The 72089-nt window shown below is 42.6% G+C and overlaps 2 protein-coding genes across 3 annotated transcripts; one reads left to right on the forward strand and one right to left on the reverse strand.

Moving 5' to 3' along the window:
* Positions 1-13457: 13457 nt before the first annotated feature.
* Positions 13458-17847, forward strand: SMIM32 (small integral membrane protein 32). Its single transcript, XM_058034746.1, has 2 exons — positions 13458-13566; positions 14896-17847. Exon 2 carries the CDS (start codon positions 15780-15782, stop codon positions 16098-16100), a length of 321 nt encoding a protein of 106 aa, XP_057890729.1. The 5' UTR covers positions 13458-13566; positions 14896-15779; the 3' UTR covers positions 16101-17847.
* Positions 17848-22859: 5012 nt separating this feature from the next.
* SMAD5 (SMAD family member 5) lies at positions 22860-45328 on the reverse strand. 2 transcript variants are annotated; one of them, XM_058034852.1, is made up of 7 exons: positions 45261-45328; positions 35255-35869; positions 33779-34030; positions 32500-32619; positions 31651-31872; positions 28588-28844; positions 22860-27676 (listed from the first exon to the last, which is right to left on the reverse strand). In XM_058034852.1, the coding sequence occupies exons 2-7, from the start codon at positions 35655-35657 to the stop codon at positions 27533-27535; spliced, it is 1398 nt and encodes a 465-aa protein (XP_057890835.1). In that variant the 5' UTR covers positions 35658-35869; positions 45261-45328; the 3' UTR covers positions 22860-27532. The 2 variants fall into 2 exon arrangements, with proteins under 2 accessions (XP_057890835.1, XP_057890836.1); XM_058034853.1 differs by having other exon boundaries at positions 35255-35787; positions 45261-45299.
* Between the last annotated feature and the right edge of the window lie 26761 nt (positions 45329-72089).

The raw sequence follows: 72089 nt of genomic DNA on the forward strand, positions 1-72089 counted from the left end.
TACACAGGTATTGTGTGTACCACCGAGATGTTGGAAGGAAAAACTGCTGAGATTTCCACCTCTTCAAGAGAGAGAGGTTTGAACCAGTTCCCAGATGTCACATGACAGTTAAAATAGAATTATACTCATGTTTTTATTCAAATAACTACTCTAAAATTACAAAAGATAAGTACTACCTTTCAGCATGAATAAACTTGAATACATGCTAAAAATAATCCCACATTAACTCCTGAAGTCTCTGCCTTCTGGAGGGTGTAAATGGATGGAGTTTGCTTTAGATGTTTTACATAACCATATGTCAAAAAATTCAATAGAACAAAAATTGCATATCTGAAAAGTGAATCTGCAGCTATTTGAGAGGTGGTGTCACTTATTTTTTTAAACAGCAACTCAAATCTTTTATCTAAGATGAAGACTTTTGATGCAAATAAATTTTTTTACTCTGGTGGCATAAAAATTTTAGGGGATGGACAAAAAGGTCTGAAACAGTCTAGGGATTAAGGTACAATTCTCTCACCCTCACTTAGAAGTGTTTGTACTTAAGGATGTGAGTAGGCCTGATGAAATCAATGCACTCCACTGCAGAGAAAGGGACAACTCAAAATGAGGAGGGCAAGCAGTGTCTGAGCCCCTTCTAATAAATATCCTCCAGTGGCAGGCTGTGGTTTCAGCTATAAACCAGAATCTTCTCCTTTTTATAGATCTGCATATCACAGCAGATTCTTACCTCAGCCAGCTGGTAGGAACAGCACAGGACATCATCATCTTTTGGCTCTGGAGGATCCTGAGGCTCCTGCAAGCTCAGAGAGGAGATATTTACTATATGTCACTTATTTTTTATAAAGTTCTCTCAACACAGTGTGTGGCACTGAGGGACAGCACAGCAGGGCTTCAGCAGCTGTCAGGGAGTTTCTTGAGAAGGGCAGGGCTGGGCTGTGTGTGTTTCTCATAACTTAGAGGACAATTTCCATCCTTGATTCAGGCATTGCTCTCACCAGTACATTTCGCCAGCAGAATGTCTGGAACTGTGAATAATAAAAGATGTATTCACTCAAGTACACAGATAACACAGATTACAAGATACAGCACAAACAGCTTCCTGCTATATGCAAGGGTGAGTTCTGTAAATCCAAGTGAAGCAATGCCATAAGGAAGCAAAATACAACACAAAATGAATTTGTAAGTGCTAAGCAAAGAGTTTGAGAACTACTGCAAATGGCAACTTCTGACCATTTAAAATGTGGAAGATTATGCCTTAATGAAACAGAATTCTTCAGGACTCATCATTTGGACTGTAGTGTCAAACACAGGATCTCTAAACACCTTGGCCCTCACTCTGCCACTTCTGTACACATCTTAATTACAAAGACACATGTTTTCAAAAATTATGGTATATATTATAATAGAACAGTTCTACTTCCCAAGAGCAGTGGTATCCAAATTCCAAGCTGATAAATGTGCAGTGAGACTCCTTAATGTTACTCAAAGTTCCAGTGTCAGGGAGGAAATTACATACTGGAGCAGTTCCCAGAGAGAGTTTGTAAATTCATTTGGGGTCCCTAAACACTGTTCATTGTGAGCTGGTTTTCCAATATGTTACTAGGCTCAACAACATTGAATAATTTTGGGGAAAGAAACTCCCAGTAGAAATCCCAGGAGTGGATAGCCTTTCCAACACAGAATCTTAGCCTTTAGTGTCCAACTCAACATCCATATCTGGTACAACAGACTGACTTAATTTTTCATTACTGAGATTTATTCAGCACATAACTGCACAGTTCTCCCTGCTCTGAGCTGGTTCTGCTCTGATGACTTCACCCCTGGAAGCAGAAATTCCTGCTGCCTCATTTGGCCATCAAACACCACGCTCTGGGGCTGGGGGGCTTTGGGAAGGTCCAGGCTCACCCCTCTGTCTCCTGACATGCATCAGAAACCTTCCCTGCTCACTCTGCAGCCCAGAAACCAGCACAGGCTTCCTTCACAGCCTGTCCCTGCAGTCATGCATTTGTAAATCGTTCTCAGCTGTGGATATTTATGATTCAGACATTTCTTCTTCTATCAATAAACATCCTTCAAAGCCGAGCCTTTGCTCTGTAACCAACTTGAATTCAACACGCAAATTTTAGGCTTTTTTTAAAGATCCAAACAATGTGAATATGCAGTTGAGAATCTTTATCTTTGCAATCAGTCATTTGCCATCATTTTCCTTCTCTCTACTTTCAAGTTTTAGCAGAACTGTGTGATATTGTCTTCCATAATGCAGACTGGATAATTACCAAATGTCCCATATGTTGTAGGTCATTCCCACAGCTGTTAATGCTTAAAATCTTGCCTCCTGTTTCTCCATGAGCAGGCATCCTACCAAGTTTTGATGTACACAATAGATTGGGAAAATCTATTTACCCAATATTTGGAATATTTACAAATTTGTATTTACAATGTAAAAGAAAAAGGATTCCTATCCATTAATGGAAAAGGAAAAGGAAAAGGAAAAGGAAAAGGAAAAGGAAAAGGAAAAGGAAAAGGAAAAGGAAAAGGAAAAGGAGAGAAGAAGAGAAGAGAAGAGAAGAGAAGAGAAGAGAAGAGAAGAGAAGAGAAGAGAAGAGAAGAGAAGAGAAGAGAAGAGAAGAGAAGAGAAGAGAAGAGAAGAGAGAAAAGAAAAGAAAAGAAAAGAAAAGAAAAGAAAAGAAAAGAAAAGAAAAGAAAAGAAAAGAAAAGAAAAGAAAAGAAAAGAAAAGAAAAGAAAAGAAAAGAAAAGAATAAAAGAAAGAAGAAAAGATGTTTTGAACTACCAGAGCAAAACATTTTAATTAGGCTGATGAATAAATCAGTCTAAAGAAGTATCAGAATCTTTCATGAGATGGCAAAATTTATTCAGCTGTGAATTTGAGGAGTGGATGCTGAGGGCAGCCTGGAATCTGGGCCAGAGACAGGAAATTATACCAACAGCAGCAGGAGAAGAGGGGTTATTTTATTTACATGAGATACGATAAGCAGCACGGCCCCTGGCACAGGATTCACAAGAAATCCACATTGCAGGACTGTCAGTGCCTGACACTTCAGATCCTGAGGTACAGAATTCCTGGGGCTCCCACAGCCTCATGTTTGGGGGCAGGTAATGAGAGCATTTTGTGAGCAAAGCCAGTCGTGGCTCAGCAGGAGAGGCACGCTGTCATGTCAAACTATGGAGATGCAGAACATCCAGGAAGGTTTATTTTTCTTTTTTCCTGCAGTTGTTTTGTTTAGCCAAGTATAATCTGTATTTTAAGGCAAACAAGATGGTGGTAACAAATGGGTTGCCTCGTTCTCTCACAGGGCTTTGTGAAAGGGGAAGGTGATTGTGCTGCCTCACCAGAAAAGATGGTGATTTCAGAAAGCAAGCTCAATTGTCTGAACAATATTCTGCAAATGAGTGAAAAAAATTTGTATCAGAGAACAAAGGATGAGTCACACAGAATTACTCAGTAAGAAACAGCAAGTCAACTTTCAGAGGATTTGGGTGATGTGGATATCTCCTGAAATTATGCTTCACTGCAGCATCCGTCATGAGGGAAACAAGACACACAGCAGTGAAAATACCCTGTCATTCCATAAGTGGAAAATTTCAGGTGACAAAAACCAAAGCAAAACTCAGTCACACTGTATTTCAGATAGCTCATGCAGACTCTGCATGGTGAGCCCAGAAATCTCCCAGAGAAGTCTGAGGGGCAGTGATATTTTACCCACTACCCCAGCAGGAACAAGAGACTGATGACAGCAATGATTGAGGCTGGATTTTGACACTTGAGCATACATAGAGTAGGTGTAGAGAAGATTGCAGTTATGCACACAGATGGAAGAAGGAGATCACTGGAGAACAGAAGTGTGACAGCATTAAGACAGATAAAGTAATTTATTTCATAGAAAACGATTACACAGTTGAGAATCGTGGGGTGCTTTCTTTTCCATCAGAGTGAAAAGGAAAGAATATCTGATTTTATTCCACATGATCCACAAGATGTGTCATGTGCTTCTGATGGAGTCAGAGACATTAAATGGTTTAGAGAGTGGGTGAACATTTGGATTTCTACCTGATTGACAATGTGCAAGTCAGGGAATTGGCCCAGCATCAATGAGTATCTCATTAATTTTGGCATTAAATACTGTCAACACTGAGGGAAGAAAGTCATGTAACAGGTTCAGAATCAAGACATTGCCCTATATTTGAAGAATCAGCATTGAAATTAATATAATTTTACTAATTCCCTGTCCCAGCCTTTGCCCTGTGGAAGCTGGAACAGTTCTTATATTGAGGATTGGGGTTTTTTAGACCAGTGTTTCTCAGTGTCCACTTAATATAGTGATCAAACTAAAACAACCCCAAAACTCTGCTGGCAGTCACCCACTGGGAATTATCTTGATGTCAGCAAGAGCTTCCACCCAAATCTGGTACAGTATGGTCCTCTGCTCAGAATTACAGGATTTTGTGTTGCTTTCCAGCAGTGACACCATGCACAGACCAGAAAATATTCTGCATTCAGGTGCTGATGCTTCTGTCTTCTGTCCCATGCAAAGTGTGCAGCAGAAAGGTTTGCACTAGCTTGCTGTATACTGGCATGCTGAGGCCAAATTCTCTCTTATAGACTACCCAGGAGTTCTACAGAAATTAAAACATGAAATCTGGAATTCTGCTTGAACAGGATGGAAGAAAATGAGTCTTTAAGGAGGAGAAGCAATTTGAGGTAGCTGAAAATAATTCCAGAAATTAATTGCCTTTGAAATAACTGGCAATGCTATCTAGGCACCAGGTAGGCAATTATTTATTTTATAAAAGTAAGAGTTCTAAGGGATGTTGAAATTGGAGAGCAGAATACTTGGATGAAATATGTGGGGTTTCCTGCTAGTTTTCCATAATGTTATCTGTAAAACACATACAGGCAGTGCAAAGGCATCAGAGCCTTTCAAAGCCTTTTGTGTATTCTTCCTCTGCACATTAGAGAGGGAGATATTAAGAGCTGAGCAAATCATCAAAGGAAATGTATGTGCCTAAATTCACTTTGTTTGAGTAGACTACATATTTTCTGCGGATCTGAGTCCAGAGACACCAGATGGTTGTTTTTCTCAGATATTTAGGCACCTACACATGCAAATAGGTGCCCAGCAGTATTTTCAAGCATGTCCAAACGCCTCGTTCTCTAAATAACCATTGAAAATATTGATGCAACATTTTCATCCTACGTTTGGTTTTTTTTTCTCTAAAATATCAAAGGAAAAAAATGTTTCTGTGGAAATTTTTAACTGAAGAGATGAGCACCCCCAGGCTACAGAGTGAGGACTACTCAGATCTGGGATATTTCTGCCAAATGCAACATTAGACAGTGGAAAGTGATGGTGGCAGCTCTAGGAACAGCCTGGCACTGGAGGAGTTAAAAGCTGCAGTTAAAGAGAGATTAAAAGCTGCAGCCAAATTTAGTTGTGTTGGAACCATGCAGTTAAACATCTCCGGCCCTCCCTACCTTCCAGGATTCCCCAAAACTGAATGGGCACACAAAAATACACTTGGGAGGGGTGATTTGAAGAAGTTCAGATGACATTTACCCTACAAAAATTCAGCAAAAATTCCTGAACCCCAAAAAGAGAGGTAGGAAGCAGCTCAGATAGGAAGGAGAAGATGAGAAGCTTAAACGCTAAACAAAAATATCAAATTTACTCCCCCTTTTCTAGGAACATGGACCTTGTATCTTGTATCACTCCCTGATAACCGAAGAGCCTGTGCTGGGTTCTGCTGAAGAGGAATTGGGTGTTACTTCTGTTCTCAAGAAGAATAATTAATGTTTTGTCCTAGAAATATCTTTTTTAGATTCCTGACACTGCAGTAAATTAGTCTATAGCAGAATACAAAGGAAGATGGGCTTGGGGAACAATTAGAGAGTTTTAAAATCCAACAAAAAGTTACAAGGAAAAAAAATCTCTTTGCTATAATTGATAGTTTTGTCTCAAAGGGAATTAACAGAATTTTATGACTTTGATCTTCTAAAGAATGAGGTTCTTCACTTCATTAGTCATTTTGCTTCAGTTTCAGCATGGATGCCACAAGAGAGAAACCCCCAGCCTTTTAAAAGGGGGAAATCCTCCTACATTTGTCACAGCTGCCCTATGAAGTTCAGTTCAAGAGAGCAGTTAGAGATTTTGTGGCAGAAAATCCATTATAATTAATGAGCATTCATAATTAATGGCTGGCCTGATGTAGCCTTTGAGAAGGATCACAGCTTTTCTCCTTATGATCTTAATGCAACAATTTCACTTTATGATCACAACCTTTCTATCTACTTAAAAACTTAGCAATGGGTTAAATGATAGCAGGAGTTAGATAATTCCACTGTTAACCAAAGTTAAAAGCTCTTTGGTTTGCTGTTCTCAGAGACTGCACTAACTGTTCTGATTATGAAGCATGAATTTTAATAACAATACTGTTCTGTACTCCTCACCTGCATAGGTTTAGAACTAATTAAAATACATCAGGAATGTATCTGCTTCTATCTAGGCAAGGAACACGACTGAGCAACAAGATCTTCCATCACCTCAAAAGAACCATCTCTTGCTAACACTGATTTTAAAAACCAGATCAAGTTTTTACTTTACTAATGGGGGAAATTAGTTGCAAGTATTTCTGTTTGCTTTATATTTCATGCAGTTTTATGAGCACTGTTACAGGTGGAGAAAAAGAAAATGCCGTTTTTCTAACTGATAGCGGAGTTTGAGTTTCTCAAATTTATTTCCGTGAAACTGTGGCAATGAAATTAAAACCAATTTTCTTGCTCCATGAAGGAGCAGCTATTCCGGAAGCAATAAGATTTTAGATTATTGAAATAACCCTTGTCACACATTGATAGATTTCATTTCCAGGTACATTCAGTAACCCAAGTTGCGGAGCAGATTTGCCGAGGGCATTTTCCAGCTTTGCTGGGGTGGCCACGGGGACCAGGGCAGCCCCTGCTCATGGCCCTGCCAGGAGGTTTCTCCAAGGCTCCCCAAAGCTCAGCTGCTCCAGCACTCCATCCCTGTGGCAGCGTGGGCAGCACCTTGCCTTGATTAGTGCTAATTGCAGCCCGAGGCAGGGAGAGCCAGGCACGGAGCTGTCACAGCTGGGAAGGGACACGGGGGACACAGAGCGCTCGCAAGGGCGAGCTGCGCCACCCTGGGAGGGTTCCCTGCTGCAGGCAGTGACAGCTGGGCTTCCCACTCACACACATCTCCTTTTCCAGCCCTCCCTGGCAGCTGGGCTCTCTTCTCTTCTGCCTCTCCACAAAGGTCTCACCAGCATCCCCTCACAGGAGCAAGGATGCAGGGTTTGTGCATCACCAGGAAAATTTCATCTGATTCGAGGCTGGTCTGCTTATGCAGGGACACTGCATTGTCACTTCCGTAATATACCTGAAATAGAAGGTGCTGACAATATGGAAATAAGTAAAACTTTGTAATGTCAAATCCTTCTCTGGGATTCAGACTCCAACCCAGAACAAGGAATAAACAGACATAGAAACCTGATGTACAGGTCTAAGAGCGTTTTGTCTCCCTTTTTGGGTGAGCATCTTCAGTGAACAGCACAAATCTTTGAGATCAGCTCTTCTGTAGGAATGGAAATGATGAATTTACCCTTCCCTTGTACATCTGCAGGTGTTTTTAGAGAGCAGAAAAATAGGGAAGAGGTTGCTTTTCTCAATTAAGAATTTCATAAAAAGAAATTGAAACAAAGTTTTTGTTCTGCCATCCTACAGATGATTTACTTCAGCTTAGGACACAAACAAGATTTCAGCTGGAGGAAACCTGGTCTCTGCTGAGGACAGACCATCCCCTGTTTTCAGAGGGGTTCTGTGTGTTTTAGAGGAGGTTTCTATCATAGCATCAAAAAGACCCTGGAGTTAAAAGCAAGCAATGTGATTTCTTGAGTCAGAGTGTTCTGAATGACAAATTAGAAACCACAAAACTGTTTTTCTTTATCAGGAAGCACACAAGCAATTAAACTCCCCAATCCCTGGCCTGCTGAGGAACACTGTGTTCAATTTTCCTTTAATTTTTTCACAGTCGTAGATGGAAATACATCTTAAAGCAGTAGCCAGCCACACTGAGGGACTGCTACTCCAGTGGGATGATGGTGTAACTTTCCAGAGAGTGTCAATAGCTTATTAAGATTTCAGCTTCATCACCCCCAGGGTTCAGCTCCATCTTCCACCCTGTTTTAGATGGTTCTTTAGTTTGTTGGGTTTTTTTAAATTTTTCCACATCAGAGCACCTTGCCACCTTTACTGATTAATCCTCTGGATCCCTGCAGGGTAAGGAAGTATTACCAAGTCTGTTTTTCAAACTAAGGAGGAGTTTGCAAACTAAGATATTGCAAAATAGAAATTTTGTTGCACAGCACATGACCAGGGACACCCAGGCTTGGCATGCATGCAGGAGGCAGGAACACCCATGGGCTGTAAAATAACTTCCCTCTGTGTGTCTAGGGGAATCACCAGGTTTAATATCTCACCTTATTACTTGCTGTTGACTCGTCTCAGAGCTGACAATGTCAACCTTACAAAAAGCAGAGCAAAAATCAATACCCAGAGAAGAAAGGGGAGCCCCATGTCCCCAGGCTGTCACTGCTGCCTGACAGCCACAGCCAGAGCTGCCAGCTCTGACAGAGCCTGCCCAGGGCTCAGGAACAGAGCAGGAAACACTTCTGACACCAGGCAGGTGAGCTGGACCAGCAAGAAGCCATAAATAAAGCAGATTCTGTTAATAGAAGGACCCTGTGATGATCTGTGAAGCTTCACAAATAATTCTTGGCTCATCCCAAACACCTGACATCCCAAATGCTGGCAAAATTAATGTAGGGAGAAGGAGGGAGATGCCAGAGGATTTCTTCCTGAAGGTCAAGACTTTTCCAAGAGATGATGGGGACCCCCAGCCCCTCCTGGTCTGAATTCCCCACAATGAAGTCAACACTACAGTTAAATGGGAAGTTTTGCAGCATCCCAGTGGAATGGGCAGGAGGAGGGTTGTACACACAGGTGGGATTTCTTTTGTGCAGCAGCCTGGAGAGAGACTCCCTTTAATCCTTTTGAGAAGAGACATAAATAGGAGACAGAGAAGCACAATTTTCCACAGCCTCCCCACATCTCCTTTTGATCCCCAAAGGATCCATTCAGAATGGGACTGATCCTGCCTTTTATTCATCTTGCAAGCTGGTGAGGGACTGCTGACACCAGAAGCAAACCATATTCAGAACTGAAACCCTGTTGAAGTTGTATCCCTTCATCCTTTCTTTTCTTACTAAAATTCACCCCCCAATAACTGGGGTTAGACGCTGGCCACACAGACCCAGTGAACAGCACACAGCCCTGTTCCTGCACACTCCTGTCCTTGGATTTGCCTCCCTGCCCAGAGAGCCCCAGGCTGGGCCAGGAACAGCCCCAGGGAGCATCCTGGTGCTGCAGGGCCAGCACTGCCATGGTCCTGAGCCAGCACAAGCAGCAGCACCACTGTGCCTACCTGAGCCCTGAGCTGGGGGAAGCTTTGCTGCTGCTGCTGCAGAGCCCAGCCCAACCCCACGGCCCCTTTGTTCCCAGTTCAGGTGAAAAACCACCACTGTTTGACTCAGGATCTGTTTGAGTGTAAAGGAGGCACCAAAGACAACCTTTCTCTGCAGTTAAACCTTTTGCTTTTTCTTCCAGAGCGCCTCCTGCTCGTGTTGTGCCTGTGTAGATGTATGGGAGCTGCATCCCCAGGAGTGTCACTGGATGCCCACTCACATCTCCTGGCTGGGTGAAACTCTGGCCAGTTGTCACACCAAGAAGGTGACTGCACAGAGAAATGACCTTTTTTGTCAGGACCCAGGGAATCCATGCATGATCACACACCACCTTTCACCAAGGGTGAAGCTCTTCCCACTGCAGAACCCTCCAGAGGCTGTGGGGAGCTGCCCACCATGCTGGGTAGGGAGGCTGGGATGCTCCCACCGTTCATGAACAGCCAGAGTCATCCCCTACAGCCACTGGAGCAGAGGCAAAGCTCACTGGGATGGCAGGAGGTGTGTGGTGCCCATTGCCCATCCCATGGCTGGGTGAATCACAGCACTCCTCCCAGCCTGGAGAAGTGCAAAGGATCTGGGTGCAGCACTGACCAAAGAGACTCAAACTCCCTTTTATAATGGTTTGGGATGGAAGGACCATTAAGATCACCCAGTTCCACCCCACTGCCTCAGACTTCTCTGGAAACTTCCTAAATGCTCCTGCTTTAGCTGGTGCAAACATGTCATGAGGAACCTAATGGTAGAAGTTAGTTTGAAATAACACACACAAGCCCTTCTGAAACAAAACATTTTCATGGCTTCTCTGCACTTGAGCCAATTTCTTCAGGCATCCTGCCCCATATTTAAGAGCCAAAGGCAAGATTCCCACATTAGGTGTCTAGTGCTAAATTTTATGGCCCTGCATTTGAAAATACGTTCCTAAATATCTGAAAGTCAGGCACCTGGAAATAAGTATTTGCCTTTGGAGCGAACAGAAAAGAAAATAATCCCTGTATGTTATTTTTATTTTCTTTCCTTTATATGGTTTTAAGCTGCTTTTATGCGGCACTGGAAAGTTCCAGCCCGTGATTTGTGGCATTCTGGTCTGCTAATAGAAACATCCCCCTGCCTGCTGCTCACTGTGCAGAGCAGAAGGATCGTAATGCAGATTGTAAATGGTTGCATTAGGGAGAAAGATAATGTTTCTTTCCACTTTCATTTCCCTGGGTTGGTGTTTATCGTGGTAGGGGTTGCGTAAGCACATGACAGAGATCATGCATTATTTACCAGGCTGGGGCTGGGGAAAGGCTGCAGCCCTTCAGAGCGTGGATCCACGCCCAGCAATTCCCACCCCGCCAGGGTTTGGGCTGTGAGTGGTGGGAGCTGAAGGATTGTTAAAGCAAACAGGATTGTCCTGCCAGCCTGGAGAGCAGCAGCGATGGGGCTGAGGGGCGCAGGCTCTGCTCTCCCTCTTCTCACCCCTGGGCATTCATGTCATTATTTATTTCACAAGACTGGACCAGAACTGCCACGGAGTCGCCACAACCATCAACCAACTCCTGAACAAAACACCTGAACAAAACACCTGAACAAAATTTCTTCCTCGTGAATGTATCTGAGGGCAGACAAACCCAGACATGGTAGGAAGGAGAAGCCTTTCCAGCCCCACATTGTCCCCATGATTCCACCAGGGCCAGAGATGCTGACCCAGTTTCCAAGCAGGACAGGAAGTTGCAACACTCTACAGTTTATTATCATTAAATTCTAGCCAAAGTCAGAGGCCCTGTGTTTGTCCTTGCAGTGCTACTGCCAGTGCACATAAAAACTCACAAAATCAGCCACTAAATGCTGGCAGCCTTGGGAAAGAATTAAAAAAAATCCCCAAAACCAAGAAACAAACCCAGTGAAACTACTAAATAAGGAATAAGTTAATGAGGAAAAATTAAAAGGAACTGAAGATTTTAAAAACTCTTCCAAATTAAGGAGAACAAAGAGAAAGGATCAGCTCTTATTTTTGCAATTAAGGTGTTATTTATGGCAATTTAGCTGTTTTAAGATTAAGCCTGGATACAGTGCCACAGAAAATACATCTGATTTACTCCCAAGGCTTCTCATCAGTTTGTGTATGAGCTCCAGCCAGGCAGCCAAAAAGCAAGAGGAGCTCAGACCTCCCTGTGTGCACACAAAGCTCCTGTAAAACACCCCGAGGATTGATCCCCACGCTGGGCAGCTGCACTGTGACCACTGGAAACAATCACAGCTCTGGCACCAGAGCTGAGACATGGCACCCTCGGGGCAGGGATCTTCCAGGAATGAGAGAGAACACTGTGCAGGAGCAAAAGGGAAAATATAGAGACTCTGGTTCTGTGTCTGAGTGCAACCTGCAGTGAAGAAGGGTGGAAAGAGGATGCTCAGGGGGGCACCCTGTGTGTGCAGGGCAGGGATGCAGCCCCATGAAGTGTTTGGGGGCATTTACCAGGGAGGGCAAACAGCACCTTTGTCCTGTCCCAGCAGTGAGGGAACCATCCCAGGGCTGTGCCATCCTCCCCCAGGGACATAGCCAGGGAGTGCAGGGAACCATCCCATCCCATCCCATCCCATCCCATCCCATCCCATCCCATCCCGTCCCGTCCCGTCCCAGGTCTGTGCCATCCTCCCCAGGGACACACCCAGGGGAGTGCAGGGAACCATCCCGTCCCATCCCATCCCATCCCGTCCCATCCCATCCCATCCCATCCCATCCCATCCCATCCCGTCCCATCCCATCCCATCCCATCCCATCCCATCCCATCCCATCCCGTCCCATCCCGTCCCGTCCCGTCCCATCCCATCCCGTCCCATCCCATCCCATCCCATCCTGTCCCAGGACTGTGCCATCCTCCCCAGGAACACACCCAGGGGAATGCTCCCCATGGGCTCAAGGGATGGAGGGATGTCACAGACATCTTTAATGAAAAATCCTTCCCTTAGGATTTTTCCTCCTGACAATCCAAGAGGCCTCAGGAACAAAATGTAAACAATGGTCATCTGCTGCTGTGGAATGCAACAGGTGCATCTGTGATTGGTCTCATGTGGTTGTTTCTAATTAATGGCCAATCACAGTTAGTTGGCTTGGACAGAGAGTCCGAGCCACAAACCTTTGTTATTATTCGTTTTTTTTCTATACTTAGCTAGCCTTCTGATGAAATCCTTTCTTGTATTCTTTTAGTATAATTTTAATATAAAATATATCATAAAATAATAAATCAAGCTTTCTGAAACATGGAGTCAGATCCTCATCTCTTCCCTCAGCCTGAGACCCCTGTGAACACTGTCACAGAGGGATGGAGGTGAAAGATGCCCAGGAGCTCCTGGCAGAGCCTTTTCTCCTGCACCACACCTCTGTGCAGGGAGGAAACACACCAATGACCATGACATCCCTATGCAGCTTTTGTTGCATTTTCCTCCTGTTACAGAGTTGGAAACATCTGCAGAGAGCCTGTATGTTAAACATTGAGACTGTGCACACTATTTGTAGGATTCAGCCCCAGATGCCTTCTTGATTTTCTTACATATTAATGAAAACAATAAAGGAAATAAATAAAAAAGGACATAAAGCTTTGTTAAACTCAAAAGCAGTTCAGAGAGGAGAGAGCTGAAGATGGGATGGTGCTGGGAAGGCATTCAGCCTTGCCGTGCTGCTGCTCACAGAGTTCCCTCTTTGAAGGAGGCATGAAAGGAGACATTTCAGCATGAGAGTTCAAACTCTGTGCCTCTGTTGATTTTTCCAGCCCCCACGGCTGCCTGCCTGGGCATCCTGTTCTTTGAACCTGCAGAGTAAATAGGTGTAATTCCTGTGGCTCTGTGGGCAGGAGCTGTGCTCCCAGGAGGAGCTCTGGGGGCAGGCAGGAAAAGGCCCTGCTGCCATCCTGAGAGCACTCAGAGCACTGGCGCTGAAAAACGGGAGGAAGGGAAAGAGAGAGAGGAACAAAAGTCGGGAAAACCTGCCATAGAGAAAGAACTCCTTGTGGATAGCAGGGTCCCCAGGACTCGTGAGTAAACACACAGGGAATGGCTCTTCTGAGGATGGGCGCAGGAGGATGTGAACAGCAATGTGACAGGGATGTGCCAGCTTTCTGCCACCCAGCAGAGCTGCTGGTGGCACAAGGGGTTTAACTGGAGCACCTGGAGCCTGGCAGGACATGAGGACCACACTGACCAGGGCCTCAGAGGGTGTTGATTTTATTTTACTTTATTCAAATCTAACTGACCAGAAGATTTCTCTTCTCTTCATTCGCCCTCTCCCAGCAGAAACATTTATTATGCTAAGTGAAATGTTTAACCACCGGCACTGTTGGCCACAATAGCTCATCATAAGCAGCTTTAGCATTTGCTGGGATCAGCACCCTGGGGCTGGAGGTGGTGTTTTCCTCTGCCCAGTTACTCTTCCTCTCCCCTGCCCATTTTTCAAGTTCCAATGCGTTAAAATAAAAGTATTAACGGCGCTTATCTGATGTATGGGAGATTGTGAGAGCAAGCTGGCGAGCAGCCAGGAGCTAATAGCAGCATAAAGCAATTTGCTGGAAAAAAAGAATTAACATGCTAATTGTCAGGCTGGAGAGGGTGCTGGGGATCACAGAGGAGTAAAAAAAAAATAAAAAAAAAAATTAAAAAAAAAAAAAAGGAAGGGACATTGATTACTCCAGATTTAAACAATAAAGGGATGAAGAAGAAAGAAAGGTTTTGAGGCAATTTTCTTCTTTTTTGTCCCGTTCTCTGCTACCCTCCCCCAGCTCAAAACCTCCAGCCAGAGCCTCAGGCACTCACGGGAATTTATCCGAAGATCTCTTCCTTTTTAGCATCGTGTCAGTGCCAGCTGCACCGCGGGCTGCGGAGCGGTCGGCAGCACCACCCAGCCCTGCCCTGTGCCCTGCGCCCTGTGCCCTGCCCACGGAGCGAAGGGCAAAGCCGGGTCCGACAGAGCCGGGTCCGACAGAGCCGGGTCCGACAGAGCCAGGTCTAACAGAGCCGAGTCCGACAGAGCCGAGTCCGACAGAGCCGAGTCCAGCAGAGCCGGGTCCGACAGAGCCGAGTCCAGCAGAGCCGGGTCCGACAGAGCCGAGTCCGACAGAGCCGGGTCCGACAGAGTCGGGTCCGACAGAGCCGAGTCCAGCAGAGCCGGGTCCGACAGAGCCCAGTCCAGCAGAGCCGGGTCCGACAGAGCCGCACTGCCCCAGCCCGAGCCTCGGCTGAGCCCAGCGCCGGGGGAGGCTGCCAAGGAACTGACCCATCCCCAGGGAAGCTTTTTGGGGTTTCTTTCTCGACCAACGGGACATCGCTCTTTTAAATGTTTATTTTTTTTAATTTATTTATCTTCATAGCAATGAAAGGAGTGCCTGGAAAGCTCAAGCAGAAAGCTCAGCCTCTTCACGCTGGCTCCAGAGAGCGCCAGCGTTAACCGGGATTAAGAAACTCAACTAATGCTTCCCAGCGCCGGGATTGCAGCAGCGCGGAGCCTCCCGAGGCAGAGAACCGCGACGGCAAATCCGGCCGCATCTCCGGGCAGGCAGATGCCGCTTAACCCCGGATTTATGTGCATCCCACCTCTGCAGAGCCGCTGGAAAACCACCGTGCCTCCCCTGGGCGGACAGTGAGCGCTGCCAGCCCAGCCGGGGCTGCTCCGTGCCCGCCGCCAGCCGGGCGAAGAGGCTCCCTGGCTCTCTGTCCCCCAGTCCATGCCGGAGCGGGGGCACCGGGCTCTCAGCACGCTCAGCACATCCCTGCTCCGTGCCCGGGGTTGAAGAGGCTCTGTGTGCCCCAGCCCATGCTGCAGGAGCGGTGGCACCGGGCTCTCAGCATGCTCAGCTCATCCCTGCTCCGTGCCCGCTGCTGAAGAGGCTCTGTGTCCCCTAATCCATGCCGGAGCGGTGGCACCGGGCTCGCAGCGCCTTCCCCGCACATCCCGGCTGACCGGCAGATGAGCCAGCGCATTTCCCCAAACGAGGAGTGCTGGGGGAACCAGGGCCAGGACACGAGGTACCTGTATCATTTTTGATTAATACTTGTGGGTAAATGCTGTAAATATGAGGCAAGAAGATTTAAAAGAAAGTCGCTGAGCCGTGCAAGTGAATTAATTTGTTTCAGACAACATGCGGCTGGGTTGCATCCTTTTACAAGCAGGAACATTGTTTCTTTCCTATGCCAAAGACTGACTGCGTTTGCCCTCCTGTTTTACTTCTGCTGTGGAAGAAATTTAAGCAAGAACATGTATAGTGAATTGCTCAATTCCACCAGTGCCACTGAAGCTCACCTAATGATTCAGACCAACACGCCCTACCTGAGCAGCACCCCGAGACCCGTGAGCTCCTCTGCTCTTTACATGTCGACAGCCAGGGTGTTAAAAGAAGGGGAAATAAATAAGCCAGACCTGGTGACTTACATCATTCTATTTTTCTTTCTGTTCTTGACTGTGACATTCATTGTGTTCTTCATAAACTGCCAGCTGAAAAATTCTTTTTTTGCTACTCTTCCTTACGACAGATCGCTCAGGGAGGCGAGGAACCCGTGGAGGACACAAGCTGTCTGACACCTCTCGTGCCAGCAGGAGCAGGCACCACAAACCCTGTGCAGCGAGGAGTTGGTGCCATGTGCCAGTGCAAGGATGGGAGCCCCTTTAGAGTAGTGGGCAGGAGGAGATTGCTCAAAATTCTGCTGTATGCCAAACTGAGTAGCTGTAAATAAAAAGCTCCGTTATGAACTGAAGAGAATGCTTTAGCAAATTGATACAGTTTTTGCAAAATATCGCCCCGTGATTCCAGATTAAGCTCTGTGTGTATGCAAATGTCATCATCCACCCATTCAGTGTCCATACAAGGATAATTGTATTAACAACAATCTCTGATTTGGGCATCTGGTGGAGCTTGTGCCCCCATGTTTAGGAAACCAAGCATCAAATGTAAAAAACCAGTGTATTTACCTAACAGCTCCACAGAGATGAGTTTACTTTCCAGATCCATTTCTCCCAACTGCATGGTGATGCTGTGGGAGGCCTGCCAGGCAGGAGGAGAAAATGAAAAATGTTTATTTAGATTTTTGATTGTCATTCTGTTAAGGGTGTTTTTTGATGTTTGAATGCATCATCGATCAAGTCTTAAGTTACTACTTATGTGAAACACTTACTACCTAATGAATTTATTTTCATCTTTCATAAACTGCAAAGGAAATTATTTGCCACAGCATGAAACCAAAATAATCAGGCTGGGGAGAAGTAGGGAAAGAAAATTAATATATTTAATATTATGCAAACTAATGAGAAGTCTGAGCAGAGTGCTCCAAGTTTGATACACAAAGTGGGTAAGTTCTGAAAGCCATAAAACACAGCTTTATAGGAATAGTAGCTTTACTTTACCACTCCTTGCTCTTCCTCTAAACCTAACCCAATTAGAACTATAAATGATCAATATGACAACAGCTTGATTCAACACTGGTCACTGGCAGGCCCTACCATTTCAAATTACCATCTGATTTTGTTCTAAAATCAGAACAAAAAAAGCTCCTGCTTAACCCTGGTAGGTGACAAGCTATTTTGTAGATGCTGATTTCTTGTAAACTTAATTACAGCACAATTCCAGATGAAGCTGCATGAATGTGGGAAGAGTGTCCATAACTCCCACAAACAGCAGCCAAAGGGCTTGGGTTTGGGGGTTTTTTGGTTTTTTGTTTTTTTTTTTTTAATCAAATGGCTCAACATACAGGAGAATTGCAGCTATCCAGAAGCACCTGGATACAGTGTGTTTCTGGATAGCTAAATCCTAAATCCTATTTAACTACAAAATAGTCCTAAATCCTGTTTTAGCTGCAGTTTTGGGTATTGGATCATCTGAAATGGGTTCAAAGTGGTGTCAGATGCTGCTCCTAACCCTGTTCTTGACCCGCAGAGTACTGCAGAGGAGCTGTGTGTATATATGTGTAGGTAACTTATTTCATCCAAAGGAGGTAATTTTACAATGCAATTACACACACATACAGGCTTGCACTCAAGAACACAGACAAAAAGTGTATATATGGAAGTCTGTTTGCAAGCTTCTTCTTTTATAACCCCAAAATTGCACAGCTGATAACACTTCCATGTCATTGTCTTTGTTACCATGTTTTATTTTGCTCCAATAAGCTAAACTACTACATAACAGATTTCAATATTTTATTCCTTGATATGTGGCCAATAGTTCCTATGAACCAAATTTAACTGCTGTAATTCCAATTAATGCAGAAAGCAACAATAAATGCAAGTGTATTTCTCTCAGCCCTTTTTGAATAAATCAAGTTTTATCAAATCAGGCATTTCTTATTTATTTTTAAGTAATGACAGCTTGTTTTCAGCTACCAGCCATAATGAGTTTGGTCTAAGAATTTCTGCTGGCAAAAGCCTCAGAACCTGACAGAGCACATGTTGCTTTGCACTCTTTATTTAAACATTCAAGAATAGCTCCAGAATAATCCTGTTTTTCTCCACAGCCTGGTTAGAGTAATACTACAGAAGAACCTGTCATGCTGAGAGCGTTAACTGATTCTCTGGGAATGCTTTTATCCATGCCCTGTGTTGCTCTCATCAATATCCAGGATCATTTCTATTGCAGAAGAAAGCTTCATTAATGATATTCAGAGTCATAGAATCCCAGAACAGCTTGGGTTGGAAAGGACCTTAAAGATCATCCAGTACCACCCCCTCTGCATGAGCAGGGTCATTTTCCAATGCCAGCTTGCTCCAAGCCCCTTCCAGTCTGGCTTTGAGCATTTCCAGGGATGGGGCACCACCATAATTTTAGCCAATGTATGAAACATATGTGTAGAAAACTTTGTGTGTTTTACCAGCCTCAGAATTCAAGCTGGCCAAAAAATCCACTTTCCAACCACAAGCACACCAGGGAGGGACTGACAGGCATTGTTCACTTGCTGGAACTGTTTTATTGGATGTATGACATATGTGGGATCCTACATGGATCCTCCATCCCTTTCCCTCACTCTGCCAGTCACTGCCCTGCCCCTGACACAAACACACTGTTCCCTGTGTCTTTGACCAAATCTCATTTTCTCAATGTGCCTTTTTGGAGCCTCTAACACACCCTTCAGCAGCCTCCCCCTCCTGATGGCTTTTCCTCAAGGCAGATTGGAGGTCAATACACTGAAACACCAGGAATCTGGGCCACGAGGCTGTGAGAAGCAGAGTGGTCCCCATTCAGAGAAACTCTTACTATTATAGGCTTTGCTTTCAAAAGATGAGCAGCCTCTGTAACACTTCGAGGAGCGTTCATACACTTCACATGCACAGCTAAGTGCTCTGCTGAATCAGGACCTGAGAGTTAGAGGGTTCTAACCCTCCCTCTGGGCCAGGGAAACAACTCATCACTTTGAAGATGCCTTGAAGCTGATTCCACCCTTTCAATGGATCATTATTATTGTGATATTTCATTCTGTTGTGATATTTCATTCTGTTTGAATGCACAGGCAGTGCCATGGGGAGTTTGCCACAGCCCTGTACTGAGTAACCAGGGAGGAACCAGCAGCTCTGAGCTCCTCTGGGGGAGCATTCCAAACTGGGAGCTCACCCATCCCATTGCTCTACCTGAACACTGGGCTTGGTGACATTTGGGGCTCCAGCAGGACCCATCTTTCTTCTCACATTTCGTGCTGCAGGTGGGCTTCCCCATGAGCATTGGTCCTCCTGCACTTCCCTCTCCCCTTAAAAAATCAGGAGCTGAGGGTTTTCTGTACCCCATGCCACATGGCCATGACAGTTTCTGCTGGAAAGAGCTCACCTGTAGGACTCACATGTCAGGGAAACTGCACAGCAAGACAAAAGGCAAAGAATAAAACCTAAGAGCTAAATATTCCATGTTGTCTGGTGTGTCAGCCTGGTAACCAAGCCAGTGCTGCCCAGCAAGGCTGTGTGGCATGATCACACTCTCCAAACTGTATTAAACCACTGGAGCCACTGCAATTTGTAACTCACTTGCTGTAAGATTTTTTCTAGCAGGTTCAAGCCTTGATTTCCTGGCGACAAGCAGCTGCCCCACTCGCACAGAGCAGAGTGTGGCCAGAGCTGACCCCAACAGATCAAAAGGTTCAGTTCAGCTCTGCCAAGGCACTTTCCCCACTGAACACTGCTCTGCCCATGCTCCTTGCTCTCCTACACATTTTGAGAGCCAGGAGCTTTACTTACCTGATATTTGAAACATTTAAAACAACGGAAGATACATCAGACTGAGATGGTGGGAGGAAAACCTGGATTATGCTCACAGCATATTTGTGTTTAGGAGGTTCTCTCTTCCAGAAACTGCATGTATAAGTAGAGAAGTTTGCTCTAAATCCATTAATCCATACAGAAAGTCTCCAGGGCAACAAGGTACACAGTCACATCTTTTCAAGGTTTTTTTTTTCCTCTTCTTGCCCTCCTGGTATCATCAAAATCTTCCCTGCAGGGCTGAGCATCTGCATAGAGCACCACTGTTGAATTCTATTAATGGACACAGCCTGGTCACTCCTAAATTTGCACTTTTAAGTTCAATATACTGCATTTACCTCAATTTCTTAGAGGAAACTTAAGAGTTGCTTCTATTAATTTTTTTTAGTGACACTGCTCGCCAGAGATCTGAAATCTCAGAAAAAATAGTCTCCATTTGGTTCTTACAGAACAGAGCCCATTCTGTTTTGTGTCTGAAGTCAGTCACACACACAGCTTTGAGCTGTCTCCAGCGGCTCCTGAGTTTGCCATCAGCAGTTTCTCTAAGAGACTTCAGAAAATCAGGATTTGCAGGAGTGACTGGGTTACACAGCACTTATAATTTAAGTCCTGGAAATAAATTCTGTTATTGCAAACCACAAAGTTATTTCTCAAAAAGGGAATGGGATAAAATATAAACAACAAAATAAAACTGACCTTAGAACAGAAAAGCCGCTAATTTAAAAGGTGTGGGGTTTTTCTTCCAACACCTTAGGGAAAAAAGGAGCCCTGCAAGAAGCTGGAACATAGAACGGCTGGAGATGACCCAACAGCTTCTATCCCCCAGAAAGTCACCCTTCAACCCCCTCACCTCACACCTCAATGAAAAAAATTCAGTTTTACAGAATTTGTCTTTGGGAGGGGAAATGTTATTTAAGTACTCTTAATTCTGAACACAAGTTGGAAGCTTAATTTCAAGACCTAAATCTGAAAAAAGAATTGATTTCACATTAATCTCCTGGTGTGTATAAATCCCACTTGTCTTTATGAGACTTTTACCTTGCCCCTGCTGTCCCACATCACCTGTAGCAGGAACATTTCCGTGCCATGGTCCCTCTGTATGCAATCCCCACTTGAAGTGCAGCAGCTCAGTCTCTGCTAACTCAGAGCATCCCTTTGGATGTCTGAGGCAGGGGCATGCAGGAGGGGACAGTGACAGAGCTGCCCGTGGCACCTGGGATGTGCTGCAGGAGGGGACAGTGACAGAGTCACCTGTGACACCTGGGATGTGCTGCAGGAGGGGACAGTGACAGAGCTGCCCGTGACACCTGGGATGTGCTGCAGGAGGGGACAGTGACAGAGCCGCCCCTGACACCTGGGATGTGCTGCAGGAGGGGACAGTGACAGAGCCGCCCCTGACACCTGGGATGTGCTGCAGGAGAGGACAGTGACAGAGCTGCCCCTGACACCTGGGATGTGCTGCAGGAGGGGACAGTGACAGAGCTGCCCGTGACACCTGGGATGTGCTGCAGGAGGTGACAGTGACAGAGCTGCCCGTGACACCTGGGATGTGCTGCCCAGTCCTGCTGCTCCTCCCTGCAGCAGAGCAGGGGCAAATCAAACAGCACCAGAGAATTCAGCAATTAAAATATGAAACTGACTGAGCTGGCAGAAAGCTGCTCTGTACTCCAGGACAAGAAAGATCTCTCCTGTCACAGGGTAAAGGACACCCAGTGTTTAATTACTTTAATTTGCTTTTCACATAGTGAACAGAGGCAGCCTCTGACTTATTTAACACATGTAGGCTGGAGAGGGGGTGGAAGAGGGCTGTTTTCACCCAAAACTTTTCTTCCATCTGTAAAAATCTCATGAATAAAGAATTTCAGAGGTTGCTTTGGCTACCTACTCCCAGAGTTGTTACTGCACCTCCAAATTCCCCAGAAAGACCAGTAAGATTAAAAAAAAAAACCAAAACCTTCTTCATTTCTACATTATTAAAATTTTAATAAACTAAGTATTTTGTTTGCTTGCTTTTTACTTAAAAGACTATTCATAAAAATCCACATAAAGCTTCTGGAAAGCCAATAAGCCACTGAAACTTCATCTGAGATCCTGCTCAAAACTTAGCCTGTATTATCTGTGTAATACTAACACAGTAAATCTTCTGGGGATTTTCATGGCAATCACTGTCTTGGAAGCAAACTCATGAAAATAGTACAGTATCAAGAGTTTAATTAAAAAAATACATTTTTACCTGAGTGACTGGATTCTCATTCAGAGGCAAAAAATTCTTATTACTGGGAAAATGTCAGAATTTCAGAGCATTACTGCAGGTGTCAGTCTGCTGGTAAAATTAAATCCCAAAGCAGGAAGCCCAGACAAGATAAAGTTGTATCAACATTTTCATTTCAGTTTTATACTAAAGAAATCACTTGTCATTGTGGCATTGGGATTCAGTGTTTTTGTACTCATCCTGCCAAAAAAAGATTTAATATATGCACACCACTTTTCACCCTCTATTTCTGCAGTATCTTGGTAAGCAAGGGAAATGTTTTCTTCCCCTCAATCTTTAAAAAAGAAGCTAATATACAGTTCACTAAAGTTCTAAATGTACATTTTACTGCAGCAGTACTGAGTTACAAGAGATATCTGAGCAGCCTTCAATTCACTGAAAGGCTCTTGGTCAGCAGTTCAAGCTCAACACATTCAGGCACGATGAGTTTCAAAATGTTATGGTTGGCCACAGTGGGAAAAAAACCCCAACCACCCCCAAGTCAGCAGATTGCTGAGGTCTCACAGAAATACTTCAGTTGGTAGTACAAAAAACAGTTACATAAGTACTATCAAAATGATACCATTTTGGCTGGCTGCATTCTACAAGAATAAAGAACTCTTTAAAATGAAGTTAGGAAATAATTTAAGTCTCTGTTTCTGAGAGCACAGCAGCTTTCACATTACCAAAAAGCTACAGAAAAGAATTTTTAAAATGCCAGGATCACCTTTGTGTGAGGAGGAATAATATGGATATGGAGAAGTATCAGCAGTGAGTTACATGTGATAAATTAACCCTTGTAAACAAACACTTGAGACACAGAATTACAGAAAAAGGAAATCAGAAGAATCTGTGGTGTTTTTGTTTTGTTTATTGAAATATGAGCAGCAGTATGCAAAAAATATCTTTAAAAACATAACATAGCAAAACCTAGTAATTTTAAAATTAACAAAATAAAAAGATGTTTAGAGTTAAATGAAAAAAACCTCATTGCTAGAACTGTGTTTTCTACAATGTAAACAAAAGCATAAAGGTTATGCTTGCAACAAACACAGAAGCAGGTTTATGGAGCAGCACAAGAAAGCAACATTATATTGTAATCTGATGGTTTGGTCTATTGATTTGAATTCAGAATGGGAAACCCTCCTCAACAGAAACTTCACAACTCCAGAAGAAAGTTAGTCACATGTTTGTCATTTGAAGCAAAACATTTAGAAAATGGTTTGGTTTTGTTTTTGGTTTTTGTTTGTTTCTTTGCCTTTCCAGAAACCATCACCAGCAACACTTTGAGCAAGTAAAACAATATCCTGAAAAAGTGACTATTTCAGACTAGTGAGGAAGCCTGACAGATTTCAATGTCCTCCAGAGTTATACTGCAAGAATCCAAGTTAATCTTACACCCAAGAATTGACAACTTTCACATTTTAATACTGTGGGGGAAAAAAAAATTCATTGCTTCAAGCAAAACTAAAAGAATTCCAACATTTTAAACAATTCTATCCTGAACTGTAACACCCGGGCTGTTTCATCATTCTTTTGCCTGTTGGGCTGTTCTGTCAGATTTGTCTCTCACTGGTCAGTTAGCTAGGTGGTTTTATTTTGGTCCTGTAGATTCTATAACCCAGTGTCAGCCCTTCATGCCTAATGCAGTTGATGAGTGTGACACACAAGGCACTGCCTGGCTGCCAGCAAGGCCCAGGTGTGTAAGGAACCAGAGCCAAGCTGCTGCCTTATCTCAGGGGCTGTGACAGCACTGCCAGGAAAGCCTCCAGGATAAGCCTGCCCCAGGCTCTCTGCTGGTACTGCCAAAGCTGTCAACACTGCTGGGGCTGGTGCAAAGCAGGAAGAGGCCCAGAAAGAAGAAAATACACTGCAAGAGCCAAATGAGTTTTTACAGAGGAGTAACACTCAGTCTGAGCTGGGCTACACTGGAAATGCTCCACGCACCACTCCCACACCGCTGGCTGAGTCCATCTCCCCATCCCTCTCTCCAGGCCAAGGGGTGATTTCTGCAGGGTGCTGTACACCAGGAGCAGCACTCCCTGCTCTGGTGACACTTTACACTGTTGGCACCAAACAACTTTCTATCCAATCTAGCCGTGCACCCAGATCTGAATATTGTATCAGCAGCACAGATGAACAAAACAGGATTAGCAACACCATGAACCAGTAGCACAAAAAATCTGCTAACCAGAAAGCTCCCAAAAAGCCCTACTAGGAAAAAACACAGACAAATTTGACTGGGTTTGCTCCTGCAAGCCTGCCCTGCCAAAACCAGCAGTCACAAGGATATCCCAGCACTGCAGCCATTGCCGTTCCAGAATATGCACACAAGCAGAAAAATGACAGAGCACTTCAGTACTTAATGACAGCATCAGAAGTGGGTTAACTGGATATTATTGCAGAAATTATGGTTCAGTGCATGGGTAGCCAATCTAACCACAATACTAGCACTAAACACCAGCTCTGGCTCACAGCACCCACTGCAGCACCCATTCTTGAGTCATTCAGTTGGCCACATAGAAGCATACAAGTGAACAGAAAGAAGCCAGGTGAAAAACATTTTGGATAAAGTAAAATCTTGTACCCACAACTGCAATCTTTCCTTAATTCAATGTGCCATGTCATTTATTACATAAGCTAGTCAAGAAATATAATATTCTGTAGTGTTAAATATACATATTCAGCAGCTTGACAAACGTCAGGCCCCAAGAAGAAAATAGAAGCAGGATCCTGTGGCCAACTGACTTGGCATCTTATTCAATCAAAAGAACTGTCTGTGGGCTGTAGCTCCAAAGAATGAAAGGGAAGAAACCAAAGCTAAGTGGCAGATAAATGTTACTCCCCTTCTCCTGAAGATGCACTCATCTGTTTTCAAACATACTTGAGAAACTGTTTAAAAAAACAAAACAAAACACAAAAAACCAAAACAGTAATACAGAAATTCCTGTACAAGAGAACATTAGGGTTCTGCAGAAGTGTTACAGTTTATTCCTTTAAGGCAATTCATAAAAAACATTTTAATGACACGTAAACAATTCTTATCCTCTAAGATCATTTGTTACTTAGGTACCATACGATGCACGATTTCCACATTTGAGGAGAAACTGTCATTCAACAGAAGACACAAGAACTTGTTTAAAAAATAATTTTCTCAGGATTGCAGTAATTAACTGCAACACATCTTTTAATAAGTATTTGCATAATAGTTTTCAGCCTCTCCCCCAAACACTGAACCCTTTTCTGAAAAGGTGTTCAGGAAAGAGAAAAAGCAAGGTGAGTTTAAAAAATATAATAAGGTCTTTCGGCATGCAAAATTTTGTATATAATTCACTTCTAATTCTCTTAACATGTTTCTCTCAGCCTCTTTTTTATGATATAAAGGAGAGAAATATGCATATGCTATGTAATTGATTTTAGTGTTCAGTACAGTGTTTAAATTCTCTACTTTGCCAAATGCAAACATCACTAAGTTCAACCAAGCCAAGTGCAAGGTCCTACACCTGGATCCAGCAATCCCAGACACAGCTACAGGTTGGGCAGAGAGCAGCCCTGCAGAGAATGACTGGGGGGTGATGGCTGCTGAAAAGCTCACCATGAGCTGGCACTGAGCACTCACAGCCCAGAAAACCACCAGAACCCTGGGCTGCATGCCAAGGAACTGGGCAGCAGCGGGAGGGAGGGCACTGCCCCCTCTGCTCTGCCCTCGTCAGACCCCACCTGCAGTGCTGAGCACAGCTCTGAGGCCCCCAGTGCAAGAAGGATGTGGTGGAACTCCTGGAGCAAGTCCTGAGGTCACAATTCTGGTAAAAGGACTGGAGCACTTCCCCTGCAAAGAGAGGCTGAAAAAGTTGGGGCTGTTCAGCCTGGAGAAGGAAGGTTGAGTGGAGACCTCATGGGAACCTTCCAGCATCTGAAGGGGCTACAGGGCAGCTGGAGAGGGACTCTTTGTCTACAACTGTAGTGACAGGACAAGGAGTAACAGGTCCAAACTGAAAGAGGGCAAACTTAGCTTAGACATACAGAAGAAATTCTTTACTGTGAGGCTGGTAAGGCACTGGCACAGGCTGCCCAGAGAGGCTGTGAATGCCCCCAACCCTGGCAGTGTTCAAAGCCAGGTTGGAGAAGGGCTGGAGCAGCCTGGTCTGGTGGGAGGCGTCCCTGCCCATGGAGAGGAGGGGTGGGACTGGGAGATCTCTAAGGTCCCTTCCAACCCTCAACATTCTGTGATTCTTTAGATGTGAGAGAGAAATTCCATTGTCATATTAACACAGTCCTTCAATCCCATAAAGATGCCAACCACAGCTACAAGTCTTCTGATTGAAGCCCTGCCATCAGGGACAGGATCAAGAGCACAGTTTTATGCAGGCTACAAAGAAGTGATTACTTTTGGTCATTACCAAGAGGTCTGAATTAAATTACATGATCTGGAAGTAAAAGCTTCTGCATTCAGTTACTCATTTGCTAAGCCACTCACAGTCTTCAAAGAGACTCAAACTCATACTTGAAAGTGAATTAAATACAGTGTAATCACTAATACTGCATAATGTCTACTGAGAGACTAAAAAGGCCTAACACAGATCAATTCCAGACAGGTAAAATAAACAGCTAGAACACCAAAAAGAAAACAAAAAACTTATTCCTTCCAAAAAGTAGTAAGCACTGCCATTTACAAATAGTAGTGTTTATGTTAAAACAGAGAAAGGTACCTAAAAAGAAATAGCCTTGGCAACCAAATCCAAACGGCATGAGTGTAAATCAAAGCAAAACAAGAATCACTACTCCAGAACTGTGCAGGATGTTTATCTTGGATCAATTACTACTTTAAATGGTGGTTAAAAGAGATATTACAAAACCAAAGTGGGAAAAGGCTAAGAACTGCTATTCTGCATTAATATACAATGTGTTTATGACAGCATTTTCCAATAGAAAATACAAGTGTTTTTACACCACTCCAATATTTGTAAAAAGTATATTTCATGTGTACATTAAAAAAAAATCACATTGTTCAATCTGAGGCAAATTAGCCATAATAAAGTCTAATTTTGCTTATGACAGATGTCAACCTTAAGATGTTAAAACACTAAGCTAAAAATACAGCTTGCAAGCTGGAGCTGCACATGTTCAAACAGTTTCATTAAAACACATTAAAAAAATCCCAAATTATGATATGTATTTATGTTCTGAAGTCAGTCTTCATTAATTCTTGTCCCTACAGGACAAAAAGGTTTTCCAGTTAAGACATTTGTCTGTTTAAGTTTTAAGGGGAAGAAGGGGAAAAGTGTTCTGAATTTTTCAATAGACTATTTTTTCCCTTAGGGCTCAACTGTCACTTAAGCATCACAAGAACAATTTGAAATGTAAAACTGATTAGCTATACACAATGGAATTGGTCACAAAGGGATCTAAAAAAAAAAAAAGTTAAATCATAAGATCCATTCTCCATATAGCTCACAGTATCCACTGGAAGTTTCTCTAGAATTAGAATAAGTTCACTAAAAATAAGGCTGAAGGTGGAATTGCAGCACTATGAAACAGATGAGATGGGATTAAGAGGAGAACCCATTTGTGTAAGTACTTTATCCAGCCACTGGAGGGGCCCATGAAGATGAATTTCTATCCAGCACGGGGTGCTCGTGACATCCTGCCGGTGATATTCAGCTCCCCAGCCCTGCAAAATGAACAAAAGGGTACTGAGCAATTTGAGGACATGCTTGTCTTTTAAAATATCTACCAACAAGAAACAGGAAATCATGATCTCAAGATACTTCTCTGAAGGTAATTCCCAATCTAGTCACACTGATCTAAAGGAACAAACCCGAGGCTGGGAAGGAGCAGGAGGAAAGCTGCACCGGGAAGCCTCAGTCATGTCTTGAATGCCACAGCCTCCTGTGGAGCTCCTGAGGATGACTCCTGGCCATGGCCACATCTCTCTTCCCTTTCACCCCCCTGCTCCCTCTCCTCCACACTCTCAAACTCAGCAGTATTTGTCATAACTGACAAAACCAATGAAACATCTTTTGGACAAGATGCAAACAAAACACCTGGAAAGCCCAAGTTTGGACTCCACACTAAATCTGAGACAGACAACATCTTGATTAAACAATGCTCAGGAAACACTCCTGTGACAATAACAGCACCTTGACTTCAGGAAATCAAACCATGTCTTTTTTACATATCCAGGGATTTTTTTAAACTAATAATCAATTTGAAAAAGCTGAAAATTTTCTCCAATAATTTTGCTCCTTTCTACTCCCATTCTTTTAGTGGACTTGTTATTCATTTTACTCCTTTAAATTTAGACCATGAACTTAAATCTCCTTTAACAAAATTACAGCAACCATAATGAATAAAATTCCTGTCCTGAATACTAAAGTAACTGAATACACAGCCAACATTCAATATAGAATCTGTGCTTTCCCCTTCTTTCATTGATTTCCTTCTCCCTCAGTTAATCATTTTAAATATACTTATAATTGAAAAGAACCCCATCAGGCCAGAACAGCTTTGCCACAGTGCTAATGGAATTATTGCTAAATACCTAAACCCACAATAAACTTAAATACTCTCAGAATAATTTACCTTTACAAAACTCATTCGAATGGTGCACATTTTGGTGAGCTCATAGACTGCTTCAAATCCATGATTGACAGACTGAGCTAGAAGCTGAGCAAACTCCTGATTGTTAAAAATCTTCAGGCTGCATCCACTGGGAATCTTGCATACAGTTGTTGGATGAAAGCCATGGTGGTAGTTGCAGTTCCTGCTCTGTACAAATATGCTGCTATCACTTAAACACTCAGCATAGACTTCTCCACCAACATAGTAGAGATGAACTCCTTGAAAACAAAGATAAGAACATTTCAAATTACTTTGTTGTCTCTGATTTCGAGGTAGTTATCTTAAATTCTATTTTATTGGGGGGAAAAAAGAATAAATTTCTGCCTGAGGAGGTTTTCAGGAAAGCTTTTCTTGCATTATAACACACTGTCTCATTTCAACACAGCAGGCTCATGATACACCAGCCACTAGATGTCCTTCTCTGATCAATTACAGAATAGAATGAAAAAAAAATACTGCCACATTTCAGTTGTTATTTCAAGCTATTTTTCTAGAGAATTTATATGTATTTATTATTAAAACCCCAGTTTTATACACCTGGCAGCTTCTGCCAGTGCCAAGTAGAACAGAAATAGGTGTGTCTTGGGAGAAGGGTCAGTGATGGGACATGAATGAGAAAGAATATCCACAGTCTGCTCTGATTTTCAGTACATTTTATCAAGCTGAAGGACAGGTAAGTCCAACTAGCTGCTCCACTTAATTACCATCAGGGTTTACACACCTTAACATCAACAAAGCACCCAGATCTATCATATCTGCCTGTGTTCAGCTATGCACATGTTTTGAAGTCTATACAATATTATTATTGGCTAAAAATTAATATACAAAAGCTGCCCATCCCATCAGCATCCAAACTCAGGTGCTCCCTGCTGCTTCACTGAGACACCTGCCTTCCCTCCCCTATCCCAGTTTTCCAAGCTTTGTTTAAGTCTTCCCTGCAATACCCTGAGAATGCATGAAGGACCATCCCGTGATGTGCCAGAGGAGGCTGCAGCAAGTCAACAGATCAAGTTAATCTTTCAGACAGCAGCCACTGTTGTGAGCAGTGCTAGAGCCACTTGGGACTAAGGTAGGAGGGAGGTGCAGAGGAACTGTTGGCTTCAACAACTGCAAGCAGCTGTCACAGAATCTGGGGTGGGCAAGACTGCATTTCCACAACACAACCCTATTTATTTAAAAAGACAGTGACCACTACTTGCCAGCTACAGTAAAAAACTTTAGCACACAGGACTGGGTGGCTCTAAGGAGGCAAAACTTCAAGATCTTTCAAGCAAAAGCCTTAAATAAACAGTATTTTATCTTTAAATAACCTTAATTGTTGTCAGAAGAGTCACCACAAAGCAAAGCTTAAGTTCAATGATTATTATTAGAGATGCAGCCATTTTAAAGCTCATTACTATTCTACAATATGATGATGGGTCCTGGTTACACTTCTGACCTTAGGCAGATGCACAAGATTTCTCTGCCAATACCACTAAAAGGGGTGAGCCAAAACAAAAGAGCCTCACAAACCACCCACGCCCCACAAATCACTTGCTCTCCTTTATATTATTTTATTTATAAATTTTTTTTGGACAACTGCATCACAGGGCCAAATTTCCAACAGACACAAACAGAACTTCTGGTCTCCAAATTATCTGCAAAATTTTGTCATATTTATAGTTATTTCTAATTAAAAGATTGTTATGGGAAAGGATGAACTTTCATCAATCAAAACTCAAGACCAACTTTACCAAATGTGCTTAGGTGGTAAAAAGGCTTCTAAACATGTGCAAGAGAAACAGGGCTCTCTTCTCAGGACTGAGTTAATCACAAAAAAAAATTTCAGAAAAAGTGTTCTACAATTTAAGATAATCCAGGCACATTCCATCAAAGATGAAAACAGTGCATCTCTATGTACTATCAGCCAAAACAGTACAGGAAAACTAGAAGATCTTGCAAAACCTGCTGTCTCCAGGAATCCCTCCCACACACATCCACGCCCCATGGATTCACTCAGACAAATGAGCCCTTGCAGTTTTGCATTAGCACTTCAAAGTCCTGCTGCCAACTCACCAAGATATTTGAACATACTGTAGACAGAAGGTAATACCTTACAGCAACAAAACAAAAAAAAAATCTTTGACATACTGCAAAGGTGTATGCAGAATTTAAGAAGTAGATATAATGTGGAGTATCATGGCATATCCTGTTATGTTTCTTGGTGCTGAAACACAGACTACTACATTTATCCTAACAAGCAAGCCCCAATGGCAGTCTAGTTTGGTAAGGAAGGGGTAATATTTAGTCTTTTTAATTAATGACAAAGAAAAATGCATGCAATTCCTGACTAATTAGAATCAAACCATGCCTAAGTTGTTTTCTGATACTGCAGAGGTAGATAATGTATCACATCTCCGATTACCTCTAGCATTTTCATCTGAGAATTATCACTGCTGCAGTGTAGAGAAATAAAACCAAGGACTTGGTTCATAAGACAAACCCAGCTTTACCTTTGCCATAAGACAAACCCAGCTTTATCTCTGCCATAAGACAAACCCAGTTTTACCTTTGCAATAAAACAAACCCAAATTTACCTTTGCCATAAGACAAACCCAGCTTTACCTTTGCCATAAGACAAACTCAGCTTTACCTTTGCCATAAGACAAACCCAGCTTTACCTTTGCCATAAGACAAACCCAGCTTTACCTTTGCCATAAGACAAACCCAGCTTTACCTTTGCCATAAGACAAACCCAGCTTTATCTCTGCCATAAGACAAACTCAGCTTTACCTTTGCCATAAGACAAACCCAGCTTTACCTTTGCCATAAGACAAACTCAGCTTTACCTTTGCCATAAGACAAATCCAGCTTTACCTTTGCCGTAAGACAAATCCAGCTTTACCTTTGCCATAAGACAAATCCAGCTTTACCTTTGCCATAAGACAAAACCAGCTTTACCTTTGCCATAAGACAAATCCAGCTTTACCTTTGCCATAAGACAAACCCAGCTTTACCTTTGCAATAAAACAAACCCAGCTTTACCTTTGCCAATGTGCCGCCGAGTGTTCTCGATCGTTGAGTTGCGATTAACGTTGGAGAGCAAACCTAAGCAGAACCTGTTCCTGTTATTGGAGGGATCTGTAAAGCCATCTACTAAGACACTTGTGGAAGATGCATGGAAAGCCTCCCCAACACGGTTATTTAACTCATAATACACAATGGAACACCAGTGTTTGGGTTCTTCATAGGCAACGGGCTGAACATCTGAAAAGCAAATGGAAGGAACAGTTTAGGGAAGAGTTAAAACACTGAAGCTATAACTGTCAAGCAGACCTTCCAAAACATCAAGCTAAGTAAAATCTGAGTAAACAATTATGATGGGCAAGAAGTGTCCTGATTATAACCTTAAAGATTTTGACCTTTGTGCATTTTAGCTGGCCTGTTGATTTTACTGTTTTTTCCAATTCTAATCCTGATATTAAACAAAAACAACCTTACACGTACACACACAGAACAGACTATGTGACAGCAGGTAAAACATAACTCTTCTGCCCACTTTTAAAAAATCTGTTATAACTGGTATTAACTCAATTTTCAGAGCCTTTGTGCAAATGTTATTCCAACAACAGGCAAACGTAGCAGAAAAGAAATGAACAAAAACTCACTGTAAGCAATATTATGAACCTGAAACTTTGAAAGGAAAAGATGAAAATAAAAAGAAGCAATTTAAGTTTATTTCTCAATTATGTCTCTTACAGCCCTAGTTTGCCTAGGAGGACTGCTTCCATCTACCAGCAAGATTTACTGGCCCATCTGAAGTTATTAATTCAGTTTGGTCATGAGTTGCAAGGCACCAAACTATGTAATTTTACACCAGACTATACAACTTACCTCTGGTAGATATATTTGGCATGATCTGAGGGATCATTGTATTGCTTGTGTCCATAGATTGTGAATTATCCTGCCCCATTTGTTCATCAGGGGGCATATATGCAGGAGGTGGAGTATCAGCTACAAACATGAAAAAAATAAGAATAAATTTCAACAATTTAGAGTATTTATTTATACATTCTACAGTTGTAAACATACAAAAATATTCCCAAACAAGATGTTAAAAAATTTGGCCTCATTTTCAAAGAAATCTGAACACAGCCATCTGTCTTTACAGTAAACTCCTGCAATAGCTGAAATTTCACCTATGGAACCAATAACAAGATTGGAAACTTGAAAAAAAATAAGACATGCTCATTTTTCTTTCTTTCTTTAATACCTGCACTCCTGCATTTGGGCTTGATGACTCTGCTTCCCTGTTTTTGTCACACAAACATGAACTTTCTTGCCTACCCTCTTCTCAGTGTTCAAAAACAAAGCAGTAGAAGAAGTAACTATTTGCTTAGTGTAACAAAGGCTAGAAGAGTTTGGGGGATTTGCTGCTCCTGCAGGCTGAGTTCATTACAGAGGTGTGGATCTGTTTCCTTCCATCAGCACAGCACTCAGTGTGGCAACACCCCACTGTGCCCCATAAATGCATCCACCCCAGTGATCCCAGTACTTGGCCAACACAGATACTCTCTGACTGGGACACTTCTGGGGAACTGAGCAACCAGATTAAAAAGATTAGGCCACTGAGCTAGTGGAAAAATAAAGTCTTTACTAAATTCCTGGCTGTATAAACCACACCAATAATCAGACAGAATCAGTAAGATTTCTTTCCTTTGCCCCTATCAATTGTTTTTTCTGTATTTTTCGACTCAGTTAAACAGATTCAGTTTAATCCAACTTGTTCCCAACAAAAATGGTACTTTTTTCCAGTTAGACACCATGTTTTACATGTTTTTATTCAGTGAAAGACATCAGTAAACTTCCTGTTCAGCATCCTGTATTTGCTCTCTTTTCATTGCTAATTCTTCTTCTAAAATATGGATTAGTTAATCTGTAGTGAAGCTGTGCAAAAAAACCTCACCAGTATTACATCCATGACAAAAAGCAGTTGGAAAAATAAAACTGTAACAATTAACTCTGACCAGTGACAAAACTAGGAAATAAATCCCATAAAATACAAAAGAAAAAGCCATTTAAGGCAAACATCATGAATTCCTGAGGTCACGGGTCACAACAACATGTGACATTTCGGTGATTTTTACTGACCTGCCATTCAGGCTGCACTCACCTGGCAGCTGAAAGGGACTGGATGGGCCAGAGCTGGCTGGGGAGCTCGGGTAAGTGCTGCTGGCTGGAGAAGGGGGGTAGGGGCTGTTTGGTGAGATGGAGAATGGAGTGCTGTTGGGCTGCTGGAAGGAGTCCGGAAACGTCGCGTTGTGAGGCATGTGCGGCTCGTTGTGGCTCAGGTTCCTGAACTGAACTAGCAGGCTGTGCTGGGGGTTGAATTCACTGTGTCTAGGCACTAGCACTGGAGGTAGAACTGCAAAAAACAAACAAATCCCAAATGCATTTAGGTTAAAACTTGAGATGTAAGGTAAGAGATACAAATATTCTGCTCATCATGATAATTTCAACTCTAGCTGGGGTGGAAAGAGGAGGAGGGGATGAATCTGGCATGCCTTTGCCCCATCCTCTCTCCTTTATTTTTTACATCATTCTTAATGAAAGATTCAAACTTTACTCTTGCAAGAATCACAAAAAAACACACACATTTCACACAACTCGAAGATGACCTTTTTAAAAAAAATAATAAACCAAACCAGGCTACATGTGGCACACACTGAAACACTGATGCAGAAGTGCAAAACTTACATCTGCACACGTTAGCAAATCAGAGAAAATGAGAATACAGTCTCTATTACTACAGTCAAACTATACAGTTACATATTGTCCTTTCCACTGATGAGAAACAAAATCTGCACTGCCATATATTTTAACTTCAGCACTGCTGGAGTCTGGAATTTCAGTGCTGCAGCAGTGCACTTGAGCACTACAATCCATGCAGCAGTTACAACCACTTTGGGGAGCAAGGGAAGCAACTCCTCACCACACTGTCCAGAGCAACATTCTTCATCTCTCCCACTGCAATCCCAATCCTCCTCACCTTTCCCACAGCACATTTAAAGAGCAGGCTCTCCTTACCTGACACACACCTTTCTCTGACTGATCACATCTCCTGCTTCTATTCATCTCTGCTATCTCCTAACTGGAAGTCATTGGGGAACTCTACCACCCTAGAATTTTATTAATTTTATTTTTCATCTCCTCAGTTCATGTCACACATTGATTAAATAGCAAGCTCCTGAAAGGCATCCACCTTTCAAGGACTGAGATTTTGAAACAAGTTTTTCCAGTTGCAAGGACTGAGATTTTGAAACAAGTTTCTCAAAGAAAGTGAATCTGAAAGTCCACATCTCTGTTTTCTATTTCACAACAAAGGAGAAGTTTGCTACTAACTTTAAGAAGTCTGTGAGTAAAAGGTGATTAATTCCAAAGAAAACAGTTCAGACCATTAGTACAGAATGGACCACACACCTCCCCAAAACCCCGCCAGTAATGTGCACTTTCAACATTCCTCTCCCAAACTGCCTCACACCACTTTCAATTGGTTGTACAGCACCAGAGGAGGAGGAGGATGAAGTGAATAGTTAAGTGGTTACCAAAGATTCTGTTCAGTTTTTCAGACAGTAACTTTCAAACATACCTGGGCTCTCCACCCTCTTGTAGTGGTATGGATTGATGCAGACTTCCTTTTGCTTGGATCCAAAAGGAAATTCACAAATATCCAAGGGCTTCAGCTCGTGGTGGCTCTGCAGATCCGGCCAGCGCCACACGCGGCAGTAGATGACGTGGGGAAGGCCCTTCCTGTGAGACACCTGCAGCCGTCCATCCAAGGAGCGGGGGATTGTAACGCACTTGCTGGGCTGCCCTGGGCTGCTCAAGGCTTTCTCCAGTTCTTCCATAGCACCCTTTTTCTTTTTCAGCTTTTTTACCAAAGCATCAACAGCTTTTTCTGCCCATTTTTCCTCTTCATCTCCTTGTTTCCAGCCCAACAGACGCTTTACAGCTGGGCTAGTAAAGGAGAACAAACTGGCCATTGACGTCATTTGACACAAGTCTTCAAAAAGTTTGTTGGGTTTTGTCTGTTGGGTTTTTTGTAAACTAATTTGTTTTTTTCCAAATAAATGTCAGTTTACACCCAAAGCACTTATTGCAGCTGATGAGCCGTATTATTTCCTGGAGGATGACAAATGAACATAGAGATGTCAGTGATGCAGCCTTCACATCAAAAACGATGATGGATTCCTCCAATTTAGTTCTAGTAAAAAGATAATTGAACAAGGAATTAGTAAACAAGTAAAGGGTGTGGTAAATAAAACAAAAGGCATATATGAGAAGAGTTCCTGTTTCAACCCTAGTATTGCACCTGATTTTGTTTCAAAACAAAATCCCAGCAGTACTATGAAAACTTAAAAAAAGTGATCAGTCCCCAAAGCTTGCACTGCTGATTAGTGGGAAAAGGGACCATCAAGGGATGATGGTCAGTGGGGACAGCACAGTTCCCATTAACACTCCTTAAATTGATTACTTTCTCTCAGAAGATAGGCCTGAGGACTATGCTTTAAAAATAGCAATATATCCCTGTCATGGTGCTGTGTTAAAAGACTAAATTTGCTATGAACAGGGAAGAGGCAGGCTGGAACCACCAGTTCCAAGGCCAATACTGCATGGAAATACTCAGCTTTTCAAACGGATCTTTATTTCCAAAAAGGAAAAAAAAACCCTAAAGCATCTGCTTTTTCTTGAGCCCTAATTAGTCACCCCATGTTTCTGAGAATATGAAAAGAAATTGGGAAGAAACTGCAGACAAAGAAAACAAAGCACAATTAAAAGAAAACCCAGTAAAAAGCACAAACCAAACCTTCTCCAGCCACCCAGAGAGGTGGTCAACCTTTTTTTAGCTGTAGCTAATTTTATGCTGCACTTCCTTATATCTTTTAAGAAGAGTATTTGAAGAGCGTGATATTTTTAGCCTTGGCAAAAAAAAAAAATTTGTTTTCTTCTCCCCAGAAAAAAGAAGGGGGGAAAAGACATGGTGAAGTAAGCATTAGAAATGTGACCTTTACTACAAAGTGCCTCGGAAAGGAGAAGAGCAGAACAACTGGCTCATGAATGGTGTTTTACCACTCACCAGCCCTAATGCAAATCCTCCCCCCAGCAATTTAAGGAGTACCGATGACAAGAGGAAATGATGTGCTGTGGCAACGAACTGATAAGAACTTGTAAAATCCCTTGTGAATACTAAATAAGCAAGTATAGACAATGAGCAGCTGGCAAAAAGCAAGAGCAGAGCTAAGAGAAAGGATGTCAATAACAAAAGATGCTTCCTCTCTTGCTACAGAGACTGCCAAACAACATTGTCTCTCCACTTCTGATAAACCACGGTGAATTAGAACACCTACCCCAGCCCAAGACACCAAATCTGCACATAAGAGAAAAAGGGGGTGGGGGGAGCAAAATGTTAAATATCTCTGTGCTGGTTCTCTTAGACTGCTACCTTTAATCACGAAGATCTTTTTTCCTCCCATCTTTGATAAACTAAAAGTCATCTGATAAGGCTTTTTAAGTGTCTGGGCACATTCACAGGCTCACTCAGGCACTTGGACAGATCCTTCTATGTAACAAAACCATGTGCTAAGCACCAGCAGCCAAAGCTACAGCAAACATCCCCAGGGAAGGCATTCATGTCCCAAGTGTAACCATCCCATATTTTCTATTATGGAGTTAGAGGGTGAGGAAAGCAGGGAACAACCCAAAGACACCTGGTGTTTCTTTACAGGAAAAAAAATCCATTTATTTCATGTAGTAGCTTAATCCCATTGGTACTTCTTTGATTATTCAACTTTGTTTCAGTAATATGGAAAAAAAATTGGAAAAGCAAAACAGAAAAACTGTTTGGAGGTCTTTCTTCCTAGAGCTCTCACAAAAAAAACAAAATGGGGGAAAAAAAAGAGAATAGAAGTTTCCCACTGCTTCAGTAACTCCCTAGAAGAAGGTATTGAGAAAAAACTAAAGGAAAAAACTCAAATAATTACGTATCACCTGTTTTCTTCAGAAATATCACCATGTCTGCACTTTCAGACTAATTTAGATCCCTTGGACTATTCCACATGAGAATCTTTGCACCCTTCAAAGTAACAGGAAATACATAAAGGGAAATAAACTTGGCCAGGAACTCAGACTGAATTTTTTCTTTTACTGAGGATAAAAGTTTACTGTTTCAAAAAGTAAAAGCTGTTTATAGTTGCAACTAACTTACTTTCAAGCCTCGCATACATTCAATAGCTGCAAGATCAGCAACTGCTCACACCCCTAGAAAAGGAAATGAACCCACCTAGAAGCTCAGACCAGAGACAATTAAAATGTTCTATTTTTGCTTTCAGCTATGCTTTCAAAGAATCTTACACATCATCAAGGCAGAAAATGCATTGGAAATTGCTCTAGTTAAGCTGAACTCAAAGGAGATCTTAACAAACATCCCCTGATCTATCCCATTACAGGAGCCCCATCTGTATTAAGAAACCAAATTTGAAGACCTACAATTCTATGCTATGATCATGTAAAATTTCATTTTGTTTTTTATTATTTTGAACATAATGGATAGACTAGGAAAGATACTTTGTTTTATACAATTCCAACATAATTTACCCACAAGCACACTCATGGAATAAACAAGCTCACTAAAAGGAAAGGAAGTTGGAACAGTTCTACTAAGATGATATTTTACAGTAATTTGTATTTGAAGAGCAAGTGGCAAGGGAATTATGATAAATGACTGTCCTAAAAACTATCATTTTAGAAATAATCTGCTCACAGTAAGTAACATAATTATCTCTATAAACTTTACATTTGAGGCCCATAACAAAAGCAAAGCCTGGTAAAACAAGTATTTCAGAAGCATCAGAACAGATCAAACTGTTCTGATCAACAGATTTGATCAAAACTGCTTCAAGTTCTTCAAAAAAAGCTTCCACATACATGCTTGTAACTATAACCACTGAAAAATTAAACTGTTGAAGTCCTTAATATCATCCACTGTAACTCCATTTTGGCCACTTATGAGGCTTTAAAGACTCTTCATTAGAAGTGTATTTGAACCTGATCAAGAAAATCAAGGCCAAGAAACAAAATGCAACAAAATACTAATAGGCTTTGAGAAGTAAAAAATGACACTGAATTTATCCCATTGCACACCTGCCCAAAGCTCATTCTGGATGGCAAAACACTGAAGGTTTACAGCTTTTGCCTTTCTTAAGAAAACAAGGCAGAGTTAAAAAGGTTCATGAATCATGAGCTGGCTTCATGAGCTATTTAAGGCCACAAAGTTGTAGGTTCAGGTATTTAAGTAGAAACCAAATATTTCCATGTAGAAATTGCAATTCATGCAGGGTTTTTAGATTTCTGAATGTGTGGCATAAACCACATTGAGAACATTTACTTGCATTTGCCGTAATTTCAGCATCTAATCTGTGAAAAGTTTCTAAGTAATCCTGACATCTGCCAGGAACAGCTTCCCCAGATCATCTGTACTTACAATCAATTTCTTCTGAGGTTTAAAAGCCCAAGTTATGAGCTGTGATTGCAGTACCACAGAGCATCACTGAGCTTTGAATACAGAAACAAATGCTTTAAAAAGTCACGTTTTCATTCAGTGGTGCACAAATTACTCTTATTGCTGCACCTCTAGACACAGCTGGTAACAACTTTCATGGGGAAAAAGCTTGCTTAAATTTCCTTAAGAGGCAGAGGGCCTATTATGCATTTCCTTCTTTTATTAAATAACTTTTCAGCTGAATTACAAGAGAATATCAACTGAAAACCACACTGCTACATTAAAAAAGCTACAAACACTTTTAGGAGTGAGTGTAATGAATTACATGGAGTAGCATGAGGGGGCTTTTAAAGGGCAAGTATAAAAGGAAGCAATCGTTGTATCAAAATTAGAGTTTGACGCATGCATTATTTATACTTTAAAAGTTCTTGTTAATGACTACAGCAAATGGAAGGAAACTAGTTGGGTGAACAGTTCCATTGTTTGAACCCCCTCCTTAATACTTCATCCAGCCAGATATAAACAAATTCACCAACAACAGAACCTATATTTCATTTATGCAGATGGGAGAACTCTATCACCTTCAAAAATACTGAGCAACTTGACTTCCCTTTATCAATTCTTGTGAAATTTCCTTAGCCTACTCCATCAAACTGGCAAGTTCAGTAGGTCCATTTGATGCCATACCAAGGAATCTCCTTCTGGCTAAAAGGACCTGAGCAAGAGTCACTGCAGAACAGAAAATAACATTAAATATGGTGAACCTATTTTCATGAGATGCATTTTGTATGTAATGTATTCTCCAACTGATTCCAAACTAATTTCCCAGCTGCAAAATCTAGGTTTGAAGTACCATTAACCAAGCAAACCATCATCCCAAACAGCAGGGCACTGAATGATGCTTTCACATGCACAAGAATAAAATGGGTAAAACCATTTTAAAATGGGTAAAACCAATGACCCTCATCCCTTCCTACAACCAGCACTAAGGCTGTGTCAAATGTACAAGGACTATTCTCTTGCCACTCATTTACTTGTTTGCAAATTCAGGAAGCCTCCTGCAGCACCATACCCAATGTGAAACAAGGAACTTCACTGCTGATGATCAGAAGCTGTTTTGAGGCTCAACTTCATACAATAAACAAAGCACCACTTATAAGCAGCAGCACGACTGGGAGTTCCTTAGAGCTGCTGCAGATCTGCAGTTAAAGCTGTTCTGCAGTCAGCCCTTGTGCTCAACTTTATTGCCCTTCAAACTCAGAAATGCTCAAGTATTTTGACTCCATACACACATTAACATCATATTCATACAGAAGGCTCAGAAACTCAACTGCAGTGGTGTATTATAGTGTGTTATGCTATATACACAGATCAATACTTTCTTTAAAACTACAACCTCACACATCATTTCACTTGGTTTTATTAAAATCCTTTTTTCCTTATAAATTTCCTGACAGGAACTGTGCAGGATTGTGCTTGAGTTTTACTATCATTTTCCCAAGCTCACATTGTAGCCCAGCACACAGTCCCATGCAATGGCACATATTAAGTCTTGTCTTTAAACCAAACACAGGAGAAATGTTAGTTCCAGTTTCTCCATACACATCAAGCACAGAACAAATCATAAGATGACACTGTGGTTAAAAACTTGTTCAATGAACTTGAAGGGCTTGCATCTTTCAAACCATTGCCAAAGCCTCTCCACAGAAAAGATTTCTCTTCAATTACCCTTTGCAACATCTCAGCCACAAGGAGTACCACCAATGAAAAAACTTCTTTTGCCTCTTGTCCCCATAAGGTTAAGTAAAAGATGAAAGAGCTTTTATAAATTATATCAAAAAGGAACTTGTGGTATTTTCATGAGAACTGGCATCCAGCTGACCAAAATCTACGGTAAGTGCTTCTACCCTAGCACTTGATTTCTTGCTTCAAGCATGCCTTGTAAGGCAAAATAATCTAACTGATAATATATGTAAACAAGAAGAGAAAAGAACTATCTGGTATCTTCAAAACTTTTACTAACCGTGACTGCCCTGCAAACAGAAAAATCTACTGACAATTGCTGACAGGGCTGTCTCACACAATACTTTTGCTTTTAATTTCCACATCTGTACACCATCTAACATAGCTTAAAAAAAAAGCTGAAGCATTTAGCTCTGTCAGCTGAGAAGTATTTAACCAGTACTCTCTTATAAAAAACCTAACAAACTCTGAGGCCAAGCACAAGCAGCAAGTAATACAATGTACATGGAAGATTTAACTCAGATAGCAAAGTGATGCTTCTGCTTCTTCCTAAAGTTTTCTCAAAAAATAGTAGCAGTGATAATGATTTATACCACAAAAGAGGTCCAGGCAAAGAGATCACTAAGAGAGCTCCACTGCATTTCCAAAGCATCCTCATTTCCATCTGATGTCAATAAAAGCTCAGAAAAATTATAATTGAAGAACAGAATTTGTTCTGCATCATGGCAAAATATGAATTTAACTCTGATGCAGGGAAGGGAGAGGGAGGGAGAAAACACCAAAACTTGCAATGCCTAAATTGGTCTATTTCTCTAAGCATCCACATTTACAACAAAAAAATCCAATGCTCCCATGCCCCTGGTCTCTGCAGCTGCACTAATTACTGAGCAATTAGCTTATGCAGAAATACTGAAAACTATAATTTCCATCTTAGAACCAAAACCTGTCTTCCTTAAGTGTTTTATCAGAACTGTACATTTTCTGACTTTTCTGTTTCAGCTAACTGGCACTTTCCAGCAGAAGCATTATGCTGGAAAATGCCACCATCAACAGCAGACAGCCCTGAAACTGCCTCCTGTTTTTAAGGTTATTTAAGATCTACTCTAACCAAAGCAGATAACTACAACTTACAATCCATTTCTTAATTAAAATTCCAGAGAAAAGCACTGCTACATTTCACTACATGAAAACAAAGGCCTATGCCTCCACTGGTAGGTTGGACATGGACAAGCAAGTGGGTGATTAGGAATGACCTCAGTACTACACTTGGAAACAAAAATGGGAAAATAAAGGGCATCTTGTGCTTTTCACAAACCCTAAAGTATGCTAAAAAATTAACAAGCTGGACAAAGCCTTCTAAAAATGTAAATGCTCACGTGCAAGACCTTCATTAGAGACCAAGATTCTAAATACTATGAGTTGGCAACAGAAAGTATAACCTGGAAAATGGGCCAGCCAAAAAGCTTTAAAAGAAGACAAAAAATAAAGATGTATATGTGTGTGTGTGTGTATACACTTCATTCCAACTGAATTGCATTAAGCCTGTGACAAGTTTACAAAAGCTACAGGATTGGAGGGAACACTGACAATAGTAATTCAGCAAGTTTTTTTTTCCCCTCGCACAGAATGAATGAATGGCAAAGTATTCTAAATTTGTCAGTTTGTGACATCCACTGACCCAGAATTCAGAGACACTACTTCATAGTTGGTGTATCAGTAGCAGGGACTCTGACAAAGATCCTCTGTCAAGGATGACAGTGCTGGCAGCACAACCTTGGTGGTAGGTCAGTGGGGAGAGGGACTTGGCAGGCAGCGCCCTGCACCGCGCCAACCCACGCTGGTCAAGCGCGCCCCAGTGCCAGCCAAACTCCTCTGCGTGGTCACAGGAGCACGGCTAAAAAGGCTTCCAGAAAACAGGGCAGGAACCTGCACTGTGACTAATGATAACGGCAAAAGTGTTAAATTACTGCTCAGCTTGCTTTTAATGAGCTGCTTATCGTTAGCCGTGAAGATATCTCAAGTGCACTCAGCTCGCACAAGAATAAATCTTCTCATTTTGAACACGAGCTCCTTACCTGTTATTAAAAAAAAATCAGTAAAGATCTTTAAAGAAATATTAACAGATTAAAATAAAATTCATTCCACCAAATCTAAGAGAGACATTTGAAGAAACTCGTACTTAAATTAAAAAACCCAAACAAACATGAGTATAACCAGCAAGGCCTTAACTGGAAGGAAGGGAAGACACAGGATTGCACAGAATTGCCACAGGAGTATTTCTGCAGGTATGTAATTCAGCCAAGAGCAATAAAAGAGTCCCTAGCACTTTCTTAAGACACCTATAAAGAAAATAGAGGACAGTTTTCTGCAATTAAATATGTCCTCCAAAGCATTAAAGATCACAATATAATTTGTAAAGAACTTTCAAATAAGCCCAAAAAGTTCCTTAATTGAGCATGAGCATTCCATCTTGGGAGACATTTTTTTCCAGCTCAAATAATATTCTGTGGTCATAAAAACTCTGCACAGATCACCGACTCCAGGTGCAAGATTAAAAATCTGACTTCCAACAAGTACAAAATAGTACAGGGTCAACAATTACAGTTGTTCCTTCAAGTTCCATTAGAGGTTAAAACTACAAACCTCAAAAAAACCCAAAAAACCACCCACCACAGCTGTACACAGCAGCACACCCTGTTGTGATCTTTTGTCACCAATAGAAAGAAATGAGGAAACCTCTCTTCCTTCTTTTCCATTTGTTAGCCCCATCATGATTGTCCACCTGGGCTTCCACCTGGAAAGTCCTCTTCAGAAAAAGAGAAAATTCCTATTTCACGTGTATGTCCTCCACATTTGAAAGGAAAAGAGAGGTTTGTAAAAGGTAGGTATCCCAGTAAGCACGTGGTTTCTTGGGGTTTTATTTTGCAGAAATAAGTGGCATTAGTCACTTAGCTGCAATTTCAAGGCCAAGTGAACAAAATTATAATATCAGAGGTAAAAGTAAACCACTATCAAACGGTAGGGATTAAGACATTAAATCCAACACAGACAGGGCACTCTCAAAAGTTACAACACACTAATTATGAAACATCTTCAATTAAGTTATTTGCTGCTTCTATTAACTTCCACTACCACTAGCTGCCAACTTCATAAAGCATTACAGGTTTTGATGAGCACAGGCACATGCCTGCAAGTGTTTGCACCTTTTTCTTTACTCCAGTCAAACTGTGATTCCTCAGAGGACCAGGAAGACATTCTGAGCAGAACTTCTGTAACTGACACACGCAATGAACTACGCTCATTTCAGTTTTCATTCTTTTTAAAGCCACCCATGGAAGGCTAATTATCTGAAATTAACGAAGGAATGAAAACAGCATGAGATTTCATCTAAACCCATCATACACTGACAATCTAATTTCCCGTGACAGACAAAACTTTGCTGATGCAAATTCTGACAGTTATTCCTTGGAGGTTTTGTTACAGCAGTGAGCCCAAGTGATTCACTGCATGGAATTTCTAAATCTCTACCTATTCTACCAAGAGACTCAACAACCATTATTGAACCTATTCAATAATACATTCAACACTACTGCTGAATCAGTTCTTCCCTATCTCACTTTCCTGCGAAATATCACTCAATCACACATTAGAAACCCCACAACTGGAACAAAGCACAGATCATTTGATTTCCAGTCTCGTGCTTTTAACCGCAAGAGCATATTTCCTCTATTAAATTTACAACCCGCAGAAGACAAAAATTGCCATTCTAAATCACCGAAGCTGTGCATCTGTTGTCAGGCAGCTGTCAGGGCTACACGAGAAGAAGGCCAAGGTGGACAAGTGTGAGTTTGTGATCGCTGTGTGTGTGTGTTTGTGATCGCTCTGTGTGTGTGTGAGCCCGCACATCGCCTCCCGCCTCTTCACCACCGCCTGCAAACGTGTTTGTTGCTCTCCCCTCGCTCGCTCAGGCCTGACTCCAGTTAAGAGAGTCCTCGAATCCTCCCCCAAAAAAACAAAAAACCCGGAAAAACCCAAACTACAAAAATAAGACACAACCCTCTGGAGCCTCTGCCGAGCCCGGCGGTGCCCGCTCCTGTACTGGCACCACGCGTGTCCGAGCAGCCCCGCGGGCGGCCCCGCGCTCTCCTCTCCCTCCCGGGGCTGCTCCTTCCCCCGCAGGCCGCTCCCCGTGCCCTCCCGCCCCGCTGTAACCCCCGGTGTCACCGCGGGCCCGCCCGAGGCCTCGGCCCCATCTCCCCCCGCTCCCCCACGGCCGCCCGGAACCCGACTCGCAGCGCCGCGACCCCGCGGCCCGCAACCTCCCCGCCCCAACCATCCCGCCGCCCCGACCCACCCGGCGCGGAGCAGGCGGCCTCCCCGGGGCGGGTGTCCGTGAGGCGCCGGCTGGGCCGCGGCCGCCGCTGCTGCTGCAGCGAAACTTTGCCGGGGGAGGCGGCGGGACGGGAGCGGCGGCGGGGCCGGCGGGGCCAGCGCCGGGACCCGGATGTGCGCGGGGCGGGGCCGCGCGCGCGCCACGGCGGCGGCGGGAGGAAGCGGGAAAAGGGCCGGGCCCGGCCCGGGTGCGTGTGGGAAGGGGCCCTGTGGGGAATTGGCCCCGCGCTGTGGAAAGGAGCGAAATAAATGTAAATAATGAATCAGTGAATAGGTGTGCGGGGTTCGGTGAACAGAAAGTAACGTGCCGCGTAACGGAGCGGTACAAAAGGCCCCGAAGGTCTCGCTGCGATGGCGGGCGCTGCTGGGGCCGAGGGCCGGCGCTCTCCCGCAGTGCCGTGCGCTGCTGCCCTGGGCACCGGGGCTGTCCTCACAGAGCCACCGGCTCACCTGGGCTGCAAAAGAGCTTCTTCAGCCCAACCTCTGACCAGCACCGCCGTGCCAACCAGACCATGGCACTGAGGGACACGCTCAGTCTGTCCTGAAACACTTCAGGAACAGAAGTTCCACCTCCCTTGGAGCCCCCTGCAATGTCTGAGCACCGTTTCTGTGAAGAAATTCCTCCTGATGCCCAAGCTGAACCTCCCCTGGTGCAGCTTAAGACTGTGTCTTCTTGTCTTGTCACTGCCCAGGAGCAGAGCCCGGCTCCTACCTGGCTACAACTTCCTTTCAAGATGGTGTAAAGAGCGGCATGGTCCCTGCAGCCTCATCACTGAGTGTTAGCCACAATGTCCTGAGGCAGTTGAGGTCCTTCAGGGGGCTGTGTCTCTGAGTAAATTACTAAAATACCCAGTGAAGCTTCAAGAAAATGTGTCAGCAGTGTTCAGGATGGCACTAGAAAGGATTTCACAGATGAAGATTTTCCTGCTGTGTATAATGCCACTATGGGACAGACTCTTGCTGTCCTCATTGTGTGACATGGAAGTGAGCACTGCTGCCTCGAAGCTGCTTTTGGACTGCACCGAAGAAAAATTCAGAGAGTTATTGGGCCAAAGCCACGTCCAGTGTGGCACAGCAATGTCTGACCTTGGTTAAGCATACTGCAGGCACAAGTGTTTCTTGTCATTTTTAACTGAGTGAATTATTAGATATGAGGGTATCTTAAGGAAGAATGAGCAATGAGTGCAAGGCTGACCCACACTCAACTCTGCTCTTCAGGACCAGGTGGAACCATTCACCACAAACTATTGTTGAAGTCTGAACTCCAATGACTTTGAAAAATTTAACTTTATATGGGCAACAGGAATGTCCACAATTAGAGGAAAGTATTTCACAGTTCACTCATTTCACAACACAAAGGCTGCTTTCCTCAGGCTGATCATGACCAGCTTCAGACATACTACTGAACCAAGCTAAATCCTTGTCTGAGAACTACAGAAATTCCTATGGAAGAGTTTCTTCCTATGGTCAAAAAAAATGTGTAGGAACAGATTTATATGGCAAACCCATTATTTGTTCATAAATTTGTGCGCCTGTTACAGAACATGTAACTACAGTTAGAAATCTGGCATGCCAATTGTATCTGGCATGCCAACTGAATCTTGCTATCAGATTCCTTTTGGAAAAAAAATAGAAGCGTGCAAATGTAATTGAAAGTGATCCTATATACATATAAAAATACATATATAATTAAGTTACAAAGAAGCCACATGCAACTCTGTGTTTTATTTGTGTAACTTAAAGGTAAAACATCTACCAAAAAGTAAAAAGAAATCAAGAAAAAGCAATGTAAAGTTCATAGAAATAGGGAAAAATATCAAATGAGCTGAGCTGAAATTTCGATTTCACGTATATTTGAGCTTTGAAGAAATTTTCTTCTGGTTCAAAACTAAATGGCTCTTGGATGTAAACAGAAGTTCTTAAGAAGTCAATTAATAGCCCAACAGGATATGTCTACTAAAGTTCACGGCAGCAGTGAAGGAGCAAGGCTTTGGTGTAATTTAGTCCCAGAACAGAGCTAACCTTTGGGGACTCCTCTGTATCTCTGCACCAGCAATTGTTCTGCTTTGGCCAGGCAGTCCAAAATATGGGACAAAAAATAAAACAATAACTGTTGGCCTTTTTCCAAATCTTTTGTGTAACTTAATTAATAAACCAAGTAACAAACAACAAATTGGCAGCAGGCATTTTAGGTGTTGTTCATGTGCCAACCATCATGTCTCTGGAAAACAATATGTTCTCCTCTGCTGAGGAGTTACAAAACACTTGTACAGTGCTGGGTGAATCTACATCACAGAGCTCCAGTGCACTTCCTGCTGTGGAGGTTTCAGGGCTCCAGGGATGAGGGAAGCTGAAGGTGTGCATGCAAGAGTGTGGGGAAGACAAGGAGAACTCTAAGATTTCCAAAATTAAGTTTTCCTAAAAATTCTCTATTTAAAACTACAGGCAATTGAGACATGTCTGCCTGCAGCACACCCTTTTCAGAAAACAGTGATTTTTAAGCACAATGCAGAGACTGTTTTGAAGTGTGATAGCAAGGATTATTATAATCAATCTGAAAAGTAGGTTTCCTTTTTTTTTAATGCCATTTTATCATAGACTAATGTTGAACGGGTAACCCCTAAATGTCTGAAGTCAAATTATCTCTTTGATAATTGATGAGACTGATAAAATAGAAAACAAGTGACATTTTCTATCTGATGATTCAAGTCTGTGTGCCCTTAAGGCCACAGGAAATTTAACATCACTTTCACCTATTCCTACATGGTCTCCATCATTTGGATCACTAGTGCCACATTCCAGTGGGTCCACTCGAATAACATATCAAATTCAATAAAAGGACAACAAGGAGACTCAAAGCACCCTGAACACATTTTCCAGAAATCATGTGATTTCACAAATTCCTGAATTTCACAACTCATGGAGCCATCGATCCTATTTTATCACTGTCAAACCCAGATTTTCCAGCACACAGATATGCAGCTGTGTTAATCCAAGGAAAAATGACTACCTGAATGTTTGAATAATTAAATTATGTTAGATTCTGCAGAGACAACTGCACATGTTTATACTTTGGGGCCTGCCTTGTAAAGTCAGCTGAAGGACAAGTACATGTCTGATTCCTTTTGTGCACAGGCACAGGCTAATGGCAATGAGGGCAGAAAAGCACCTTCCCACAAAGCTGAGTTACAGTAGGTGAGAGATAACCTCAAAGTCCGATCAAAGTACAAAACAACCAACAGAAGAATCAGAAGAATTGCCTACAGCTATCAGGCCTTCCATGGTTGAGAAGTGTGAAGTTCCAGAATTGTCTTAAATTCCATTATTCCAATTTTCATTTTACTCTCCAGATTTTGAATACTATTCCTATATTTCTTAATGAAATTTTTATTTGGTTAGAAGTGAATTATTATGAAAATCAAATAGATGGTTTGAATTATAAGGAAATAGTCTTGAAAAAAAGTTGCTTTATTACAAAACTTTGGCCTTCCTGTAATTTCTTAAATGGCTGTATTGTTCAATTTCATTCTCTATCAACTTTCTAAATTGCTGGGGGAAGAAGGTGGAATGTTGTTTAAAAAAGAAAAATAAATATATGTAAACTGTTGCCATGTCTCTACCCACATTACGCATTTGCAAAGCCACTTTATGTTAAAAAAATCCTGCAGTGTGAAAGATGGCTTGGATATTTAAACCAAATCTATCTTGAAAACAGAATTGGGGGAAATGGATAGGATAGCTCCAGAAAGTTCCACTCTCACAGCTGTCAGCTGAGAAGAAATGGGGGAAGGGGGAAATGCTGAGAAAGGAATTTATTTTTTTTTTTGGCAGTGAAGAGAGGAACATGCCATCCCTGTTTGAAAAGTTTCAGGGTGGGAAAGGCTAAGGAGGGGCTAACATACTATACATACCTTTATGTATATTTTTGAGGCAGAAAAACAGTGTTGTGTTTAGGCAGAGTTCAGCAAGTGGAGAGGGAGGTGACATTCACTCTGGCCATTTGGTTCTCTTAAATAAGCCCACAATTGACAGCAGGCTGAGAACAGGCACAGGAGGTGGTGAGAGGCTGTCTCCCAAGAAGACAATACAAATGCTGTGTACCTTGCATCACATATGTAAGAAAATGGAAATAACCTTTAGTGTCTGGAGGAAAGATATTAAAGTGTTTATCTGCAAGGCCCTCAGAGGTGCAGGCTCCTGTGAAGTTACACTCATGGCTCACAGCCTTTGAATCCCCAGAGCTAATTCTCAAATTAAGTAGCCTGTTATTGTTACAGCCACACTTCTGGGTACCTTGCATGACAGCTCACAGAGAGAAAGGGAGAGAAGAATTAGCCTTGTTTCCTGAAGCTACAGATAGAAGACATTAACATGAAATTGCAGACCAGGGGAGGGAAGGCAAGCCAAAAGTATTCTTCTGAGCGAGTTTAAAGCTGCAAACTTCTCTTCCTAGACTGAAAGAAGAACTGGGCTGAGACACATACCTGAATAATGCTATGGGACATCTATGGAGATGTTAGAAACAAAGGCATAATTATGTAAAAGTTTTGTAAGTCCAGCTCCACTGCACAGAATAAAATTGTGAATATACTGGGTATGGTATATCCAGTCCAACAGACCTGAGAGTCACTTAGGATGCAAAACTGAACACATAATTCAAGAAAAAAAGCCTGAAAAACATATTAAAAAGAAAGGAAAAAGGACACTGCAGGAAGAGTAAGATGTGTATGAAGGTATGAATAAGAGCATTTGCTTGAGAACTGTCACAAAGTCCTCATCAGAGTGGGAACCACCATTCGTTGACACCTGTGGAGAGAGTCCAGTCAGGGCAGAGTAGTCCTAAATCAGATCTTCTTGGAATGGGGTGAAAACCTTCCCAGAGAAATGGAAAAAAATGTCCCAGCTGATGAACACAAAGTATTATAGTGCTCTCAGAGAGGAAACAATAAAGAAGATAGTTTTAAACAGCTCGAATCCTTTGAATATTCTTCTGGTGTTATTTTTCTGGACCATCCCCAGCTTGCCCTCACCATCACATCAGCAGCACAGAAACATGCAGTGCTCTCATTCTTCTAAATCAGTGATTTTCAACTATTTCCAGAATATGACCTCACATTGCAAGAGCACTTTCTGGAGTCTGACACCTGCTACTAAGCTCAGAAAAAAGTTGGCCCTTGTCTCCTCAAAGCTGTCTGCAACAACCAGACCATTTCCTATGGACAACAGAGAAGATGGAGCATGGAATTGGGATAGAATATGTAGTACAGAAATAAGATGAATCTGACATCACAGTGAACTCCTTACATGTACCATAACCCTGTGAACACCATGAGCTTTTTGCTTTGATGAAAACTGGCTTCAAATTAGCCATGAAGAAAATTGTGTCTTCCTTTCCTAAAGGTTTACTCCATTCCCTCCATTTGTTTTATATCCTATATCATTAGCCAGACATGGAGATTTCTGGGTGAATTCCTCAGTGTTATCTCCTACACGGTCCCAGTTTTTCCTAGGGCTTTTCAGTGTCCAGCCCAAGCACTGCCTTCCAAGCATGGTCCCTTTTGGTGGTCCCTGGCATTTGGGTGGGACACCTGCTCACTCCAGGACAGTGAGATCTGACATGCAGCCTCTCATAATCACCTCACTCAACATAATCATCTGCTGACACAGTCATGAGCTGTGTCATCCAGCAATAGAAGGACCCAACATCCACAATAACTGTGCACTGAAAACTTGCATTTGTGGCTCCATGGCCAAAACCACAGGAAGACTATTTTTAGCACAACGGAGCTCTAAATAGTGGAAGCACTGAAAATTTAGCTCACATCATGGGCCAAATTCTTCTCCTGGTTACACCCACTCTATGGAGAAGCTTGAGTATGGTAAACAGAGACACTCTGAAACAGAAATTAATTTTTTTTAAGTGAAATTTTGCTTATGAGCAAAATAAGTATTTAAAACTTTAAATAAAGAAGGGTATGCATCCTCCAGCATTTCCTCTGGAAATAAATGAAAGGAGAAAGGAACTGTTTCAAACAGAAGCTCTCTATTACAGTAACTGTATCTGTTGTGATAAAGGTAATTCTTCCCACCTGTATATTTGTGAACCATAGAGCTGACATCTCTCCATTCATTACACAGCCACTTTTGGCCTAGACCAGTGAAAACAACACTGAGTTTATCTTCAGAGAAGGCAACACAGATGAGTGTAACCTATGAGTAACAAATCAGGTTTTAATAGCTAGACCTACACTTAATTACTCACAAGCCAACTTTCTAACAGCCGTTTTATCACCTCAGGATTTCCCAACACAAAACAATTAGTGATGGCAGTGCAGAGCACTCAGGCTTTCTCATGTAGGAACTGACAGGACCTGACTTTCTCCTTCTGGGTGTAATTCCAACGGAGTCACCAAGTTACAGGGTGCTGAGCCATTATAACATGCATTTAAATTTTGTGGCACACTTAGGGACACAATTTTGTTTTCCAGCCTCATGACCAAATAGTTGGGTTTAATAATTTCCTCTGTCATATCAAGATCTGCATATACAAGCATAATAATGTCTATTGTAAATTAAAGTGCTTTTGGGCATAGTGTAGTACAGGTTTTGGACAGTGTGTTCCAAGCTATTTGCTTTCTCTTACCAAAATTTCCACCGATTTTTTGTTGTTTTTCGGGGGTTTTTTTTGTTATTGTGGGTTTTTTTGTTGTTTTGTTTTGTTTTTTGTTAGGAGAAGAGGGAACTATATCATCTTCTAAACCCAAAAATTTTTGGAAAAGCCAGTAAGATGAGAAAATCATAAAACAGTAATATAGTAATGATAATGTTATTTCTCACTCACTATCTTATTGTTGATGAGTCGTCTTGCACTCTTTAAGCACTGCCCTATGACATGTGTTTTAAAAGGAAGTACAGGAAGGAAAATCAAAAGGCAAACAACAAGTTTTTAATTTAGTTGCATTTTTTCTAATCCAATACAAATTAGTATTGTTGTTGTCTAAATACCTTCATATGTAACACTGTAAAGGGCAAAAAATAAATTCATAAATGCTCCAGCTGCTTAGCCAGCCCTGTGTAAGGCACTAAAATAGTTCACAACCATAATTACAATTCGCCACATCTTGGGAATGACATTTAGGATTCTCGAGGCGCTTTTAGATAATTTTTAGACTCTGCGTAGAAGTTCAGCTGTCACAAAGTCAGTTTTATTTTGTAACAGATTTTATCCTTTGGAATGTTGTGTTTGGAGTGAGCTGAAGATATGGAAAAATACATGCAATATAGTTTGCTTACCCGACTGAAATATAACTCCTAAAACAAAGCTAAAGTGTTGGTTTTTTTTTCCCCTTAATGTTCGTATTCCAGCCTGTGCTTGTCCACAGCTATTTAGACTTGGAAGTGGGGGCGATGGGGAGGGCAGGAGAAAAAACTTTCCCCTACTGCACTGCTCTGACTCCATTAGTGGAGTCAACGAGAATTCCTGCTCTCTCTGCAGTAATTAAATAAATATTTAACATTGCGGGGTTCAGCTGGAATCCCAAAAGTTAACAATAGCCTGAGCTATCGGTGTCGCTATCTCAGGGGTTCTGCTTTCACAGGGGTATATTTAGATCTCGGCCACATCGCCCACTTGCATTACGAATAGTCGAATAGTACAACATCCTCTCCTAAAAAAAAAAAAAAAAAAAAAAAAAAAAAGGAAAACCGAAAAAAAATACCAAACCAAGAAGCTCGGTAAAATCTGGAAACTTTTATAAAGTGACGCCATCTCCGCGGATCTCCTTCCCTGCTGCACAACGCACTTCAAAGCGGAACAAATGGAGTGGCAGCCAGGCTCGCGTAAAAAAAAAAAACCAAAACAACAACCAACCAACCAACCAAAAAAAAAAAAGGCAAATCAAAAAAAAGCAGTAAGGAACGAACCCAGCATTACCTTCCAGCAATTACTGCAGCTCCATTTCCTCCCCCTGTATTTTGTCCCTATCTCCCCTGCAGGGACCCCCGGTCCCCTCTCCCCGTCCCTGCGGACGGGCCCGGCGCGGCGGCACCCCCGAGCTGCCGGCGGAGAAACCTCGTCCCCGCTTTGGAAACTTTCTGCAAAACTCGTGTGTCAGGTCTTTTTTCCCTTCCTTCTTTCCTGCTGTAATACCGCCCTTCGCTCCGATGCAACGCAGCCATCTTTTGTGCTGTGCCTTTCCTACAGTCCCTGGGTTTTGCCGGTGTAAATCCTGGCTTTGCCCCCGAGCACGCTGATCCCTTTTGGTGATTAATTTATCCGGTTTGCAAAACGGGAACTGCAGTCACGGTGTATTGATTCTTTGCATTGATTCTCTCTGCAGAAAAAGAATAGGCACAATCTGAGTTTTTAATGGATATAAATGTGTATATGCATGTATAATACATATAAATACATATGTATACACATATTTAAGGTATTCACATGCTATGTCTGTGCTCACGTCAACACATACACCTCAAAATTGGGAAGTTTAATCAGGACAATGGTGCTTTTTGTGTAAAAATTATAAAGCATGAATGATCTTTATACCAGGCCTATGTTTGCATTTTACTACTCTATGTATAAACAAGATGGCAGAAATGGAGAGTAACATTTGTAAATGAAAATACAGGTCTGCAAAAGACAGATTGTTCTGTGTGTATCTACTGAGCTAAACACCATAAAAACGGGTTAGTCTTGTTGACAACAGAGCTCACAGGGGTTCCAAAGTCCAGTCAACAGGAACAGTTTAACAGCTGCACCCCCTAGAAGAGCCGCTTAATACAGAACATCAAATTTATGCAATTAGATGCTTGCAGAATCAAAACATTTATTATTACAATAATGCTAATCACTAGCCCTTGCTCTTCATGAAGATGACTAGAGCTGTGAATGACCAGCTCAACCCTCTCATACCCCAGTTTGGGAAAAACATTGTGTCTCCCTCACACTGCAAGCTTGAGTTCCCTTGCCAGAACATCAATGTTCTGACAAGATTTGAGCCAGCAGTGGAAAGGAAGGTTATAACCCCCTGTGAGGTGTTGGCTTGTCAAAGGAAAGTCAGACTTTGCAGATTACTGCTGGTTTTCTTTGAAGGATTCAGCCAGAGTGTAAGGAAGATAGCATTCTTCTTGATGTATTCAACCTGGATTTCTAAAAGGTTCTTGGCAACATCTCCCACTTTTCTTAGAGGAGATTATCTGCCAGGGAAGAGGAGGTAACATCTAATAGGTATAACTGGTCAAAAGGAAGGCAGCAAAGAGTGGTGGTTTCTGGTTCATTTTCACAGCAAAGGAAGTGGAATTTGGCAGGGAAGAGTGCCCATTGGTGCTGCTCAGTGTGCCCCTGGGTGAGCTGGAGAAGGCCCTTAGATGAGCTGTGGATAACGCAGTCATGTATGAAAGTGAAGGTGAGGACTTGGTGTGAAGAACTGAAGGACGAGTTTCCCATCCTGAGTGGGAAATAAAAGGTAGATGAAATCCAGTCTAGATATAAATGCAAAGTAGCACACGTGGGGGTGAAGTAACATCCACGATTACATGATCTAACATATTATCACCCATGCTATGTTTTGTAATAGTTCAGTGCAGGTATTGGATGAATTTTCGATCACCAAGGAATGCACTGAACATCAGGAATTGCTACAAAAGCAGTAGCCAACAAAGAAAAGATTGATTCCATGCTGGGAATTCCTGGTGCATCTGCATCACAGGTTCCAGACAGAGGGCCAGTTCTCCATCTCAAGGAAGGAATGCTACATCTGGTAGAGACACAGACAAACCAAAAGGAGTGGTCTGAAGATCAAATGGGTCCCATGCAGGGCAGGCCTAAATATTCTCTTCCATCTGGAAAAGAAACAGCTGAAAAGAGGTATTAAAGATATCTGCACAAAGCCCAGATTGAAAAGGTGAAAGAAAAGCCTTTGTCTTCAAGTTCTGGAAGAAGAAAACTTAGCTGCAGGCTTTTGAGAAGAAAAAGGTCTTTCTTTACTCAAAGTGTAATAACGAGTTCAAATTTCTGCCCCCAAACATTGTGGATATTAAAGCTTTACATGAGTATGAGTTCAAAAATCAAAACTGGTGACAGAGTAAATTCACAAAAGCAAAGCCCCTTAAAAGTCATTAAATGCAAGACACTGGTCTCTGGCTCTGGAAGTCCATGGTTGCAAATTGGTGGGTGAGGATTCCAGGCCATCACTGGAGAGAAAATGGTAGCAGGCAGAACAATTATTTGGCATTTGAAGAGTTTTGTTTGATGGAAGAAAAATCCTTTTGAAACAATAGTGCCAGTGAGGAACATCGAATGGAAAATCAACTTCCAAAACTTGAATTTTGACAATGATGAGATGGGATTGCAGCTGAACTTCTCCTTTTGTCCATTCTCCTCCTTCTCTAAACTGGCAGTAAAATACAATGTATTTCATGAGATACTTTAACAAATTTATATAGACCCATCTCAATTTATGACAATTTATATAGACACATCTCAATTTATGACAATTTATATAGACACATCTCTTCAGTGGAAGAGATGTAGGCCACAGATTCTTTGGTCCAACTCAAAAGGATATATACTTGCACATATACATATGTACTATATACATACTTGAGGAATATTTGATTATTAAACTTTCTAATAGGAAAACATTTTCATTGCTATTAGAAATACAAAGAATATTAGGTTCAGCTAGAAAATGCCACATGTCCAAAATCAGTCAGATATATCAGGGGCAATTTCAGGGCTCAAGCTTTTAATTCAACCCCTAATTTTGATTCCAAAGACTGCTCTGATGCAGAGGATCTTGGGTGTATAAACACAGAGCAGTTATAGTTGCTCTGCAGTTCCCACATTTCTCTACAGTTCTCTACATTTTGGGTTTTTGTCGAGCAAGGAGGTTTTTCCATTCTAGATTGCCAAAGAGCTGTTTCTGAGAAAGCCACACAATTCAACTTGAAATAAGCTCTTTCCTGCCTTTCTTATACATAACTCATCACACCCAGATTTTAATATTTGTGTTCTTGTTTCAAACCTACTCTTCTAATTTATTGTATGAGCAATGTCTTGATTTTAATGCTGTTGAATGAATTTCTTGGAATAATTCTGGTTTTAGTGCCAGGTATTATTAGTGGGATAGTTAGAACTGCTGATAGAAGGCTATAAACTTTAGTTTTAGGAAAATACTGATTAGTGCTTACATTTAAGCATAAGAATAATCTCCCATTTATTCAGTGAAGTATTTATGGCTGTGCTTTACTTTAAGCCCACGTTTAAATTCAATTAACTTCATTTTAATAATGGACTTAAGTGCTGTGCTCTCTCAGGATAATAAGACCATTGGTATTTCATTTAGCTGGCTAGGCTTGTTTTTAAGTAAATTTTGTACTCTCAAGCACAAACTGACAAACATGCAAATAAGAGTTACCTTTTTGCCTAAAGACAGAAAATGATAAACCAAGTAGTTTTCCAGTCCATGAGGGGAAACACCTAGGCAAGGAATAGATTTTCATTTCCCTGATACTATCATATTAATTGTCTGGAAGTGAAACACTACCTTGCAAGGAGAATTTGTGCCATCTTTGATCTCCTTCTGTACTTGAGCAAAGAGAGACATAAGTGTTGTTTTCCATTGAAATGAAGGACGTTTGTTTGCTTGTTTTCTAGACAAAAGCAAATGTCTTTGAGACATTGTGGGCCATAGCTCCACTTGATAGAAACTGGCACGTCTCTCTCATTCCAGGGGAATTACACTAATTTTACACCTCAGAGTACATCTCAGAGACTTTCCACGTCATGTATGAACTTGAATAGAGAGATTCTGTATCATGAGGTGAGATCCTAATATGCAAGTGTTTCACAGACATAAAACTATGAGGTCTGGGAATGCTTGACAGTAGCTAGTAAATACAGTATGGTCTAGTCATTAAGTGGGACCAATTGTTTATAAGCAGAATAAACCAGTTGGTAGACAGAGCCAAAAAGCAGTTTTCTTTACCATGGCACTCTTAATTAACAGCTTTTCCCCACTGAAGCAATAAAATGAAAAATTATGGTTTTATTAAGTCTTATGTGGCTCAAAAAAACCCTTTCAAATGTCATTAACACTTGATCCGTTCACCAGAGAAGTTAACCATTTTAAAAAAGAAGTAAAAGAATAATTGAAAAATTTGAGCATAAACCAGCTTACAGAACTGGCAAGGCTATTTCTGATGCAAATTGTGAACTGGCCTAAAACAATGCCAATTTTACCACCATTCAATGTTAAAGGAAATAAATTGTGTTATGTTGTCATAGTTACTTCAATTAATGTGAAATAAAAGACTTTCAGTATTTTCTAATGCTGTTAGTGTTTATGGAACCAGACCAAAAGCAAGCCCAGCAAAATTGGAATTTCTGGTTTTCATACAATTACTTCTATGAATAATATTAGCAAAGGCTCAGTATGAAAAAATACCTTGAACACATGAAGCACACTTCCATTTTTATATTATAAACATTACTGCAATTATTTTCACACACAGGAAAATATATTCCTGGCTGAAGGGCAGCAATACTGAACAGGTATTGGGAGAATGTCAGACAGGAAACTTGGTACCTTCAAAACCAAGAGTTCTGAGTGATTCACAGCCAGTTTAGAGCAGCTCACCTCTGCAAGAACTGGCAGGTGGCTGTGGGTACAACCAGCACCTGAGCTGCCACAAACACTTGGGCATATCCATTGTGTACCCCAGGGAGATGGTCCAGCCCAGAGAGGTGGAAGGACAGTGGCCTTTCCCTCCTCCAGGCCAGTGTTGCTGCAGGAAGTTCATATACACAAAAATGAAGTGAGACTGAGAAGTTGGCATGAGCACTTGTGGGTTTTCCCTCAGATTACAGCATATTGGTGCTGCTGGTGGCTCACAAATTTACAGACAGCATAATGCTAAGTAGGATGGCTTCCCCATGTCCTGCCCTTCATCTGACTGATGAAAAACACCTTTTTCTAAGTTGAAGGAACACTGGGTTTGGTTAGAAGAGGTCCCTCTGGCTGACTGCTCCCCATTGCCTGCCTTTTGTCCTTTCCCCTTACTTTCACAGGTTTTGTATAATCTCCATATAAGCCCTAAAGATATTGTTTAGTCCTTTCTTTTAAAAGGTAAAAAAGTCTGAGGGCAGAATGATTTCAGGCTGTTCAAATTCCTGACATGGAAAACCCTGTGGTTAGTCAAAAGTAATCCTGTTATTTCCACCAGTTTTACAACACTATAACCATCACTTCCCGTTGGGTGGTTTTGAAGCTACATCAATGCAAAGGGAGAACAAAGTTAAACCATCCCATTTTCTGAGTACAGAAGGGCTTTGGAACCTCCATAAAACTTCACTTCCTTGTTGTAAATGATAATAATTCAGGACAATTCTTCATAGGTTCTTTGCATTTAAACATCAAATAACATGCAAGGCTTCAGAAGCACTCAAAATCTGTGCTGTGAATCAGAGGAAAATAAAGCAGTAAGAGTTAATAACTTCTTTGGAGCAAATGATCATTTACAGCTGGTTCACCATTAATGTGTACCTGCACCACTCTGAGTTCATAAAGTTCAGTGGATTCAGTAAATTTAAATGAATTATTGTATATTAAAAACCAAGTCATATGTGTTTTTATGTAGGCAAAAGCTTCACTGTTTCTTTCTGAATAGGGCCTGATTAGCAACAGAATTCAGCTCTATGTTAATGCACTATTTAGTGCCCCACTTTTGCACACTGCAATGCTGCATCTGTGCCCATTTCATGTTCTCAGCAGAGTTAAAAGCCAAAAAGAATAGATTGAAATGCTGCATTACAAGTATGTCGCACATAGTCTTGCTTATAAACTGAATGGCTTTTTTGTAACCAAAAAATGGCCTCCTTTCCTGACTGAAAGCCTTTTCTAAATCTGAATCTGGCTTTTAAAATTCTTTATGATAGCAAAGAGAAAAACCCCATAATCTACATTGCTGTTGTGCTTACAGATTGTCCTCCTTGCACAGGGCACAAAGAGCTGCCTGGCCAGTGCGTGGTTCTGGGGGAATCATCCATTTTTATCACTTTCAGTTATTGTTTCCTTCCCTGGCCACAAATATTTCCCACAGTGCCACTGTTTTCCCCTGGCCTCCTTGCTCATCCAAGCTAATAGTTAGGGGCACACTGGGCATTTTGTTATGCTATTTTTTTTTGTGTTCTGGTAAGCATGAAAACACTCAGTAGGGATTCCATTATGTTTTAGCACTTGTGTTGAAGGGGTGAAATAACTTCACAGCCTGTCAGAGGAGTGATGCATCATGAATAGTTCCTTCCTTTATGCTACATATTTTTATTTAAACATTCCTAGCCATATTTTCTAACAAGCTGCTTTCACTGTACTAGACTGTCCAGAGGAGGAGGAGGATCTGTTTTAACTTTCAAATGACCATGAAAGATTGGAGAGAAGAAATAAACAAGAACATCTCTATGTAAAGTTATCAAACTTTTTGCAGGCATCTGAGGCTGGAGAGCCAAACGTTAGCAAAGAATTTTTACATTTGTTCAAGGTTTTGCTACCCTTGTTTTCAAAATTTTTTATTGTTTTCACCTGGCTATTGATTCTCAAACTGTAACAATTTTATCTCTTTTGTAATTTCTTTGAAGGCTGAATATGTCAGAATTTAGGTGGAGAGGAAAATGGCCAAACAAGTGTCAAAACCCCACTGGGTACCCTTTTTACTGAAAATCTTCAAATTTTTCTCACAAAATTCTGTGTCCAATACAAGAAAATGTCAGCTTTGACATTTTTGCTCTGTTGCAAGAATTCACCTCATTATCACATCCAGCTAAATAACTGCACCAAGCCTTTTATTAATGAACATCTCTGATGAGTGAAATACTCAAACCTCCTTTTAGGTTCTCAAATTTGTGAAGGTCATTTCACCTTAGCCTGTGGCCCTGCCTGTAAGGGACTGTGACAGAAAGTCAAGTGACAGAAAGGTTGCAAAGTCTTCTCCATCTGAGAAGTTTCTTTCTGGCTTACTCATTTCCCTTTTGCATTTGCTTTTGGAAGTTCTCAGGGGTTGGCCAAAGCTAACCAGCTCTGATGGTGCATCAAACCAGGAGGACACATGATCAGCACTACAGCCTTCATTATCTTGCCTTATGCACTGACCTGTGCTTGCTGTTAACATTGCTTAATTAAGCCACAACATGATATATTATTCCTCCAGATGTTCACCTTTAAACCAGTCTAGATATAAATTATTGAATGCTAAGTTGAAAGCCTAAAGCAATATCTTCACAATACTTGAATCTGGAACATCTGTTGTCACTATGCCCTAAACACCATTCATGGTGAGCATGACACATGCTGCCCAGAGGCAGGCTGAGACTTAGATCATGACTCAGAGTGCTGTTCATCTTCCTTCCTTAGGGTTTCCTTCCTCCCTGAGTCCAGGAAGTGGGTGCTACACCAGCTTTCTGCCTGGAACAAAGCGTGGCCCCATCTCAAGCTAACCTCTGGCAAAGGAGAGGAGTTCACTGCACACAGCCCCATCAGTCCCTGTGAAATCCAGGGGAGGGACAGAGCTGCCCTGCTGAGACTGCTCACCTTGGTGCTACCCCTGGTGTTCTGTCAGGAGCATCAGGAGCAAGGAGCTTCTCCAGGGATGTGCTTAGCAAATCCAGACCTAGCCAGGTTTGAGCACTGTGTGCGAATTCCTTCATTTCACTCAGCATCACTCAGGATGCTGGTAGCCAGCAGCTGTGAAAAGCAGGGTCCTGGCATGCAGAGACTGCAAACTGTGCTGGCTGTGCCTTGTCCAAAGTCACAGGGCCACCGTGACTTTGAACAAGGCACCACCACGATAGTCTCACATCAATCCCCACACTGAAACCAGAGCTCTGCCTCCCAGTGGGTGCACAGCAATCTGGCTGGGATAGTGGGCCCCAAAGTACCTACATGCAATGACAAGCTTCCCATCTCACCTTCTGGTCCTAAAGCAAAAAACTAGGGGGAGGAGGGGCATGGCACAGTTTTTAAATCAGTCCATTACTCTTTGGAAAAGATGGCAGTGAACTGGACTTAGGCATCCTGCACAGAAACAGGAGACTTGAGAACCCTCTTCCTAAATCTCTGTAGTTCTGTGCTGATTTACAAGTCCTAAAGACAAAGTTTATTAACAATATACTTGAATTGGGAAAATCCTTTTTCACCCTTGGCTAGGACTATAACCTGAGAATAACACAATATTATCTAATAAAACCTAAGCATGGTAACACAATATTATCCTATTGACACAGTAGAAAAAGGTTCAGGACTGATTAAAATAAATGGCTGTGTGGATTCAGTGGCACAGATGTGCAGCTAAAGGGTAGCACCAAAATAATACCAGAAAGCTTTAGAAAAGCAGTAAAACATTTTGGATTTATCCTCAAGCTGCATTGCTATTGATTTGCTATAATGGGAAGAGTTGAGAAGAACTTTAGCCTCAAAACCTGAAGGAAGTAATAATGAGGACCCTAAAATATAATAGCAAATTTACATAAAATAAGGAGAAATTCTGGGGAAGTTCTTCACCATGTAGCCAGGCTGCTCTTTTAAGAAGTCCACATAGTGTCTGGGGTTTGCAAAAGCTATTCAGTAAATTTAGCAGCATGAAGGTAAGAGTAACTTGGGGATTTTTTCAGTTCCACAATGTTGGTAACAAATCCCTTTTCTTTTTTTCAGTTTTATGAGAATTTTGAGAAAAATTCAAATTTTTCAAATTTTCCATTTTTTCAAAATAAAATCAGCTTTTCATTTCTGATCCATTTGTTATGGATGTAACTGTGAACAGCACAAAAAATTACTGACTGCATGCAGTGTGTGCTTAAAGGACACAGACGAGACTCCAGGCTCCCTCCTGCCTCACAGACGTTTTATCAGTTGGAAGTAAATGAATAAAAACCCAGAACTGATTTGCATTTGCAAGCTCAATAAAAGAGAGAGAATGCAGAAAAAGTAATCACACAGGAATGTACAGAGCATTAAAACCAGCAGCAGAAGATAGTGTATAGTCAAAGCACAGGTGCTTCATCACCATATTTTCAATCAAGTACCCCTATCCTCAAATAACCTGCACGAAAATCCTTGAAAGAGGTGGTGGGAAGACTCTGGAAGAGGAAGGAAACAGTCTGAGGAGAGCATGGAGCTGGCACTGAAGTATCACAGGCTGCAAAAACTTTTTGGGTTAAACTTCTTGACATCAATACAAAGCTGCCCAGTCACAGGCTGGGCTCTCTGCTGGGTGACCAGAAGAACAGATAGGACCTAATATAGAAAATGGACCTTTAAGGTTTTCTTGGTTGTAAATTTTACAGTTAAGTCAACATCAGGTTGAGAAGCAAACTCTTGGTGAAGAAGAGGAGTGGAGAGGGCAGGGCTGGACACCCAGAGCTCAGCAATGCCAGCTGCCATAGTGAGTGGCATTCCTCATGCTGAGCATGCTGAAACTAAATCACAATGAAGCAGGTGCCATAAGTGTAGAAGTGTCTGTGTGGTGTCACACACTTCTCTCATCAGGGCAAGAGTGGTGCTTGGACAGCCAGAGCCATTGAAGACATGTCTTGTACACACTTTTGCCATCTCTGGTCAGAAGGAACCATGTATACCCCCAGTTACAAACCAGGGGCCTGATCCATGTCTATTGAAGTGCACTGAAAGGTTTCCATTGATGTCAGCAAGCTCGGGATGGGCCCCTGGAGCTTCACTGGGTGCTCACAGCATCGTGACTAATGTCAGCTGGAGCTTTGCTGGGTGAATTTCAGGACTGGCTCAGATGCCCAGTTTCCTCTCCTGCTGTGATGGGTAAAAGGCCCGCCTGCAAGGACAGGGCTGCAGGTCTTTAGGCTGGTTCTAAACAAGGACCAATGTTCTGCATATTGTGCAGCAGCCTTGGGCCGTGCTAAATTAATGCCATCTGCTCCTGGCCTTCCTCCCCTGGCCTCCTCCCACCTCCTCCCTCAGGGGGCTTCTGACAGTAGAGAATAGCTGGAGTACAGTCACAAGCATCACGCCTCTTCCTGTCCCTAACACACCCTTTGCACCCTTTGTTTCTCTCTAAGTGTCATGGGTGGAGTAGGATCCCAGCACGCTGGCTCCAAACCAGCTGGCAGCATCTGGCCAGGCTCAGCCCCATTTCTCCCAGACTTGGAGGGCCTGAAGCAGGCAGACCCTCAGCTCTACAATCTCCAGGGGTTAATGAGGTTTTTTTTTTTTTCACCCAGGAGAGGCGTTATTTCCAGTGATGTCACTCCCAGCTGAAAGCTTATGAACTTTCCAAATTCAGAGGAGAATTGCAAATACCGTGTGAAATCTTTTCTCACCCGAGGTTGAATTCCTTGCCAAGAGCCCTGTCAGGGCAAGGATCCCACCACTAGTCTGAAAGTTCAAAAGGTAGGAGCAATTTCTCACTACCAGTGTTTGTGAGACCCAGCTGAAAGGAAAGATCCTAATTACATTTGGCATTTCTAATAGTCAGTCTCCCGCTAAACAAATGACATCATTTGTGGCCTTGGCAGTAAAAGAGTCCCCTGTAAGGGACTGTAAACAACAGCCCTCCAATCTCATTCTACTCTAACAAAGGAAAGTGAAAGGGGGGAATCTTGCTAAATGATTGTGATGTCCTCTGTTTTTTTTCAAGGATTAGATGTGTCCTGATACTTCTACAAAATGGTTTGGAAATGGTGGATGAAGCACACCCAGAAACTAGGACTTCTGGCAGCCCTGGGAAATCCCTGCACCCTGCAGTGTGCAGCAGCTCAGGCTGGGGCTGCCTGGGCCTGAATTCTGTGGGTCTTACAGATCTGAGAGGTTGGTTTGAACCTACCTCTGACCATGGAATGCTGTATTTGATATTTCCCTGGGATGCATTTTCCAAAACAGTATTTATGTTCTCAATTCCTCTTGGAAAAATATGTGCTCCTTCCTCTTCACCCGTGGGGGTCACAGCTCACCCCTGTGTTCAGGGGGGAAGGGATGGTGGTATGTAATTCTAGAGGGAGCTCCCTCTAGACAGGAGCTAATCAGCTCTTTTGGGAATGAACTTTGCAGGATTTAGGCCTTACCAAGGAAATACCATCATGCAGGAGCTGTGCACAAATCATAATTAAGGGAACAGACAAAAATCTCTACATATTATATGTAAGACTGCTGAATTTCAGTCTCAGGTTGTGTATTTTCTGTTTTTTCTGTGCAGCAGCCTGGGAATCAGGACAACGCCAGCTCAGAGTGACCCGTGCTGCCAACGCAGGAGGATTCTTCAGAGCTCTTCTTTCCTTGTAATGATCCTGCTTGACTCTGCTTAGTTTGTGATATTTGAGGGCATAGCAGCGTGAGGAGGTAGGAACACAGCCCATTAATTGTAACAGGATGAGGGTAAGGGAGGTTTGATATCTACATGCCCGTAACTGTAACCTGCATCCAGCTATTTTCAGCCCTTCATGCAAATAAAAGCAACATTTGCATTCAGATTGCCCTTAGTGCATAGATGTGATGGATGATAAATTCAAAGTGCAGTGCAAGGACAATACTCATCGGTTTCAGGGCAAAGAGTTACTTTTTTTTCCTTGCCAGGTTCTGTAGATGGATGCCTTTTGCCATATTTTTTTAGGCACTGAAAAACAACTGTTCATCTGGGCTGGGAGCTGGACTATTATCTTAATACTTTCCCACTACTCAGTTTTTGAAACCTTCTTCCTAGCTGCCCTTCAGATAGCTTCCTTATCCTAAAGAAAGTACTTCACTTTGGTCTTTTTTTTTCATTAGCAAAAGTATGGGAGACATTCCTGGTCCAAGCCTATGGGAAAATCCCCTCACTTATGAAAGGGGATGTGTTCATAATGTTCCTTTCTCTTATTAATTTAGTTACAAGGCGCTCTCTGAGTCCTGTGCAGTATCACCATGCAAACCCTTTCACGCTAGTTAGGCTTCATTCACAGGAGCACTCGCCTTGCAGAGTGTGAAAGAGCCCATTTATGCTTAATAATGATAATAACCAGCAGTTGGAGACTGGGGAAAGAAAGGAAAATAAAACCCTGCAGAACTTTACAGGAAGGGACATTGAGTGTTGCCAGGAGGGTGAGGAGGTCAGACATCTGGTGGTTAGTCTCACCCTGGATTGCAGGCAGGAATGCTTGGCCGTGGAGGTGGGGCTGGGCTGGCCACCCTGGCACAGGCTCGTGGCCCGTGGGACATTGGGGTGCCCCAGTGTTCCCCCCATCTGCACCAGACCTCTTTTGTTTGGGGGTGCAGAGCACACAGTGATCTCATTCTGCATAGCCAAGCTCCCAGGGAATTGTCAGCAAGGAGAAATTAATGCCCTGGAAAAATTTAGGAGATTAAGTGGGGGTAAAGACTACCAAGGAAATATTTAGGAAATCCCTCAGAAATCAAGTCATATTCATCCTTGTTCATCATGAAAATGCCCAAGACACAGGATTCCAGAGACCTGGGTGCCCTCACTGGATGGTACCAAGCTTTCTGGGCACAGAAGCCAGCGACCAACCCTTCCCATAAGGAGCCCCAGGCATTGCTGCTTCATTCCACTCCTGTAAGGAAGAAACGTTGTGAGAGTGCTGCACCTGAGAGTACCAAACCCCTGCAGAGTGCTCCTGAGGGGGCACTGGGATGGAGAACCCCTAAGGTCTGCTCTCATTTGGCCAAGGTCACTGAAATGTAGAGAGTAAACCTAGAATAATGCTGAGCCCACAGGTTGTACATTAGTATCCAAGTGTAAGATCTCACAGTGCTTTTCCTTTTGCTGCTGCAATCTCAACCCCTCCAGAATTTCATTGTAAATTATCTCAGACATTCACTGTGTTCAGTTTATGTTCATCTCCATCTATTTTTAACAAAAAATAAACTCAAATGCACATTGGAGCAAGACATTATTTCTCTGGAGTATCATGAGACTGCTTGATCACATCTTTTCCTGGCACTTAGTCCATCAGTTTATGAATTATTTTGTTACACTGAGTACATAGTTGATAGTTTAATGGCTGGGAGTGATTGTTCTCAAAATGTGGATGGAGTTGTCATGAAAATACATAGCCAGGGTTGCTAAGGCATGGTTAAATTAAGGCATGCATTGAATTCTCTGTTGTTTTAGCTGTTCTCTCCTTGCCATGTTTGGAGAACATCCTCTCTAGTGCAATCCTCCAGGACATCTTACTGGATTCCCCATCAGGCTGTGACTGACTCAATGCTTTGAGTCACCAATTTGCCAGCCCTGGGCTCTGGCCAGGCCCGTGCAGCAATGGAGGGGCTGTGATTGGCCTCCAGCACTGCCTGCTTTGCAGTACCAGGAATTCCTTCCAGCCCCTTTGAACTCAACTCTGAACAGACTTGCACTTCAACAGAGCATTTGGCTCCATGATACACAGGAAGGTTTTCAAGAGCATGGAAAAGTTCAGACAACAGTAAGAAATGGTTTTCAAGAATTTGATTTTTAAGGGTTTTAAAAGCACTGAGAGCAACAGACGGGGTCCAAGGAGATTTTTCAGAAACACATATTGAAAGTGTCACCCTGGGTTTGCCTCCACAGGCCCACGCAGCAATTTGTTCAAAGAAGGGCATCCCAGGAATTCCAATTAGAAACTCAGATAAAGAAGATTTTCATTGAGTGTCTCTGTACTTCTGATAGACCACAGCATTTCTGGCTGCTCTTGAGAGGGTTCAGCTGACACTAGTTACATCTCTGGTCATGTGTGACCTGTCACTGGGAATATTTTTCATGCAGCCTTACTGACAGACATCATGTGTGTGGGTGGGGTATGGGAAGCATAATTACCCTAAAAGCAGCTCCCCATAACCAGCCCACTTCAATATTTCAGTAGGTTTAGTCTGTGGCTCCTCATCTACACACAGTGAAAAAGAATATGTACCAAATCCTTATTTTTGAGGAAATATCTGTGGGAAAAGAGCATTATTGGCAATTCCATGCGAGGTCTTAAATCCATGCGGGTATATGAAACATGAGTAAAGGGAAACCTTCAGACTGAAACTCAAGGAGAAAAAAAACCCAAAACAACCAAAACCAACAAAAAACATGACCCAAAAGAATCAAAGGCCAGCCTATGAACATGTGGAAATAAAATTTTCAGACTTGCTAAGTGAAACAGAAACAGAAGCCCTATATTTATCTCAGAACATCCTATTGCTCTGGACAAAGGAAATTCACAGCAATAAGAGCTAGCAAAGAAAATACTTTATCATGAAATCTAGTGACACAGGCTAATAACTAATCATGGTAACTGCAGTCAGTACCTTCCTTGTAAATCCAACAAATAAATATTCAATGCCCTGCAAGTGATCTTCAGCCTGCAGTGAAGATGACCCCAAGTACATCCCAAGCACATGGGAAAAGGATCAAAACAAAAAGGACATGATGGTTCTTAACAGAAATGACATTATCCGTGGAAGGGACAAACACACATGGCCTTCAGATTCGTGTAAAACAATACCAGGGCTGCAGCAGGGCTGGGACTGGGAAAAGCAGATGCTGCCCAAAGCAGGATCTGCTTGTGAAGTTTAATGTGCACAACACACATCAGGAAATCAGAGCCCTTTCATGAGTCAGAAGAGCTCATGGAAAGTGCATTTCCAGCAAGCATCAATGAACCAAGTGACAGAGGCAGAATTCAGCCCCGGAGCCCTAAGTTCACTTGGCCTGGTTGAGTTTGCCTGTATGTTCAGCTTCTTGGTGAGAAAGGAGCCAGCTACAGAAACAAGGCCTGGCTTAAGGTCAGGAGCTACTGAAAAATGTAGGAACAATCCTGCAGCATTTCCTCTTAGAGATGCAGTTATCTACAGCAAGGAGCAGAACATTTCAGCTGGTGCTCATTCGTGTAAAATTAAAAACTCACACAAAGCACAAGAGTCCCTGAGACACATGGAGGGGGGAAATCCTCCCCCAAGCCAAGTGTTTTTTACTCCTCCAAAGACAAATTTAGTTTAATCCTCAAATCTAGAGCTGTTTATGCAAATGTAAGAAAAACTCCAGATTTTAATATGTGCCAAATCCATTGCTTTGGCTAGAGACTCAGATTAACTTTGGGCCAGTGTAACAGACTGAGTGATTTACTGAAGTCAGCTTCACAGTGCCTGCCATAATTTTATAAACCAAATACAAGATGCAAAGAGTTTTAGAAGCCTCCAAAGGCAATATTGGCCTCCTCATACAGTACAAAGCTGTGCAGACCACATGGAAGTCACCAGCATTGTTTCTGACAACTAAAACATCTTAATTATTTTAGCATTAAAGGGAGTTAGCAAAAACATCTTCATTCTTCTGCATTCGGAGTAACAGACGTGGAAAATTTAAGCCATGTTTACAACTGAGTTAGAGCTAACACACAGCTCAGCCATGAAAGAAAGACAGATAAATCTCACCAGATAAAATAGACAAATATTGGTGGTGTTTACGTTCATGGTGTTCATGAGCATCTCCAGAGGAATTATCTCCATGAATGGTCCTGGTGGAAGGCATGGAGCTTCCCCTGTGTGTGCAGCTGGGAATTCATTGTTTTCTGTGCTCACAGCTTACAGATGGGAGAGAAAGAAACCTCCACACTCAGCCACAGCTGCCTGTAGGAATAGGAAAGGTCAGGTCACCACATTTCAGGTCCTCCATTCCTCTCCCACACCAAGGTATTTGCAGTGAAATTTTGGAGCTCTAAGGAGGTGGCTTTTCCTCACCTGTCACTACCAAGCACAAAGAGATGATGCTCAGAGCCTCCGCAAGGAGCTGCAGGCATCTGCACCCTCATTCCTCACCACTGCATCACTCCCAGCCTCCATGGATCTCTTGTGGGATCCTGTGCAGCCACTGCTGTGCCTTGTGAGCAGGGTGAGGTGAACAGCAAAGCTCAGGCCAGAAGTGCCCTGGGAAGCAGCTGGGTCCTGTGCAGGGAGGTGGCCACAGCACCGGTGTTGCTGTTGGCTGCCTGCCTTGCCCAGGGCATCCAAAGGGCATGCAAGGGAGTGCAGGGGCTGCAGCTGCCCAAGCTTTAGGATGTGAATGAGTCTGTCAGGGCAAAGGAAAAGCAGCTTGTGCCCTAAAGCTGTTCTTCGCCTTCCTTTTTAAACAAAAAAATCATCTTATTCCAAGGCTCAAAAGATTATTAAGAGCACAGGGGTGACACCTTCTCTAAAAGGATTTTTAAAGGAATCCTGTGCCTTTTCAGAGTGTTATCTTAGGGAGTTATCCCATGAGCATCACGTGAGGCTGAACCTCCCCTCCACCCCCAGAGCAGCAGCCCTCACTCCCAGTGAACCCAGCCCTGGCACTGGCACACGAGCTGCCAGCCAGGGAAACATGCAAAGCAGCCACTTGAAAAACAAAATTCCCCACTTTCTTGTGCATGTGGAATGAGCATGATTTATCTGGGAAGGAATTTGCCCTCAGTGTTGATCTCCTTAAAAGAGACTGTAACTAAAATAGCTACAGGCAGCTTGAAAATTAACCAGTTGTCGTGTGCAGTGGCCTTCCCATTATTTCCCCTGATGCTAAACCCCAACTCTCAGCCCAGTATTCATGTCAGTGTGTCCTTAGCCCCTCTCCCCAGCAGACAGGGCAGGGATGGGTATCCCTGCAGGGTGGTTGCTAATTCCACAGAGGAGTGGAGCTCCACTGGCAGCTGGAGCAGAGGAGCCATTCCCAGCCTGCCTGGGCAGAGGGCTTCCCAACAGTGGGAGAGTTATTTGGGAGGCAGGGAAGAAGCCAACTGACACAAATTGCTCACCCAGACAAACAGTCAGGATTGCAAGTATCAGGAAGCAGGATTAGAATCACAATTTGTTGGCACAGACATTATTGGCTTAATATTGTTTGTGAAACCTAAAATGAATTGACTGGGGGGAAGGAGGGGAATCAACCACCCACCAAAAAAACCTTGCAAACAAAACAGTCTGTCCTTTGTAGGTTCATATACAAACTCTCCCACACAGCCTGGGACCAAGTTTTGGATCAAGGCCTCAGCTTGGCTTTCATTTACTGGCCAAAAACAGCAGAGTGGATTTGGGGGGGGCAGGGCTGCCCATGCGAGGGAGGTTGTCATCTCCTTGTGCTGGCTGGGCTGCTTCATGTTTCCCTGTCTGCATCCCAGCTGCAGCAGCCTTTGCAAGGAGCAGGGAGAGGATTCCAACTCACTTTGAAAAGGTCCTCATTCCTGATGAGTGCTCAGAGCTGGGTAGGCTTTAACCCCTAACACCTACCACTGTCTGTCACCAAAAGTGATCTCAAATCTGAAGTGCCTGAGGCATGTGGCACACCTTGGGCAGGAGAGGGCAGGGAATGCCTGAGGAAGCTCCAGAAAATTAGGTGCTGTCCCACACTGAGGCATCATCAGCGTGTTTGTTCCAGCATCATAAAGATGATGATGTACTACCTGATGCAACAGCAGGTTTACCAAGTCTTTTAACTCAGGTCATTATTCACAAAAATCTTTGGTTCAGTCTTTTGTTTAGAAAAAAACCAAGAGGTTTTAATGACCCTTTAAAGACATCAGTACAAGGACTGCCAGATTAACTTGCCAAAACAGCATTATTGAGCTCCTGGAAATTCATGGCAAGGAAACGTGGCTTTAATGTACCTCATTTAACTCCTCTTATTCAGAGGAGTCAGCAGGTGTATTTCTGGGAAGCACTCGAGATGCTAATGGAGACAGCATGCAGTCAACAGCCTGTGCCTTGCTAGAACTGGAGTTACACAGCTGGAAGGAAAAATACTCTTTCTCTTCTCCCCAGAGGTCTGCAGAGGCAAAGGGATTTTTTCAGTCTCTCAAAATCCAGGCTTTTTATTCCTCTCCACTGCTTCAGCCAGAATTTTTCCCCACCTCACTGTGCACTTCACACAGATACCCCATTCCAGCAAACCTCCCTTGATGGACCAATGCCTAAATATAGAGGCACTTATTTATGTACTACTCTTGCAGAGTCAAAGTAAATACTAAGTGATGTTCTGGAACACAGCTTGAATATCTGCCCTGAAGAGCTGATTATTGCTCTTAGAGCAAAGCAGCACAGCCTGGCTCAAGTGAACCAATGTCCACAGGGGCAAAATCAGGGCAATGTCACAGGTGAGACAGGACAGGTCTGTGTTTGAGGCACAGAAAACCTCACTGTCTGCTCACTCACCTGCTTTAACACCTCACCTGAAACACCACTGTAATTCCTGTACTTGCCCAAAGCTGTTGCAGGTGCCATGACCCAGCACAGCCTCTCCCATTTTCCTTCCTGCAGACCAAGCTCCCCACGAGGTGCAGTCACTGCCAGCCCCACACTCACACACCAGTCAGTGCTCCAGGATGAATTCCTGTTTTTTTGCAAGAAGAAACTGAAAGCTGCCTCTTGCACTTCCCAAGAGAGTGAGTACTCACAGTAACTTGTGAGCCCACTGTTTTAGCCCACAGATAAAGGCTCTCAAATAATTGAAGATTCCCTGATCTGAAAGCAGGATGCTATAGCACTGCTTATCCTGGCCTCAGGCAGAGTGCAAGTGGAACAATTCTGATCTTTGCTTCCAAAACTGCTCCATCTGATGGTGAATTGATGTAAAACATATCCATAACCCTAGAAATGCCCTTTGCTCTAGTATTCCAGCCCATACCCCAGCTCCTTGGGCAGCCTTGCAGCAGGGTGCCAATGCCCACACCCAGCTGTTCAAACACCTCTTAGCACAGAGGCTCAAGTGCTTAGAGGGGGATGTTATCAAAGTTCCAAGCACAGCTACCTATGGAAGGGACCCTCCTGATCCCCAACTCCAGTCCAACACC

The sequence above is a fragment of the Melospiza georgiana genome, chromosome 15, assembly GCF_028018845.1.
Source record: "Melospiza georgiana isolate bMelGeo1 chromosome 15, bMelGeo1.pri, whole genome shotgun sequence".
NCBI lineage: Eukaryota > Metazoa > Chordata > Aves > Passeriformes > Passerellidae > Melospiza > Melospiza georgiana.

Coding starts and splice junctions, on each gene's coding strand:
- SMAD5 (XM_058034852.1), bottom strand. CDS start 35,657: ATGACGTCAATGGCCAGTTTGTTCTCCTTTACTAGCCCAGCTGTAAAG. Junction 32,620..33,778: donor CAGTCCCTTTCAGCTGCCAG/GTGAGTGCAGCC, acceptor TCATGTTTGTAG/CTGATACTCCACCTCCTGCA. Junction 31,873..32,499: donor GCCAAATATATCTACCAGAG/GTAAGTTGTATA, acceptor TTTGCTTTTCAG/ATGTTCAGCCCGTTGCCTAT.
- SMIM32 (XM_058034746.1), top strand. CDS start 15,780: ATGTATAGTGAATTGCTCAATTCCACCAGTGCCACTGAAGCTCACCTA.